Source organism: Erinaceus europaeus, chromosome 17 (genome assembly GCF_950295315.1).
Source record: "Erinaceus europaeus chromosome 17, mEriEur2.1, whole genome shotgun sequence".
NCBI lineage: Eukaryota > Metazoa > Chordata > Mammalia > Eulipotyphla > Erinaceidae > Erinaceus > Erinaceus europaeus.
In genome coordinates, this window is record NC_080178.1 from 10193443 (window position 1) to 10254390 (window position 60948).

Here is a 60948-nt window from a genome sequence, read left to right on the forward strand (position 1 = left end):
TTTTGTCCAGTTCATTGTTTGCATTTTCTTAATTTGAATCTTCTTGGCCATAAAGGCCGCTTACCTAGGGTTAAATAAATGATTGTACCCCTGGAGGTGACTTGAGCCGATGGCCCAAACAAGATTGGGATTTCCATCTTGCTTTTGGTTGTTGCTGCTGGGACTTCACTGCTCCTACTTTTTCAGGTAGAAAAAGAGAGATGCAGGGAGAAAGGGGGAGACACACACACAGACTTCATAACACCAGAGCTTTCTCTAGTACCCCGGAAGCCAGGCTCACACCTGAGTGCCTCTCAAGAAGGCTGGCTCTCAGGGGGGCCATCTGGTCTACCCAGGAGCTTCCATCTTAATGGACTGAGATGAGCTCGTTCTCTGTGCTATTCTGCCAGAATAGAAGCTATGATTCTCTGGGGCCCACTGGTCTTAATGCAGTGAATCCTCCATCCGGACTGGGCCACTGACCTGTGACCTCTGGTCCACATTGAAGTAACCTGACCAACCAAGCTCTCCACCCGGGGGCTTCACAACTGCATTGCAATCAGCAGTCAGCTATGATTTTTCTAGTCTGTTTTTTGTTTGTTTGGTTGGTTTTTTTAGTTTAGCCTTGCACAGCCCTAGCTGATGGTGCTGTAGGGGATTGATCCTGGGGCTTCGGAGCCTTGGGCATGAGAGTCTGTTTGCATAATTAATGTGCTATCTCACCCCCCCCACACACTGCCCTTTTTCTTTAAAAAAATTTTTTTTTATATTTATTTATTCCCTTTTGTTGCCCTTGTTGTTTTATTGTTGTAGTCGTTGTTGGATAGGACAGAGAGAAATGGAGAGAGGAGGGGAAGACAGAGAGGGGAGAGAAAGATAGACACCTGCAGACCTGCTCCACCGCTTGTGAAGCAACTCCCCTGCAGGTGGGGAGCCAGGGTTCGAACCGGGATCCTTATGCCGGTCCTTGTGCTTTGCACCACCTGCGCTTAACCCGCTGCGCTACAGCCCGACTCCCCCTTTTTCTTTTCTTCATGTTCTTTCTGCCCGGGAGGACAACACTTAACAGATCCGTATTGACATGTGACGAGTGTTGGCATCTGGGTTAGTTGGAGCCTCTGGTAACAGGTCAGTGACTGCTGGGGACAGTTCATACAGCCGTCTCCAAAGTGAGGACGACATAGGATGAAGCCACATCTGGGGCATTGGGGCTGGTGCTGTTAGTCAAGCATAGATAATCCGGGAAGGTTCTAGACTGAGGGAGAAGCGCTGCCAGGGGCTCCCTCATTCTGTTGGCGTTTGCTGAGAGCTGCTTAGCAAATTGATTCTGACAGGCAAGCTCAAGGGTTAAATTGCTGCCACCTCACCTCTCAACCGACAGCCCTCACCCTGGCCAGGCTTGGAGGAAAAGGCCACCCCAGCACCCTGCCCGATCCACCCAGAGACCACAGCAATGAAACCACCAACTACCACCAGGTGCTCAGGCTGCACCGAGCAGATCCCAAGGTGGCCAGATTCCAGGTCTTCCTCCTTCTCTGGTCACACAAAGCCCCCCCCCCCCCCCCGCCCCAGACCTTTCTACAACACGTCCTTAACAGATGTCTTAAAGTACACATGCTTGTGTTATTAGAAAGAAGCTTTGTGTTGCTCAGTTAAAGGTCAAGCCACTGCAGATCATTTAAAAAAAAAAAAGAAGAAGAAGCACATTTAATTACTATATTGATTAAAAAAAATCTTTATTGGGGGAATCAGTGGTTTACAGTCAATGGTAAAATACAATAGTTTGTACATACATAACATTTTCCAGTTTTCCACATAACAATTCAACCCCCGCTATAATTTACTGATTTTGGATGAGACAGAAGGAAGGGGGAGATAGAGAGAGAAAGAGAGGGGGCCAAGAGGTGGTGCGTCTGGTTAAGAGCACATAGTACTAAGTGCAAGGGTGCAAGAAAGGACCCAGGTTCGAGCCCCTGTTCCCAACTGCAGGGGGAGGGCACTTTACAGGCAGTGAAGCAGGTTTATAGCTATCTGTCTATCTCCCTCTCTATCTCCCCCGTGTCTCCCAATTTCTCTCTGTCTTATCCAATAAAATAGAAAAATTTCTCTCTGTCTTATCCAATAAAATAGAAAAAAATGTCCACCAGGATTCGTAGTACTGGAACTGAAACCCAGCAGTGGAGGCAAAAAAAAAAATAAAGGGACAGAGACGTTTGCAGCACTCCTCAGTGGGGCTGTATGTAATGTGTGCGTTCTACCAGGTGCATCACTGCCTCCTCGGGAACCATCTTTTGATGGCAGTGACGGGCAAACCAGCACACTGCACACAGAAGTACGTCAGTTCCAGCCAGATGGGCTGCTGTCACCGTTCTCCACGTCCCAAGAGAGTCTTTTTTTTTTTTTTCAAATATTTATTTCTTTACTCCCTTTTGTTGCCCTTGTTGTTTTATTGTTGTCATCGCTGTTGGCCAAGACAGAGAGAAATGGAGAGAAGAGGGGAAGACAGAGAGGAGGAGAGAAAGACAGACACCTGCAGACCTGCTTCACCGCCTGTGAGGTGACTCCCCTGCAGGTGGGGAGCTGGGGGCTTGAACCGGGATCCTTCTGCCAGTCCTTGCGCTTTGCACCATCTGCGCTTAACCTGCTGTGCGACCGCCCGACTCCCGTTTTTTTGGTCCCCCCCAAGGTCTCAGAGAAATTGAAAGGAAAATAAAGGAGCAAAGCCTGATGGGATTCAGTGGGCTTGCTATCATGTCTTCTTGAGTCTTGGGGTTTTGCTATTCCAAGGAAAGACAATGTGGACGTGATTGTCCCTGTCAGCCTGCCCCCCACCCTGGCAGCCTTTGGGTTTTCTTGGTGAACCTTGATTTTGGGGATAGCTCTTGGTCTCTCACCCCAAGGCCCCATTCAGTTCCAGGAACTGAGCCCCTGTAGCACAGGGCTTAGGGGTGGGGTGGGGTGATTAGGATTTTTGGAACTCCCCCTGGCTCCAGCTGGCTGGCTAATCTCAGGCAGGTTCCTTACTTTCTCTTGTTCACATCTTTTTATGTCTTTCATTAAAAAATTATTTTAAAATATCATTTCTGTGAGAAAGAGAAAAAAGAGAGTAGAGTACTGCTCAGCTCTTGCATATGGTGGCACCAGGGATTGAACCTGGGACCTGTGAGGCCTCTGATGTACAAGTTCCATAGTTTTAACATTCTTTTTTTTTAAAAAAAATTATTTGTTTATTCCCTTTTGTTGCCCTTGTTGTTTTTTTGTTGTTATTGATGTCATCATTGTTGGACAGGACAGAGAGAAATGGAGAGAGGAGGGGAAGATAAAGAGAGGGAGAGAAAGACAGACACCTGCAGACCTGCTTCACCGCGTCTGAAGCGACTCCCCTTCAGGTGGGGAGGTGGGGGCTCAAACCGGGATCCTTACGCGCAGGTCCTTGCGCTTTGTGCCACCTGCTCTTAACTCGCTGCGCTACCACCCAGCTCCCTGTTTTAACACTCTTGAGCTATCTCTCCAACCCCAGGCCACATTTCCCCCCGTTTCTTTCTTCTCTTCATTCCTTCCTTTCCCAGAGCACTGCTCAGCTCTGGCTTATGGTGTTGCTGGAGCTTGAACTTGGGTCCTTTGCTGCCTCAAGGACAAGAGTTTTTATTTTTTATATGTATTTATTTATCTTGGATAGAGGTAGAGAGAAACTGAAAGGGAAAGGGGAGATCAAGAGTGAGAGAGACACCTGCAGACCTGCTTCACCCCTTGTGAAGCGTCCCTCCTGCAGGTGGGGAGCAGGAGCTTGAACCCAGGTCCTTGTGCATGGTAACATGGGTGCTCAGCTGGTCCTACTGTCTCCCAGTCCCTGGGCCACATTTTCTTACCAGAAAAGTGAGTGGAGTACAAAGATCCAGAGTAAAACCCTTATCTTCTCTGTGTGTCTCCCAGTTGTGGAGAAAGACAAGGACCGGGGTAGGGGGTGGGGCAGGTTGCAGGAGCAGAGAGGAGATTCAGCTGCTAGAATGTAGCTCGAGGTCTGGCACAACTTCATCACCCCGACTGATATCCTCTGTGTGTGTGTGTGTGTGTGGTGGGGGGTGTCCATAAACACTGGCAGCATGAGACGGGGGTTCCTGACCCCATCTCTGTTTGATCCCGCTACGCCTCTTTGCTCAGCCACTGCAAAGAGAGGCCGGCCTGCCTGCTGAGGTGTGGAGGTACATCTAGACTTGCATCTGCAGGTACCCCCAGAACAGCAGCGAGCACGGCTGCACACCAAGGTCGTGGGAACCCAGGCCGTGGTGGTTCACATGATGCTGTGTGCATGCCGAGCTGGCTCCCCTACAGGACAGCAACGCCCCCTCCTTGTGGAGATGAGGAAGCCAAGGTTGAGTGAGGTGGAGAGGCCCCGTATAGGTTTCTATTCTGGAGTGCCAGGGTTCGAGTCTAGGTCTCTCCCGGTTTTCAATCCAGAACATCCTCCACTAAAACAGTGGTTCTTTGGGCTCCGTCAGGGCTGGAGACATCACCCCCAGATGCAGCATCCACAGTCTTGTGACCTTGACTCTGCATTAGGAGATTGCCCCAAGGAGGCACTGAGATCTTGGGGACCCTCTGGGAGGCTTCTTAGAGACAGCTGACATTCAGTGTGGCTGCCTCTGTCTTCAGGCCCTGAGCTGATCCCGAGATGTGGCTTGCCTTAATTGTTAAACGAGGAAGGTGTAACACAAAGCACAAAGGACAACCTCATCATTATTACAGTTATTTGCAACTTTGTGTGAGTCTGTCATTTCTGAATTAAAAATAGAAAGTCGGGAGTCGGGCAGTAGTGCAGTGGGTTAAGTGAAGGTGGCACAAAGCGCAACTACCAGCGCAAGGATTCCAGTTCAAGCCCCCGGCTCCCCACCTGCAGGGGAGTCGCTTCAGACGCGGTGAAGCAGGTCTGCAGGTGTCTGTCTTTCTCTCCGTCTCTCTGTCTTCCCCTCCTCTCTCCATTTCTCTCTGTCCTATCCAACAATGACAGCATCAATAACAACAATAATAACTACAGCGGCAACAAAAGGGAAAATAAATAAATAAAAGAGAATAAAAAAATAGTAAAAAAAAAAAAAAAAAGGTATTTAGCCAAACAGGCCCATTAAGAAAAAGGATTTACATATTTTATTAATGAGAGATGTGACAAAGGCATGACACCAGTCACAGCAGGGGATTTTTCCATTCTCCCACTGTGCTTATCTTCTCTCATTTTGGGATAGTGGTCTCATTATATAGGTGGGGAAACTGAGGCCCAGAAAGATATGTCTCCATCCCTGGTGGTACAGTCTCTGGGATCTGGGAGTCGGGAGGGAGAGCAGGAGAGACATGGGGCGGCTCTCCAGAGCAGAGGGACCATGGGCTCAGGGGGCCTGGATATGGAGGGCGGAGGAAGGGGGTGTCACGCAGCCGTTGTAGATACAGACGTTTTTTTTTTTTTTTTTAAAAAAAAAACTGATTGTGAGCCAAAAGTGTCAGGGTCGTGCAGTTCCTCATGCTGTGTTCACGCCAGCTTCCTGGTTCTGCTAACTTACTCTCCTTACCTGCTAGGCCACCGTGGGGGAGGCTGGGCGATGGGAACGTGGAACTTCTCCGGCTGTTTTTGCAACTTTGTGCGAGTCTGTCATTTCTGGATTAAAAATAAAAAGATAAGAAAAAAGGTATTTAGCCAAACAGGCCAATTAAAAAAATAGGATTTACTTAATTTATTAGTGAGAAGAGAGGAGGATCACTGTTGACACAAGCAGTGGTGGGGGTTAACTCAGGGCCTCGTGTAGAAGTCCAGTTTGCAACTTGCTATGCCACCTTCCAGAACAAAAGGAATCATGGGGGCTTTATTTTAGTGTATGTTTTATTATTTTATTTTACCAGAGCACTGCTTAGCTCTGGCTTATGGTTGTAGAGGGGACTGAACCTGGGACTTAGGAGTCTGAGGCATGAAAGTCTTTTTGCGTAACCAGTATGCAATCACACCTACACCAAATATTATAATTTTATTTAACATTTATTTTAAATCAATTAAAAAAATTTTTTAAATTTTATTTTATATTTATTTATTTATTCCCTTTTGTTGCCCTTGTTGTTTTATTGTTGTAATTATTGATGTCATCGTTGTTGGATAGGACAGAGAGAAATGGAGAGAGGAGGAGAAGACAGAGAGGGGGAGAGAAAGATAGACACCTGCAGACCTGCTTCACCGCCTGTGAAGAGACTCCCCTGCAGGTGGGGAGCCAGGGCTCGAACAGGGATCCTTATGCCGGTCCTTGTGCTTTGTGCCACCTGCACTTAACCTGCTGAGCTGTATACAGCCCGACTCCCTTAAATCAATTTTTTAGCAGAACATTATTGAGCTCTGGTTTATGGTGGTGTTGGTGTTGGGAATTGAATGTGAGACCTTCAGATCTCTGGCATGAAAGTCTTGTTAGTCGGGCAGTGAGAACGACAGTGTCCTCTTGGGCAAGACTTCATAAATTCATAAGCTGTTCTCTCCTCATGGCCACCCTCTGAAGTACAGGTGAGGACCTCACCACCCAAGTTTTAAAATTTATTTATTTATGTTTGGATAGAGACTATATCACTTATGAAGCTTCTCGTCTGCAGCTGGTGGCCAGGGGTTTGAACCTCTGTCCTTGTGCATTCTAACACGTGTGCTCAACCAGGTGTGCCACCACTCAGACCCAGGACCTCCTCCCCGCATTTTAATGACCAGGTGACAGAGGCTTGTCTTCTCAGTGAAGTGACTTTCCCTAGAAGGTACAGCCAGTGGCCACCTGGTCTCTAATTTAACTTTCTGTTTCTGAATTTCTGCTCTTTCCCAGCCCTGGGGCAGTGAGCTTTGGGGGACAGACCCTTCAAGTTGTCTTTCTCTCTGATGACATTTTTCCTTTACCCTCCATCAGTTGGGCTGTTTTAGAACTTGGGCGGGGGGGAGGGGGGGAGACAAAGCCTGGAGGATAATTATGGATCAGAAGCCCGTTTCTGACTAAATGTTCCGAGCTTCAGTTTCTCTGTGAAACAGTCAGCGTCTGTGGCAACACAGGGCTGGACTGAGAAGCCAAAGTGGGGAATGTTCTGTGAACTTGACAGTGAACTACCTGGGCAGTTGTGGGGCCCCTTGGGGATGATAAAGAACCCCATGACCACAGCTGCTACTAGGTCTAGGCCCTGGGCAGGAGCTCCCAGGACAGTAGAAGGAAGCTCAGGCTTCCATCCGCCATTTTGTAGACTCTTGGCTACCATCTGCCTGAAAATGGCAGCTGAGAGAGCCTCCCAGGGAGGCCATCTTGGCAGGCGGCAGGGTTGAAGGGCCAAAGAGGAAGCTGGGGGCCCTTGGGAGATGCTGAACTGGGGGTTTTCTGCCGCAAGGAAAAGCACATCCTTGGGTCTCCATTGTGTGTTTGGGAGTGGTGGAGGCAACTGGGGGATCCAGCCTACAAATTTCCAGGCAAATCTTGACCCTTTTTTTTTTAAAAAAAAAAAAAGAAGGATGAGACTAAAAACCAGTGGGGGGTGGGGAGTGCTGTTGAGTTGGAGGAGACAGCTCTTCACCTCACTGAGTTGACATCTCAGAGACCAGGTCACCCGCATTCACCTTGGACCCCCTCCCTGTTGGGCCACTGTCCACCCCTGCAGCCTCTGGGCCTCCGGGGAGTGGAGGGCATACCCAGCTTACACAGGACCCATCAGCCTTTCTTTGCTTAACTGACTTCCCTTATCTCCTTTCCTATGTCCCTTGTGTTAACTAAGCTTAGATGGCATCTAAGGTGCACGGTGAGTTTTTCAAGGTCTCTGTCTCTCCCTATCTCCCTCTCTCCTCTCAATTTCCCTCTGTCTTATCAAGTATAAGAAAAATAAAATAAAAATAGAGGGAAAAAAGCCTTACAGTATAAAACAATACTTAAAAAAAAAAATCCAACATTTTTGGGTTAATTAAATAGCTCACTTGGATGGTGTGCTGCTTTGCCATGGGCGTGATCCAGGCTCCAGCCTGCCGCTGGAAGGAAGCTTTGGCACTATGTCCTCCATCCCCCCCCCCATTCTGTGTCTGTTTTGCAAAATAAACTTTTGGGGGCCAGACAGTGGTGCACCCGGTTAAGTACACATTATGCTTACAGCAAGGACCTGTGCAAGTATCCAGATCCAATCTCTTCACTGCCCACCTGTAGCAGAGACACTTTACAAGGAGTGACGCACGTCTGCAGGTGCCTGTCTTTCTCTCTCTCTCTCTCTCTCCCCCCTTCTCTCTCAATTTCTTTTTGTCCTATTGAATAAGATGGGGGAAAAAAACAAAAGGGAAATTTGAGCACCAGGAGTGGTGGCTTCATAGTGCTGGCACCAAGTCCCAGTATCTGGAGGTGACAAAACAAACAAACCTTTTAATTTCACCTTTCCTGAGAAATCACAGGAACAGCACAGAAGAGTTTCCATGTGCCTGTCCCTCATCTGCCCATCTGTTAACAGTTTACCACAATTGCTTTCTCGAGTTTTCTATTACACCCCACACCCCAAATCACTAGGGTATAGATTATGGACGTAATGTCCCTTTTTCCCAAAACACTCGATGATGTCTTTATTTTTTAAAATCAGGACATTCTCTTACATAACACAGTACCCATGTCAAGTCAAGCAGTGACATAGATAACAATCCTGTTAGTCTACAGACCTTGCCCAGATCTTCCTTCCCCATGATCCCCATTACCTTTTTTTTTTTGTGCCTCCAGGGTTATTGCTGGGGTTCGGTGCCTGCACTATGAATCCACTGCTCCTGGAGGCTGTTTTTTCCCTTTTGTTGCCCTTGTTGTTTTTATTCGTCATCGTTGTTGTTGTTGTTGTTGTTATTACTGTCATTGTTGGATAGGACAGAGAGAAATGGAGAGAGGAGGGGAAGACAGAGAAGGGGAGAGAAAGATAGATACCTGCAGACCTGCTTCACCGCTTGTGAAGCGACCTCCTGCAGGTGTGGAACCGGGGGCTCGAACCGGGATCCTTATGCCTTGTGCTTGGCACCATGTGCTCTTAGTCCACTGCGCTACTGCCCAGCCCCCATTTTTTTTTATTTGCCTCCAGGGTTACAGTTGGGGCTAGGTACCAGTACTATGAACCCACTGCTCATGGCAGCCATTTTTTTTCCGTTTTATTGGATAGGACAGAGAAAAATTGAGAGAAGAGGGAAAGACAGACATGGGGAGAGCAAGAGAGACACCTGCAGTCCTGTTTCACCACTTGTGAAGCAACACCCCTGCAAGTGGAGCTGGGGGCTCATACCGGGACCTTTGCTCGGGTCCTGGAGCTTCATACTAGGTGCACTTACCCGGCTGCGCCACTGCCCAGCTCCCACCCATTCCATTCTCTAAGGCAAACGAAAATCATGTTCAGGGGCTGCATGTATCACTCTCCTGTCTATCTAGATTCCTCCTCTTAATCTATAACTGTTTTTAGACTTCCTGTCTCTTTTCTTTTTCTTTTAAAAGCTCTTTCCTTCCTTCCTTCCTTCCTTCCTTCCTTCCTTCCTTCCTTCTTTCTTTCTTTCTTTCTTTCTTTCTTTCTTTCTTTCTTTCTTTCTTTCTTTTTTTTTCCCCCAGAGCACTACTCAGTTCTGGCTTATGGTGGTGCAGGGGACTTTGGAGCCTCAGGCATGAGAGTCTCTTTGCATAACCATTATGGTATCTACCCTCTACCAACTTTCTGTCTCGTTCATGATGCTTGTGGTCCAGTTCATCTGTAACCTGCACCTCCTGTGAGTCTGGGTCTGTCTGGTGACTCCTCGGAGTTAGAATGGAGTCCTGTGCATTAGAGGGGAGGGTGCCACAAAAAATGAAGTGAGTCCCAGCACACTGTATGTAGCCTGAGGTGCGTGGAGTTAACTTATCTCTTCCCCCGGGGTCTGACTTTGCCTGGCTAGAAGGGTGTCATTAGTTCGTTACTCTTTCCTCCTTTGTAATCAGTGTCTATCTTGTGGGCAGGTTCTCTGAGAATATATAAATATCCTGGCCTCCCTCACACCTCTACCCACTAGCTATCAACCTTGAGGATTCCAGCGTGATTCCATTATTATAGTGCTAGTTGCCTGGTATGGATGAGCTAGCTTCATCCTCCCTCCTACATGGATGGGGCCTGCTGGCTTAGTGTCTTGAGGGCTAAACTCAGACAGCTGCCATCTTGGCCCCTCTCTGTTGCCAAAGCCAGGCCCCTACTCTGGCTTTAAATTTTTGTCTTTTGTTGCTATTGGTGAACCCTTTCTACTTGTTGGGCAGTTCTCAGCCACTGAGGATCTGGGGCAAAAATCCCAGACTTCAAGGAGCATATGCCCTTTCCTCCTCCCCCTTCTCTTCTCCTTCCTCTCTCTTTCTTTCTTCTTTTTCTCCCCCTTTCTTTCTATCTATTCCTTTCTTTCTTCCTTTCCTTTCTTTTCATTTCCTTTTCTTTCCCTCCCTCCCTTCCTTCCTTCTTCCTTCCTTCCTTCCTTCCTCCCTTCCTTCCTTTCTCTTTCTTTCTCCTCCCCTTTTTCTGTCTACTTAATGAGAGAGAGATCAGAGAAACACTCTGCTCTGATATATGTAGTACCTAGGATTGAACCCAAGCCCTCATGCATGTGAGACATTCGTTCTATGACTGAGTTGCCTCTTTGGCAAGTTTTTATTTATTTGCTTATTCAGTTAGTTGCTTTGTGACACTGTATATGTATGATTCCACTTCACTGGGGCTGGATTTCTTGTTCTTTTAATTTGAGAGAGAGAGAGAGAGAGAGAGAGAGAGAGAGAGAGAGAGAGCTTACAAGCTCACAGGAGAGCGCATGCACGCACACCACCACCACACTGAAACATCTTCATTGTCATGGAGCTCCTGGTAGTGCCTGGGCAGGAATCTAGACTTTGTTCCCAGCAAGGCAGGCATCCTACCTGGTGAGCTGTGTCTGGGTCCCCACCACACTGTGTTGTGTACTGTATTGTCCTGGATGAGAGAGACTGGAGCCCTGATCCACCATCCACGGAGTTTCACTCGTTTTACTTGTTGCCGTTTTGTAGTGTCAGGGATCAAACCCCGGGCCTCACACATGCCAGTCATGCCCTCTGCCCACAGGGGCACCCCCTTAGCCCTGCCACCAGAGTTTTCAATATGAAAGGTTATGATGGCATGTGTCTTTCATGCAATACAGTTATTTAACACTTTTTTTTAAAATACAAAACTCAGTTTCTTTCAATCTGGAAATCTTGGGTCACTATAGTTTATCTCCAAGCAGTATTACTTTCATTAATAGAATGTTTCTCTGTGGACTTACTAGAAGACACTGAAAGCAAAAGTGTAACTAGTCTGCCATTCGAGGCTCAACCAGCCTGTCACTTGTGGAAAAGACAGAGAGGCAGAGAGCAACAGAGAACATAACACCCAAATTTGCTTCAGTGCAGTGGGGGCTGGGTTTGAACCTGAGTCGCACACATGGCAAAGTAGCGCACTATCCAAATGAGCTATTTGGCCCGCCCCAATTGACCCCTTTTACTGTGGGGAAACTGAGGCCCTGAAAAGGAAGCTGGGACTTGCCCAAGTCATCATACTGGCCAGTCCCATGACTACCAGTCCTCGCTGTCACTCCCACCTGATCCCAGCTTGAACATTCAGGTATGGGGGGTCAACATTACTCATCCTGACTGTAAAAACGTTCTAAACAGCCACATTAAAGGCGGGCAGGAAGGGAAGAGATGTCAACCAGCGCCCACACAGCAGAGCCTCTAGGCCTGAAACAGGGAGAGGGTGTGTGGGGCTTGTCACTGGGGCTCTGTCATCACCCGGTGGGGGTGAGTGTGCCTGAGGTGTGGAGTTGAACAAGTCCAGATCCTGGTATTAAAAGGAAGAAGGGAGGCTTGAGGGGGGCTGGGCAGTGGTGCGCCTGGATAAGCGCTCACATTACCATGCACAAGGACCCAGGTTTGAGCTCCCTGTCCCCAGGCCCCCGCCTGCAGGGGGGATGTTTCATGAGCAGTGAACAGGGCTGCAGGTCTCTCTCTCTCCCTCTCTTAGCTCCCTTTCATTCTCAGACTGTCTCTGTACTATCTAATAAAAAGAAGAAGGGAAGAAGGGAAAAAAAAAGGAAAAATGTGTCAGGTGTAGTGGATTAATAATGAAAACACAGGGAGTCGGGCGGTAGCGCAGTGGGTTAAGTGCACATGGCGCAAAGCGCAAGGACTGGCTTAAGGATCCCGGTTCGAGCCCCTGGCTTCCCACCTGCAAGGGGGTCACTTTACAAGTGGTGAAGCAGGTCTGAAGGTGTCTATCTTTCTCTCCCCCTCTCTGTCTTCCCCTCCTCTCTCCATTTCTCTCTGTCCTGTCCAACAATAACAACAACAATAATAACTACAACAATAAAACGAGGACAATAAAAGGGAATAAATAAATAAATATTTTTAAAAAATCATAAAGGTATCAATCCCAGTCATAGCCCTGGTGGCAATAAAAACATAAATAAATAAAATAAGAGGGGCTGGGAGCAGGGAAGGTAGCATAATGGCTATACAAACTGATTCTCATGCCTGAGGCTCTGAGGTCTCAGATTCAATCACCTGCACCACCATAAGCCAGAGCTAAGCAGTGCTCTGGGGAAAAAAAGTGGAGAGGGGAACAGAAAAAGAAAAGAAAGATAAAGAAAAATGAAATTTGAACCCACACACTTCTAGCCCTACTGTGCTGTGCCCAGCCCCATAGTAGGGGCCTTTTAAGCATTGTTAACCCTTAGGACTTGGGGATTTGAAGCCAGGTCAACAGCAGAGCTGTGGATCAGGATGGCAGGATGGGGCTGGGTGGGAGGAGGTGGGATGGGAAGGGGGACTTGCTGTCTGTGCCATTCCTTCACTCCAAAGCAGTGGGTGCCGGCTGCCAGGACCTTCTGGACTTTCCAGGTGTCTGCCATACTTTGGCATTGGCTGTGCCAGGTCCTGCAGCTGTCTGCTTGGCTTAGTTTGCAGGCCTGAGGACTTGGCACCATGGAGAGACCCCCTAGCTAGAGACTTCAGCCATCAGGTTCTGAGAGAGAAGCACTTTGTCTTGTGTGTGTGTGTGTGTGTGTATGTGTGTGTGTATGTGTGTACCCAGTAGTGTGCACATGTCACAGTGGACCTGGGTTCCAGCCTCTGGTCTCCATGTGGGGAAGTTTCATGAGTGGTGGAGCAGTGCTGCTGGTATCTCTCCCTCTCTATCTACCTTTTTTTTCTCTCTATCTAAAATAAAATTGAAACACATATACACTTTTTTTTTTTTTTGGTGAAAGAGAAAAAGAACAGAGTCCTGCTCAGTTCCAGCACATACAGAACCAGGAATCAAACCTGGGACCTCAGATGTGCAAGTCTTGTGCTCAGCTGCTAAGATGGACCCTGGGTTCCGGGGCCTGTCTCTTCAGGGGGCTTTAGGCCATTTCTGAAAGGTCTCGGTGCTTCCTGGTAGCTGGGGTGTGGGGAGTTTCATCTCTTGCCCACACTCAAGCTTCACTCACCCAGAAGCTGGAGACTTTGCACAAGAGCCCACTCCTGGGAGGCGATGGGTGGGGGCAGCCTCCCTTCAAGAAAGTCCTGCTAGGCCTAGCAGGGTGGGGTGGGACAGCCTCCACTGAAACCCAGAAAGCCCAGACCTCCCCATCCCCAGCCCCCTACATACACAGGGCTGAGCTCTGGAGGATTTTATTCTTGCCTGTCTCAGGGTTGTGTCTGCTCTGCCCCTGGGCCTTGACTCATGCAGTACCCCCTCCCAGGAGGCCCCTTGGCCTCTCTTGCTTGTCGAAATGACTGAGAGGGACTAGGTGTGGTGCACCTGGTTGAGCACACATGTCACAGTGCACAAGGACCCAGGTTTGAGCCCTCAGTCCTCCACCTGCAGGGGGAAAGCTTCAGGAGTGGTGAAGCAGGGCTGCAGGTGTCTCTCTGTCTCTCCCTCTCTGTCTCCCCCTACCCTCTCAATTTTTGGCTGTCCAATAAATAAAGATAATTAAAAAAAAAACACTTAAAAAAGTGGTCTGGGAGGTGGTACAGTGGATAAAACACTGGATTCTCAACTATGAGGTCCTGAGTTTGATCCCTGGCAGCACATGTACCAGAGTGATATCTGGTTCTTTCTCTTCTATCTCTCTCATGAATAAATAAATTCTTTAAAAAACACACTTAAAACAAAAAGAAACTAACTGAGACCTCAGGTCTGGTGGCTGAGCTCAGAGTGAGTTCTGGCTCTGCCAACTCCAAGATTGGCGACCTGGGGTCTGTGGCTTCATGTCTTTGAGTCTCTCTGTCGGTTTTCAAACAGGCTACCCCACAGGGTAGTTCACCGGGATAGTGCGCCTGCTTGTGTCCTGCTCATGACATAGGTCCAGCTCCCCCACCCCAGTAGCATTGGTTGGGGGGTGTGGTGGGGGGCTTCAGTGCTGTGATGTCATTCTGTCTCTTCCTCTTGGTCTCTTTGTGCACCTGGAAAGGTCAGCCTGGAGTGGTGAAGCCCTGACAATGAAAAAGAAAGAAAGAAAGAAAGAAAGAAAGAAAGAAAGGAAGAAAGAAAGAAAGAAAGAAAAAAGAATATATATATTGGATAGAGACAGAGAAATTGAGAGAGATGGAGAAGATAGGGAGAGAGTGAGAGATGCCTGCAGCACTGCTTTACTGCTTGTGAAGCTTCCCCTCTGCAGGGGCTTGAACCCAGGTACTTGTGTGTGGTAATGTGTGCACTGGGTGCACTGCCTCTCAGCCCCATATCTAGCCTTTCAACAGGAGCAATCAATAGATTTTCAAGACAAAAAGAAAAAATTCCTAAAAAGAAGGGAGTTAGGACAGGATGGTGGTACACCTGGTTGAGTGCGCATGTTTCAATGTGCAAGGACTTGGGTTCAATCCCTAGCCCTGTCCACTCCCCTCTCCCCCCAGGGTGGGGGAAAGCTTCACTAGTGGTGAAGCAGTGTCGTGTTTCTCCTCACCGTCTCTCTGTCGCCCCCTCCCCTCTCAATTTTTGTCTCTACCAATAAATAAATATATTTTAACAACAAAAAGGGTGGTGTTATTCTCATTCCTTCAAACTGGCCATCTTGTTCAACTAGAGCAGTCCACATTTATGAAATCTACCAAACAGAAGTGAGGCTGGCTCAGGAGGAGAGGCTGGGGGCGGGGAGGCCTGTGCCCAGCAAGCAGGGAGAGCTGGCAGGTGGTCAGGACACGGTGTGCTCAGAGGTCCAGCTGGCTGTCTGTCCTCCATAGAAAAAACTGCCATTTTTTTTTTTAATTCTTGTTGGAGACAGGGAATTCCTGCAGGGAAATTAAAAGAGAGAAAGGGAGAGAGAGGAAGGAAGGAGGTGGAACATGGCAAGAACAGAGCTGTTCAAGAGCTTATGTGTAATAATACAATTTAAAAGGGGGGTGTAATGGCGGTGATGCTCATAGTTGAGAACACATCTTACTATGCGTAAGGACCCAGGTTCAAGCCCCTGTTCCCTACTCTCCGGGGCAGGAAAGAAGCTTCACAAGTGGTAAAGCAGGTCTGTAGGTCTGTCTCTCCCCCCCCCCATCCTTCCCTCCTTTCCTCCTCCCCTTTTTGCCTACAATCACTTGGGCTCAGTGCTAGCACTACAAATCCATGGCTCCTGGTAGCCATTTTTCCTCCCCCCCCCATTTTATTCAATAGGATGGAGAGAAATTGAGAGTGGAGGGGTGGGTAGAGAGGGAGACAGACAGACAGAGAGACACATGAAGACCTGCTTGTGAAGCATCCCCCCTGCATTTGGGGAGTGTGGGCTGAAACCTGGGTCCTTGAGCATCATAATACTACCTTAACTACCTGGCCCTCAGTGTCTGTCTTTCTCTTTCGCTCCCTATCTCCTTCTCCCCTCTCAATTTCTCTCTGTCTTATCAAATAAATGATTGAAAGAAGAAAAAATATGGCAGCCAGGAGTGGTGGGTTTGTAGTGCAGGCACTGAGCCTCAGTGATAATCCTAGTGGCAATTGGAGGGGGGAGTCGAGTGGGGGGTGAGGAGAAAGTCTCTTATATGGTTCTGAGGGTTCTGGGGAAGATGAGAAGATTGAGGAGACAGTTTTAGGGGGCTCGTCAGGCTCTGACTCAGAGCTGGAGCCTGAGCTTCCATGGGAGGCTGAGGTGGCTGGCTACCCTTGGCATTGGTGGAGAGGCTGTTGTCTGAGGAGGGGAAGTGGACCTGTAGTTGGGCCTTGAGCCTCGCCATCTCCAGAGCCCAGACTTGCTGCTCTGAGAGAGCATTCTGCACCTTGAGTTCGGTTGTAGCTTGCGGGTGGGGGTGGTTTCTCCTGCCACTGTACTGGGTCTATTCTGTGGCTTTGTCTAGCACTTGGGCCAGGAATGCCTTTTCTCCTCGAAGTGATGGGACCCACAAACTGTGACTACTGTCTTTGCGGTAGGGCCTACATATTTGTTCCAGTGCATTGTGATGAGCCTGTCAGTTCTCCACCTGGATGTTACTGTGATGCTCATGTCCTGCAGTCTGGGGAGTGGGGCAGGGGGAGGGATGGAGAGGAGACAGGGGTCACTGAGAACAGCACACAGTGTTCTCCGACAGACAGACAGATTAGACATACGCATGCACACACACACACACACACACACACACACACACACACACACACACACATTCTTTCTTTATATTTTTGCCTCCAGGGTTATCGCTGGGGCTCGGTGCCAGCACTATGAATCCACTGCTCCTGGTGGCCATTTTTTCCATTTTATTGGATGGGACAGAAAGAAATTGAGAGAAGAGAGGGCAATAGAGAGGAAGAGAGACACCTGCAGACCTGCTCCAGTGCTTGTGAGGCATTCCCCTCTGCAGGTTGCTAGTGGGGACTCAAACACCGTTCCTCGAGCTGGTCCTTGCACTTCATACTATGTGTGCTTAACCAGGTGCACCACCACCCACCCCCTTCTTTCTTTCTCTCACTCATGCTCACTCACGCACACACACAACACTGGCAAGAACCACCCCCTCCCTGCAGCATGGAATCTAGGCTGTCTTTGTTGCTCTGACGTAGAGCTAGGGATTGAACTCAGAGCCCCAAGCACACATGGCTCCACCGTGGAGCTACAGTCCCAGTCCCAAAGCCCACATCCTAGTGTGTGAAAATGCAATTCCAAGTTGTGACTCGATGGAATGCTGCATGACATAAAATAGGGGATGACCACATAGGACTCATAGGTGTAATGTGATGATGTGAAATAACAGTGCAGACTGCAAAGCAGGTAAATCGGTGTGTGTGTGGGGGGCAGCTGTGCACCCCTCTGTGCCCATGAGTAGTTCATTTACACCTACCTGTCAGGTCTCTGCTCCCACCTCCCCAACCATGTCCCCCAGCGGGCAGTGCAAGGCCAGTCAGCAGATGCTCTTGGAGCAAGGCAGGAGACAGGATTCCACAGCTCAGCCTGGCTTGCGGTATTCCATTGCTTGGGAAGTTCCAACGAACACAGCCTGGTGGAGTCTCCTTAGCCACAGGGTGCTGCGCTCCTTACCTCTGTGAATTAGGACCAGGCTGCACAGTGTCCCTGGGACAGCCCTGGGCTCTGTGATAAGCCAACTCAGTCCCATGGGGTGTCAGAACCTCTTCAGTCCCTTCAAAGACAGAGCTACTTCTTTGCACCAATAAAATACAACAATAACAGTAATAATATTACCAGAGAACTTCTCAGCTCTGGCTGATGGTGGTGCTGAGGATTGAACCTGGGACCTCAGAGCCTCAGGCATGAAAATCTTCTACATAACCATTATGCTGTCTTGCCAGTCTTCAGAACAATTCTGAAGTTACATACAGGAGCCAGTACAGCATTATTCTTTAAAGAATTGTGTATTGTATTCATTTTTATGCTAGCTATATACAAAGAGAATCAGAGCATCACTCTGGCATATGTGATGCCTAGGGTCAAACTCGGGACCTTATATTTGCAAGTGCAATGCTTTGTCCACTGCACCACCTCTCAGGCTGCACATGGGTGGTTTTAAAACAGACTTGCTTTTAGAAATTACCTATTGCAGGCAAGTAATAAAAAGCTTTTTGGACTTTCTTTTATGTTTTTACATTTCTACATATATATGCATAGGTCACACTATACATTTTTTAAGAGCAGTCTTTTCTCTTTCTCCTCCAATGGTCCCTCCCTCCCTCCCTCCCTCCCTCCCTCCCTCCCTCCCTCCCTCCCTCCTCTTCTCCCACTGGAATGATTTCATACCAAGATCCACTACTTAACTTGCAGGCACTGTGCAGTATGGAAACAGAAAGCCCTTGCTCAAGTATTACTGAGAGTTGTAAAATGGAGACAACAGAGGATTCAAGTTTGAGGTCCCAGGTGGTGAGAGCAGAAGCCTGGAACTGCTCTAAGGTTCAAGGTCATTGGGGTGACTGCTCTCCCCTTCCCGGCAGCCCACCCTGTCAGTTTTGCCCCCGTCAAGAATCGGGTGTGTGCTCTTCCCAACTTTCTTCCATGTTCATGTCGTCAAGTTCATCAAGTGAGGTCTTGACCTCAGCTTCTCTGCCTCTAGTTTCCTCACCCAGAGAGGCACAGAGACCCCTTCAGCCAACTTGCATCTATCTCACCTTCTCGAAAGCCTGCAGAAGATGCCTGCCTGCCTGTAAATGGACCATAATTTATTCAGCCATTCCCCAGTGGACGGACTTTTATTCTGCTTCCAATTTCTAGCTGCTCACAAAGCTGCAATGAATATTTTTACCTCTGGGCATCTTGATGCTGCCAAGCAAATGCTCAGGAGAGGGGGATAGAGGTTCCTTTTCATAGATATCTATTCCAGCAGGAAAGGGAATCTTAATTTCAAGGCAAGTGTGAAGCGTCAGGCTCAGGCCGAGACAGCTGGGAGCCACAGGCTGTATTGGAGGGAGGGTGGGCGCTAACTTCTCCAGCTTGGAAGTCAGAGGACCCGAAGCCAGGCTGTCTTCTGGGGTGCAAGGATGGGGAAATGCCTGTGACTGAGAAAACACCCCCAAGTGTCTCTGGGATCAGCAGTCTGCTCTGGCAGTTGTCTTTGGAGCTGGTGACTCATTCTCTCTCTCTCTCTCTCTCTCTCTCTCTCTCTTTCTCTCTCTCTCCATCAACCAGCACTTCATGGGCACCCTGGGATGTAAGGGTCACATCGGTCATGGGTGCCTGTTTTCCTAGTTTGTTTAATCTTGCAGAAAATATGTATCCATCTGTAGGAGCAAATGAATTGCTAGCTTCAGGGAGAGATGGTACAGAATTGAGTTGGAGCCCTACAGACACACACACTTCCCTCCCTCCCTCCCTCCCCTCCTCTCTCTCCATGCTCCATCTCACTCTCCTCCCAGCCCAGCACACATAGAAATATCGAAAATTACCCAAGAGCACCGGGTTGCTGTGGGAACTGGGTTCTGAATTCCCAACTCGAGGGCCCCTCTGTCTTGCTCTGAATATTGCATTAGCTGCGGGGTTGACTCATCTCCCCGTTGGAGGGTCAGGTGGGGCAGTCAGCCAGGGAGCTCAAGAGGATGGGCAATTAAAGGCTGATTGTTTTCTGTCTGAGTGATGGAGTGGCTCGGCTGGTGGTGGCAGGGGGGCTGTGTGGCAGGGCTATGTGTTGTGCCCACGGAATCTTCTAGAAGGGGCTGTATGAGTCTTCAAGCCCTAGTGCAGGCCAGCCAGGCAAAGCTGAATTCAAACTGAGTAACACCCCTCTCTCTGCACCAACCCCACCCCATCTAACCATTGCACCTGGAATCCTGGGTCTTCTAGGGAGAAGAAAGAGCTGGGTAGCTTTGCAGCATCATTCATCCATTCGCCCAGGAACTCACAGCCTCAGAAATCTGAGCAGAGCAGGGGTGTCCCTGCATCTCTAAGGTGTGGGGTGTGGGAAATTCCCCAAACCTGCAGAGAAAGATGGAACACTCCTCAGGGAGCACCACAACCCCCTGCTACCACCTTCTCTGGGCTTCTGTAGCCCGGAACAGCCCTACCTGCCCAGCACAGATTCCCGGAGGCAGAGGCACCAAAAGGGAGTGGGTGTCACATGGTAAACAGGTTTAGAGGGAGCTTATTCCAGAGGGACTGTGGACAGAGGGACCAGGGGCTGCTGAGCTGTTACCACCTTCTTGGATTCAAGGAAGCAGGTGTCACCCAGAGGAGAAGGTGAGAAGGGACCAACTCGAGAGGAACTAAGACCTTCAAAGGGGGGACAGAGGCCGCCCAACTGAACAGCGTGACCTCTCATTCTTTTCATGACCCTCCCCACCCCTCCCTCCTCTGCTGGGGCTCCCCACTGCCTGATTCAAAAGGCCCAAGCCTGTGCTCATTTAATCAGATCAGACACACGTCTGGGGCCCACTCTGGGGGGGGGGGGACACATGGGCCCTTGCTGGCACAGGTGGTCAGTTTCAGTTCTCTCGGCCTCCCTTTCCTGACTGTTTTTATAGCTTCCAGGGTTATCACTGGGCTTTAGTGGCTATGCAACAAATCCACTTTTCCAGCTGGCCTTCCTTCCTGTCTTTCTTTTTGGGATAGAAACAAATTAAGAGGGAAGGGGAAGACAGGGAGGGAGGGAGAGAGAGATATGAAGAGACAGACACCTGCAACACTGCTTCATGGCTTGTAAAGCTTCTCTCATCCCCTGTACAGCTGGGGACCAGGGCTTGAACCCGGGTCCTTGCCCACAGGAGTGTGTGCGCTCTGCTGAGTACATCACCTCCTGCCCCCCTCTCTTTGTAAACAGTGAACGGAAAGGCCCACATTAAGGGAGACAGAATAATAGGTGTGGAGAGCTGGCCCCAGTGAGTGTTAGTCTCTCAGGTGCACACTGCAGCCCCATGATTCCCCACCTGGGGGTGGGTGCACTAGTCAGCTGAAAGTCCAGTAGGAATTTCCCCAACACAAATCTGCTGCCCTCCCTCCACTTCCTGGGTCCCTTGTCAGGTATCTTGCGAGTGCTGTGACCTGCTAGCCTCTCAGCGCCTTCCTAAGCCTTCTTGTTACTTCTTTCTTTCTTCCTTTCTTTCCTTCTTTCCATAAGAGTCAGAGAGAAATTGAGATGGAAGGGAGAGATAGAGGAGACAGTGAGATACCTGCAGCACTGCTTCACTGCTTGTGAAGCTTCCCCCTGCATGTGGTTATCGGTTATTTGAACTCAAGTCCTTCTGCATGCGAACAGGGGACTGGTCCCCTGCCTAAGTGTGCTTGCCAGCCAGTGGGAACATGGTGGAGGGGGCTGAGGAAGCCAGCCACGGTCACACACCCACTGTGTAGACTGGTCCCTGAGCTCAGTCACCCACCAGCTCACTGTTGCGGGTTTATTTCAGGTCACCCGACTCTGACCCCCTCTGACAGGCCTGTCAACAGCAGTGAGGAGCTGCTGGACCCAGGTGAGGGAACAGTCTTTCTGGGGCCCAAGGTCTGCTTCTACTTTCCTAGGGTTACAGGAGGGGGGCAGGGAAAGGCTCCCTGACTCCAGACAACACTTGTTTGTGTCCCAGCACCCAGGACCTCATCCACAGCTGCCAGCTTGTCTTACTTCTGAAGGGCCTGTTCTGAGGGGAGCTGTGTGCTAGCTTTAGGGGTACAACCCTATCTGGCAAAAGCAGGCAGAGTGGATCTCAAGGAAGGGCCCCAAGGAAGAGAGAGCCACAACTCATGGAAGTAGCCCTTTGTCAGCTGACACCAACTACATGCAACCCTCTTACTTTTTTTTTTTTTGATGGGTGGGACATCCCTAGTAGTGATACCCTCAGAACAACTAAGTAACCTGGGAGGAGAAGCAAAACCCCCCCCCCATACAGGTGTGTGTGGGTGTGGGTGGGCTCTGAACTCAGATCTCTGTCCTTCTTTCACACAAAGAGGGTTTGTGGGGACCGGGCCAGTCTTTTTGTCACCCTAAGCTTAGCCCATCCTGTCACACACCCCCCCTTCTGTTTCTGAAGGAAATCAAGAGGCCAGGCCCCAAAGGGGGATAGGGTATGTGTAGACCAGCCTGGCTCCACTTTGCAGAATGAAAGGTGTCCCTGAGGGGAGGGCGCTGTTCAAGGTCACCATGGAGGTCAGTGGTAGAGGCCAGGGAGCCCCCCATCCCCTACCCCCAGTCTGAACTGGGTGCCTCAGCTGGGGTCCTGGGTTTGCAGGGCAGCAGCTGGGGGTCCGCCTGGTGGCTGGGAGCAGCCGCTGTAGCGGGACGGTGGAGGTCTGGCGACACTTGTCCTGGGAGCCGGTGTGCGGGGACTTCTGGAACTTCAGTGCAGCCGAGGCCGTGTGCAGGGCGCTGGGCTGCGGCGGGGTGGGTGCAATCCCTTCGCTGACCCCGGAGGTGCCATCGCTTCCTGCCGCGGATAATGCCAGCAGGGCCGCCAACACCACTAGGACCCTGGCGCCCGTGGTCCTGTGCAGCGGGGACACCACCGAGTGGTCGCACTGCCAGGTGGAGGACTTTGTGTGCAGTGGTCACGCAGGGCTAGCCCGGATCACCTGTGCAGGTAGGAGCGTCACCCCACACCACCTGGGCTTGTGTCCGAGCCTCCCGCCCGCCCCCCCAAGTCCTACAGCCTCCTTTCTGCTCTTCTGGCCCCAGTTCTGACCATGGGCTCAAAGCCCTCCCCACATTGCAAACGTCCTCCCGAATGCAAATGCAAGTGCCCCCCATGCCCTCCAGTCTGCACTCTGCGGTATCCTCTTATTTCCAGATGGCAGCTTCCTCCCCCCAACTTGGTCCTCTTAGGTCTCCAGTCCTAGCTGATCTCTAGTCCTATCGTACTGGTCCTATCTCTCCTTTTATTGTGAAGCTCAGTCTCCATCCCAAAATCCTAGGAACAAAAATATGCCAGGTTCCCAGGAGCCCATGGTATTGTCGCGCCCAGGTCCTGCCCATGAAGACCCAGCCCTGCCCACTAGACTGCACCCTCCAATCTGTTGCCTCAGGCCCCCCAACAGGTTTTACTAACCCCGCCCACGGGTCGCTCAGCCCCGCCCACAAGTGTCCAGCCCCACCCACTTGCCTGCAGCTCCTCCTGTTGCCCCGCCCCGCCCACTAAGTTTATAGCCTCACCCACCAAGTTTATAGCCACGCCCACAACGTACCCAGCCCCGCCCACTAGCCTGCAGCTCCTGTTGCCCCAGCCCTACCACTAGATTTTTCTAGCCCAGTCCACTGGCCAACCAACCAACCCCGCCCACAACGTGCCCAACCCTGTCCAATTTCCAGTCCTGTCCAGCAGGTCCACTTCTGACCTCCCAGTCCCCAATCCTGCCCATAACAGCCCCCAGCCTCTCTCTGGGCCCCCAGCCCTGCCCACTAGTCCCTTCCTCACGTCCTTTCCTCCACCCACAAACTCCTACCCCACCAACCACAACCCTGCCCTTTTTGCCATAGAGAACCGCGCGCTGAGGCTGGTGGGCGGCGGCCCCTGCGCGGGCCGCGTGGACTTGCTAGAGCGGGGCCAGTGGGGCTCCCTGTGCGACGACACGTGGGACCTGGCCGACGCCCACGTGGTGTGCAGGCAGCTGGGCTGCGGCTGGGCCATCCAGGCACTGCCCGGCCTTCACTACCCTTCCGGCCAGGGTCCCATCCACCGGGACCAGGTGAACTGCTCCGGGGCTGAAGCCTACCTGTGGGACTGTCCGGGGCTGCTGGGCGGCGGCTACTGTGGCCACAAGGAGGACGCGGGTGTGGTGTGCTCAGGTCAGTGGACTGGGGGGGGACCCTGCTGGACTTTCTGGGCACCGGGTGGGGAAGTCTCCTGGATCCTCCCAGCCCCCCAGGGCAAAGGGAACCCAGGCCAAGGAGGAGGGGAGACGGGGGTTGAAGAAATGGAAGTTGATGGAGTCCAGAGGCCACGGAGGAGAGTGACACAGCTGACACCAGAGACTGGTTTTCCCATAGTTCAGAGCAGGTCTCGAAACTTTACATCGGGCTCAACCTGACGCTGTTGACTGGCTACGGAAGAAGGGCAAACGCTAGAAGAAGAAGAGCAGCAAAGAGAGGAAGAGTCCCGCTGTCCTAGGAGGCTGGGGAACCCTAGTCTAGCCAGTCTTTCTCTCTAGTGTGCAAAGAAATTTCAGGGGAGAAGGGAGGATGACACTTGGTGTCCGGCAGTGACACACCTGGTAGAGATCATACAAGAGGACCCAGCTTCAAGCTTCCAGTTACCACCTGCAGGGGGGAAGCTTCACAAGCAGGGAGCAGTGGAGCAGGGCTGCAGGTGTCTCTCTTTCTCTCTCCCTCCCTCATTCCCCTTCCCTTCTCAATTTCTGACTTTATAAAAGGAAGGGGGCGGGGAAGATAGCACAGTGGTTATGCAGAGGCATTCATTTTCAGAGCCTGAGGCTCTGAAAGTCTCAGGTTCAATCTCACACACCACCACAAGCCAGATCTGGCTCAGCAGTGCTTTGGTAAAAATAAACTAAACAGAGAAGGAAGGAGGGAGGAGATCCCTTGTTAAATACAGTTTCTGAGATTATGTGTTTTCTTTTCTTTTGCCTTCCCCCCTCTCCTCCCCTTCCTCTTCCTTCTTTGCATGCAGTGCTAGGAATCGAAGCCCAAGTCTCCCACATGTGTGCATGTGCTTTGTCACTGAGCCTCCTCACAGGCCCCAAGGGTCTACAAGATTCTAGGAAGTGTGAGGTTTCTGGTCCACGGGCCATACTTTGAGTAGGTAGGATGTCAGGCGGGTGACCTAGCAGGGTGGCCCATGTGAATGGACAGATGGAAAAGACAGCACGCAGGATTAGGGGACCAATAGGGTGCTTGGGTCTGGACTGGTGTGTGTGTGTGGGGGGGTTGGCCATTAGACCGGCCCTGACTCTGCCCTACCCCATCCCCACGCAGAGCACCAGTCCTGGCGCCTGACGGGAGGCGTGGATGCCTGCGAGGGGCAGGCGGAGGTCCACTTCCGCGGGGTCTGGAACACCGTGTGTGACAGCGAGTGGTACTCACCGGAGGCTGGGGTGCTGTGCCGGGCCTTGGGCTGCGGGTCGGCGGTGCTGGTGCCCAAGGGGCTGCCCCACTCCCTGCCGGGAAGGATGTACTACTCCTGCAGGGGTGAGGAGCCTACGCTCTCCAACTGCTCCTGGCGCTACAATAACTCCAACCTCTGCAGCCAGTCTCAGGCAGCCAGGGTTGTCTGCTCAGGTATCGGACCCCTCTGTACCCCTGTCACATCACCTCCAGATTCCCACTAGACCTGAGCTCAAAGCCCAAGAACTCCCCTTACCCCATCTTGACCTTGGATCAGGAGTGGCACTTGGTGGCCCCAGAGAAGCCAATGCCTTTATCTCTTGCCATTGTTCATTCACTAAGCAGGGCATTCCTTCGTTTTGATTTTTGTTTTTTAGATATTTATTTTATTTTATTATAGGACAGAGAGAAATTGAGAGGGGCAGAGGGAGAGAGACAGATACCTGTAGTACCTGCTTCACTGCTCATAAAGCTTCCCCCCTGCAGGTGGGGCATGGGGGCTTGAACCTGGGTCCTTGCACATGTACGAGTGGTAACATGTGTGCTACCACCCAGCCTGTTTTTCTTTTTTTTCTTTTTAATTTTAAAAAAATCTTATTTATCTATTATTGGATAGAGATAGAAATTGAGAGGAGGGGGGAAGATAGGGAGGGAGAGAGACCGAGACAGCTGCAGCCCTACTTCACCACTCATGAAGCTTTCCCCTTGCAGGTGGAGACCAGGGGCTTGAACCTGGGTCACTGTGCACTGCAGTGTGCTTGACCATGTGTGCCACCACCTGGCCCCAGCTCATTTCTTTTAAAATTTATTTTATCTTTATCTTAATTTTATTTATGAGAGCTCTACTCAGCTCTGGTTTATGATGGTGCAGAGGATTGGATCTGGGACCTCAGAGAATCAGGTGATGAGGGTCTGCATAACCGTTATGCTGTCTCCCCAGCCAAGAAGCAGGGTATTCTCCAAACCCCCATTCTTAATTTGTGATTAGTAGTGGGCTATGCTATTGTAAGACTGGTGTCCCACACCACACTCACCACCTCCCAAAGATAACCACCATAGTTCTCACAAAGTCTTAGAAAGAGTTTGCTTGTTTCTTTTTTTTTTTTTTTAAATCTGTATCAATTCTCTTGATTTCACACGAAAGTGAAACCAGCTGGTAGTTGTCGTTCATCTTCTCATCTCTTATTTTGCTAAGCATAATCACTTCCAGTTCCATCCATTTTGTCCCCAAAGAAACAGTATCATCTTTTTGATTGCATAGTAGTATTCCACGGAGTACATATCCTATAACTTCTTTAGCTAGCCATCCACCACTGGGCATTCAGGCTGCTTCCACTCTTTGGCTACTGTGAATGATGCAGCTATGAACATAGGGGTGCATTTGTCCTTTCAAATTAGTGTTTATTTTTTTTTTTATAAATCAAAAGTTTGATTTAAAAAATATTTTATTGCTTTTTTTTTTTTTGCCTACAGGGTTATTGCTAGGGAGGGCTCAGTGCTGGCACTACGAATCCACTGTTCCTGGAAGCCACGTTTTTCCTTTTTTCTTTTCCTTCTATTTTATTCAATAGAACAGAGAGAGAAATTGAGAGGGGAGAGGTAGATAGAGAGGGAGAGAAAGACACCTATAGACCTGCTTTACCACTCGTGAACTGTCACACCTGCAGGTGGGTAGCAGGGGTTCAAATCCGGGTCTTTACACAGGTCTTTCTGCATAGTATTATGTGTGCTTAACTGGGTGCACCACTGCCCAGCCCCTTAGTTACTTTTAAATAAGAGAGAAAGAGACCCCAGAGTGCTGCTCAGCTCTGGCTTATGGTAGTGCTGGGGATTGAACCTGGGCCCACAGAACTTCAGGCACGAAGGTTGTTTTGTGTAAACATTATACTATCTCCTCAGCCCAAGTTGAATCATAAACTTGTCATTTAGTAAGGAATTTTCACGTGCTAAGCACAACTTGCCTCCTAGCAATTAGCTCAGGCAATGAAGCTACTTTCTCACCCCCAGGACTGACCATCATAGTAAAAATAATACTAAGACACTGATCGTAATGGGACAACAGCTGGAGTTCTGAACACACCCAGGCAGTGCTGGGCACTGTGGGTCTTATTGCCACCAGACTTCAAGTCCCCTCTGAGAAGTGGGGTTCCACTGTATTTCACCCAATCTAAGCTAGTATCGACCAATAAGTCTCCACCATTATTATTTTGTGTACTCTAAAGGACCAAAATGTTGCACACATAATTTTTCGGCATTCTGCCAGTCATAATGATGGGTGCTATAAGCCTGGTGGCAGGATGTGGAAAGGCGACGATATTAGAAGTTGGGTGTTGGCCTTTCCGTGGATTCCACACAGCTGGCTGTGAATTCTGGCCCTGTGTTTGCCAGCTGGGAGGCTTGGAGGAGCCCCTTCCAACCCCCAACCCTCATCTCTGGCCATCAGGGGCTTCAGTAACAAGATTCAGATACTGGACACGCCACATGCAGTAGCTAGGAAAGCAGATTATCCCACGTAGGACCCTTGTCAGCTCCACCACCACCTGTCACAGGGGAGCATGTCATCCCCAGGGATGCATGTGAAGGTCAAGTGCAAGGCTGAAGAGGAGAGGACTCTGTGGTCAGTAACAGGATCTATAGGAGAAGGCGACCAGGCAGTAGCACACCCTGTAGAATGCACGTGTTGCCATGCATAAGGACCCAGGTTCAGCCCCCTGATCCCCACCTGCAGGGAGAAAGCTTCATGAGCAGTGGGACAGGGCTGCAGGGGTCTTTCTTTCTCTCTCCCTCTGTATCTCCTTCTTCACTCTCAATTTCTCTCTGTCCTGTCAAAGGAAGAAAAATAGAAAGAAAAAGAACATTGCGAAATATACAGAAGGAGGGAGAAATCTTTTATTAGTTCCCTATTCTTTTCTAAAAAATATTTATTTATTTATTCCCTTGTTGTTTTATTGTTGTAGTTATTATTTCTGTCGTTGTTGTTGGATAGGATAGAGAGAAATGGAGAGAGGAGGGGAAGACCGGGGGAGAGAAAGATAGACACCTGCAGACCTGCTTCACCGCCTGTGAAGCGACTCCCCTGTAGGTGGGGAGCCAGCGGTTCAAACCGTGATCCTTATGCCGGTCCTTGTGCTTTGAGCCACCGCCTGACTCCCTAGTTCCCTATTCTAATCAGAGACACTCCCCTTCTCCCAGCCTCTAATCAGTGAGCTCTTAGTTGTGGTGGGGGGGTGGGTGGGCTGGGGGTGGGGGGTCTTTAACGTGTCTCCCTCTTCCCACTCCTCGACCCCCCAATAGAACCACAGCCCAGGCTCCAGGTCTCTGGTCTGTCCTGGTCGGTGCCTACCATAAGAGCTGGCACACAGTAGGTACTCAGCTGTGTCACCGTGACTGGGTGGTGTTTCCTGACAGAGTCCCGGAGGCTGCTCAATCTCTCTACGTCTGATGTCCCCGCAACGCTTTCGGCGGTCACAGTGGGTGAGTGAGTGTCATTGGGCTTCCCAGAGGAGGCAGCTGAGGGCTTGTGCCCCGCCCTCTGCGCTGTTGTGAGCTCCAGTGACAGCAGCAGGTGTGGGGGACTCAGGTGACAGCCAGTGTGCAGGTAATGATCCAGGCACCGGCTCTGTGTGACGCAGTCCTCCTCTCCCCCTTCTCTCTTTCCTTCTTTTAGTATATAGTCTTTCTTTAGTCTGTAGTATATAGTCTTTCTTTCTTTTTAAGATTTAGTTAATTAATTATTGGATAGAGACATAGAGAAACTGAGAGGGGGAGGGGGAGATGGAGAAGGAGAGAGACATCTGCAGCCCTACTTCACCACTCGTGAAGCTCTCCCTTGCAGGTGGAGACCAGGGGCTTGAACCCAGGGTCTTGTGCACTGTAGTGTGAGCGCTTAACCAGGTGCTCCATCGCTTGGTCTCTCTGTCTTTTTTCCCCTCACTATCTCCTATAACCTCTTTGCTCTAATTGTCCTGTTTTAGTGTTTTTTCCTGACCCCCCAGCCACATTGTTTTATAAAGTGTATTTTGACATCAGAGTATTTTTAACCCTGGGTTTGTGATTCTTTGTTGTCTAGCTTTTTTTTTCAATGAGAAGTCAAACTGTTTATTTTCTGTGACACCTTATCTTATTTTCCATGCATTATTATCTTATTTGTAAAAAAAGATTTTTTTGTTAATGTTTTTAAAATTTATTTTCCTTTTTGTTGCCCTTGTTGTCTTTTTGTTGTTGTTGTAGTTATTATTATTGTTGTTATAGATGTCATCTTTGTTGGATAGGACAGAGAGAAATGGAGAGAGGAGGGGAAGAGAGAGGGGGAGGAGAGAAAGATAGACACCTGCAGACCTGCTTCACTGCCTGTGAAGCGACTCCCCTGCAGGTGGGGAGCCCGGGGGCTCGAACCGGGATCCTTATTCAGGTCCTTGCGCTTTGCGCCACGTGCGCTTAACCCGCTGTGCCACCGCCTGACTCCCAAAAAGATTTTATTTATTCATGAGAAAGCTAGAAGAGAGAGAAAGTACCAGGCATTACTCTGTACATGTGCTGTTGGGGATTGAACTCAGGACCTCATGCTTGAGAGTCTAATCTTTATTCACTGTGCCACCTCCTGGACCACCATACATTATTATCTGTATCCAAATACATTTTCTCTGTATTTTTTATGCCCTAACTAAGCTTCCTTTTTTTTTTTTCCCTAGTAAAGGGTTTTGTATGCTCTAAAGCATTAAATATCTTGTCTATTTTTTCCTTAGTCCTTATTACCTTATTCCTCAAGTCTTTTGTCTCCCCCCACCCCAGCTTCATGGGGGAGGCCTCATTCTAATCCTTCCAGGAGTGAGTCACTCGGGACTTGGGAGGGGTGTTTACATGACATCCTGCCACAGAGCCTCAGGTCCATGCTGGATCCAGCCACCCACCAGCTGCTCAAGATCCAGCTGGCTTTGAACCTGTGTCCAGGGGTTCAGACACCAGCTGTACCACCTTCTGTGATTCTCCACCTGAGTATAACCCAGGGGATAACAATCACCATACTTCTCTCCAGTGAATTATTATTTTTTCCAAGATCGCTATAAAAATTTGAGGCAAAAACAGAAGAAAGCAAAAGCAGTCATGCTTCTATACAATAGCAATGAGCAATCCAAAACGAGAACTCAGAATTTTCATTAATGATAACATCAAAGAGGATGAAATCCATAGGAGGGGGATATATATATATTTTAAATAATATGAAAGGCTCTTTAGGGAAAACATCAAATGGTGGAAGGAGGAAGAGGAAGGGCTGACTTTGTGAGGGGACACTGTCTGTCCAGGGGCCCTCAGAATGCTCTCAGTGGGCAGGCAGCACTGCTCGGGTTCTAGCAGCTCTGAGGGGTGCTGAGTGTGGGCACCGGGCCCTCTGGCGGCCCCAGACACCCAGGAGGCCACTCTGATTTGGGGGCTCTTCAACCTCCCCTGCCCAGTGACTCCTTCTCACACCTTTCTTGGACCATAAGACCTGTTAGAGAGTCTGGCTTGGATTAAGGACATGGAGAAAGAATAAAATAATGGGGACAGGCACAGGCTGTAAGGTAATCCAAAGCACCCTACTCCCTCTGTCCTGACGTCAAGGGGTGACGTATATCCTTAGAAGAACAGAATGAGACATGGCTTCTGTGAACCACACTCTGACCCTCAGCCTCAACAGGGACCACTGTCCCTTGGGGTGCACCTGCACTGCCCACCCCTTGGCCTCTCAGCCCAGCTCCCCTTGCCACCCCCAACACACTTGCTTCCTGCTATTCAATCCAGGCCCCCCACCCTGCCCACTTGCTTCTATCCTCCAAGTTCCTGTTCTGTTAAGCAGAGGTGGAGCTGCAGGAGAGGAGGGCAGGAAGCTGCACCGGGGCTGTGAAGGCTGGGGAGTGATGGGTCTCAATCCTGCCCTGGGGGAGTGAAGCTGAGTGGGAAGGATGCTCCTCTGCCCAAGGTGAGGGGGGGAGGTGGGCTGCACAGGGCCAGCCACCTCAGAAAGACAGACTCAGCTATCACTGTGCCCCTGACCCTTATCCTCCACACCCCTGTCTCCACCAGGCAGACCCCCTCCAGGTCTGTGCTAGCTTCTGGATTGACAACCAGAGCTTGGTGCTGTCACTGCTATGTAAGCCCTGTGCCCCCCCCAAAAAAAAAATAAAAAAGAAGAAGAAGGACAAATCTGGGGGCAAGATGGGAAGCAGATCAGCTGTAGAGAGGCCAGAGGAAGGACAAGTGGACATCTGTATCATTCCCCTTTTCTCCCTGATCTGGGCATTCTTGCTTTCAGAACCTTCTGTGACTGAGAACCTGGAGGAGGGCCTGGACTCTCAGGAACTGAGGCTCCTTATTCTTTGCATCGTCCTGGGAACTCTCCTTCTTGCCTCCCTCACCGCCATAGCTGTCATCCTCTGGAAGATTAGAGGGAAATACGGTGGGTGTGGGGTTCTGGGAGTTGGCCCAGGGATTGGGGGAGGGGTGTGGAGAAGCAAGCCTAAGGGACAGGCATCCAGGGAGACCAGAGCCTGGGAACCCCACAATGGCCCTTGGAGCGGGGGGACATTCATTTGGGAACAATTTCCCAGCATGTCCAGCCATCTTGGGGTCTCCACTGTGGGTCCCTCAGGAAGATAGAATGTGTGTGTGTGTGTGTGTGTGTGTGTATATACGCACATGCGTGCGCTGTGGGGGGGCAGTCTTGGGGAGGACAGAAACAGACACGGACTGGACAAACTGACATTTGGCATCTCTGCCACCCTCCCTCAGCCCTTCCTGTTACGGTCAACCACCAGCACCTGCCTGCCCCACCCCCAGCAGGCATCAACAGCTATCAGGACGCCCCCACCATCATCCCCAAAGAAGGTAGGCTTCTCCCCATCTCCGTGCCAGAGTGGGGGGACAGGAAGGACACACTTCCTGGTGGGTCAGTACCGCTTGGGTCAAAGCAGAGCCCCAGCTGGGGAGACTAGGCTAGCCCTCTCGTGGCCACAGGTCCTTGAGCCTTTCAGATCTTCATCTCAGCCTTGACCTTGACTTTGACCTTGACCATCACCTTCCAGTGCTTCCTAGGGCTCTAGGGTTTTGAGTTCTGGACTGCCAGACCAGGGGTACTGTGGCCCCCAGTTCTGCTAATTGGCGAGTTGGTGTGTGAGATCGTGGTGTCTTTCTGAGGGCTCCTTAGCCAGCCTCCCTGCATAGCCAGTGAGATTTTTCTGGAACCAATTTTACTGCAAATTTTCTGGGAGGAAAAGGAACTGGGTCAGTCCTCCATCTTTTATGAGACATGAGTTTGTGCCTCTTGAAAGGGCCCTAGAGGAGCTTAGTTCTGATCGTTCTGCCTCACAGGTGTTATGTAGCATCTCATCTTTATTTATAATTGGATAGAGACAGAGAAATTGAGAGGGACGAGGAAGATAGTGAGGGAGAGAGAAAGAGAGACACCTGCAGCCCTGCTTCACTGCTCACAAACCTTTCCTCTTGCAAGTGGGGGCTGGGGGGCCTGAACCCAAGTCCTTGTGCATAGAAACATGCACCACTGCCTGGTCCCATCATGCCATCTTTATGAGAAAGGTTTTACATATTTTTTTCCAATGCCAATGTTAGTGTAACATCTATTTTTCCTTTTGGGAATAATGCATTATCTATTTATTTTATCTTAAATTTTTTATATTTATTTATTCCCTTTTATTGCCCTTATTATTGTTTTTTATTATTGTAGTTATTATTGTTGTTGTTGTTGTATTGATGTTGTCATTGTTGGATAGGACAGAGAGAAATGGAGAGAGGAGGGGAAGACAGAAGGGGGAAAGAAAGATAGACACCTGCAGACCTGCTTCAGTGCCTGCAAAGCGACTTCCTTGCAGGTGGGGAGCCAGGGACTCTAACCGGGATCCTTGAGCCAGTCCTTGCACTTTGCACCACGTGCGCTTAACCCGCTGTGCTACTGCCTGACTCGCAGTAAAACATATTTTTTATATTATTTTTATTTTTATTTATTTATTCCCTTTTGTTGCCCTTGTTGTTTTATTGTTGTAGTTATTATTGTAGTCATTGTTGTTGGATAGGACAGAGAGAAATGGAGAGGGGAGGGGAAGACAGAGAGGGGGAGAGAAAGATAGACACCTGCAGACCTGTTTCACCGCTTGTGAAGCGATCGATACCCCTGCAGGTGGGGAGCCAGGGATTGAACCAGGATCCTTATGCGGGTCCTTGTGCTTAGCGCCACCTGCGCTTAACCCGCTGCGCTACAGCCCGACTCCCTGTAAAACATATTTTTTAAATGAACAGAAAAGGGGAGAAGAGTGCAGCCAGCTCACGGAACTGTGGTGAGAACGAAGTGAGCTCAGACTCATTCACGCCAGCTGAGGGCCTGGCATGTGACAACTATTCTGAGACAACTAGAAGGTTCTGGCGAGACAACACAGTAGTTATGCAAAGGCCTTTTCCTATCTGAGGCTCTGAGGTCCCAGGTTCAGTTCCCAATACCACCATAAGCCATAGCTGAATGGTGCTCTGGTGAGAAAATAGAAATTAGGAAGCAGGTGTGTGCGGTGGGGGCATGGGGGTAGGAGCTTGGCAAATGCAAGCTGGGTGACTTGGCACCTGCCAGCCTCCCTGGCTCTCTCGCCCTACAGCTGTCATCCCCTGTCCCTATCACTAAGTGCCACCAGCTCTGTCTGTGCCTCTCTGCCCCACCCGCATGGCTGGCCAGGCCCCCCCACCCTGTTCTCTCTCTCCCTAGTTCCCAAGCTGTCCTTCCAAGCCCAGGCCCCGCCCCCTGAGGACCCGGCCTCCAGCTCCGACTCCGACTATGAGCACTATGACTTCAGTGCCCAGCCGCCCATGGCTCTGAGCACCTTCTACAGTGAGTGCCTGGCCGAGCACCCGGGGTGCCTGCCACCCCTAGGTGGCTGGGGGGGCAGGGGCAGGGTCCCCCTTGGGGGAACCTTGAGTGGATATACCTGCAGGCCCAGGCTGGAGTCTTTCATTACTGTCGTCTGGGAACAGTCCCACATGGAAGCAGAAGCGTCTCAAGTGCTCAACACAGGCCCTGTAGCCTCCCCTTTCCCTCCCCTCCCCCCATATCTCTCTGGCCTGGACCCCTGGGCATCCACTTCAGTGGATGGGTCTTTAAGACATGGGGGGACCCAGGTACAAGACCTGGCTTGGCTGGCTCCTGCACGTCTTTACCCGCTCTATGCCACCCTCACCCCTCATGACCTCTACCCCCCACCCCAGCCTCCCCAGCTACCCAGCTCTGCTCTCTGCCTGCCTGTGGTGATGGGGGAGAAATGTTGAAAGAGACTGGAGCAGAACACCCCACCCTAATGGAGGAGGGTCACTTGTCCAAGCTTCCTGACCACCCCCCCCCCCACCTCCTGTATAAATCAGGGTGACAGCTGGGGACCTGTCCTACAGTGAACTGTAGGTGACACTGACCCCAAAGCTGGCAGGGAGGCCTCCTTTGTCCTGGACTCTTAGGGTTCCACCCTGATCCTCTTGATTGAGCCAGGCTCCCTGTGTAAGGCAGGAAGCTGAGGGGAGACCCAGGGAGAGGAAGGCTAGCAGCCATATGCCCGGATAAAGGCCAGGGCACTGCCTATCTCGGGTGGGGGGTGGGGTAGGTATTGGAGGTCAGTTAGCCAGCTCTGCCCCACCGGCTGGATCAGGCCCTGAGGGGTGGGCAGGGCGGGGATGATGGAACAACCTGTGTGGTCCACACTGGTTTAAGATAACACCATCAAACTCTGCTCCTCCTGGGTTCTGGAAGGGGCCTGAGCCTCCTTCAAAGGGTTTCCCTCATCTGTCCTTTCTTGCTCCTGCCCACAGCTGCTGGGGAGGGAACCCAGGACTCTGCAGTCCCCTCTGGGTTTAGGGTGGGGGGAGGTCCCCAGCCTCAGTAACTTCCCTCCACCGGGCACTGTGGCCTCTGTTTACAGATTCCCAGCGGCACCGCCCAACAGAGGAGGAGGTCCAGCAGAACCGGTTCCAGATGCCCCCCCTGGAGGAGGGTGAGGCAGGCGGGTGGCAGGGAAGTAGTGATGGCTGTGAGGGGGTGCCCCCACCTCCCAAAGGCCTCTTCTGGGGTCCTGAGTCCTTTACACAGCCTCTGACCTCCTGCCTGCTTCTTCTCACTTCTCCTCCCTTTCTGCTGCCTCTCAGAGCCACCTGCCAATCTCCCCCCCACCCAACTCTGCATTGCAGACTTCCCCTCTCTGGGCCCTCAGCACCACCGGGGGAGCTTCAGCGGGTCCAGCACCTCCTCCGGGGAGGACTATTGCAATAGCCCCCGTAGCCAAGAGTCGCCCTGGCCTCCCCTGGGGTTTCCCATGGAGAGATGCCCTTTCCTGGAGCAGCCCCCCAATTTGGAGCTGGCTGGTTCCCAGGCAACTTTTTCAGGTGAGTGGGGCCCCAGAGGTCTCCATGGGTGCCCTGTCTTCACGTCACGTCCTGACTGCAGGTAGCTGGGAGCCCTGAGCCTGGGACTGAACTTGCTGTGTGACTTTAGAGAAGTGTCCTCCTCTCTCTGAGCCCTCATTTCCTCATGCGGCAAGGGAGGGACTTGGCTGTGCTTGTGGTGAGGGTGGCTCGGATCTGGCTGTGGGGGTGCTGGCTGCCGGGAACCAGCTGGTGACCAGGGGCTCTGGGTCGTTCTCCAGCAGGGCCCTCGGCTGACAACAGCTCCAGCACCTCGTCTGGCGAGTGGTACCAGAACGTCCAGCCACCGCCCCTGCCCCTAACCCCGCCAGAGGAGCAGTTCAGATGCCCAGGTGCCGGGGCTGCAGAGGGTGGTCAGGGGGCTTGAGAGGGCAGATAGAGAAGGGCTGGACCGTGGGTTAGTGGAGGGGACCTTTGAGTCCACTGGCAATACCAGCTTATGGGGAAAGGAATGGAGATGCGGGAATGCCTTAAGAAATTGTTCTTATTTATTTAAAAAAATTTTTCCTTCCTTATTTATTGGATAGAGAGAGAAAACTGGAGAAGGACGGGGGAGATAGAGTGAGAGACAAAGACACCTGCAGACCTACTTCACTGCTTATGAAGCTTTTCACTTGTAGTTGGGGACCAGGGGCTTGAACCTGTATCCCTGTGCATTGTAACGTGTGCTCAATTAGGTGTGCTACCACCTGGCCTGGATTTTATTTTATAATTATTTTATTATTTTTTTATTATCTTTATTTATTTATTGGATAGAGAGCCAGAAATCAAGAGGGAAGGGTGGGATGGAGAAAAAGGGAGACAGACACCTGCAGCCCTGCTTCACCACTTGTGAAGATTTCCTCCTGCAGGTGGGGACCGGAGACTCGAACCTGGGTCCTTGTGCACTGTAACATGTGCACTCAACCAGGTGTGCCACCACCCGGCCCCCTGGATTTTATTTTTTTATGAGAGAGTGAGACCAGAGTGCCACTTAGCCATTCATGATACTCTTAATTATTTTTTCCATTTCTCTTCCTCCTCATCCTCCTCCTTCTGCCTCCTCTTCTCCCTTTTTTTCTGTGGTGTTGGGGCCTCATACACCCATGGTGCCACCACTCTGGGACCGACTTTTTCCTTCTTTTTATTCTCTTCTTCTTTCGATTTCTATCCCTTCTTTCTATTCACACCATGGAGCTTCCTCTGGTGTGGTGATGTTCCCATGTAGTGCTGGGGGCAGTTGCAGGGCCTCAGGCATGGTTAGGTGAGCTCTCTACCAGGTGAGCTACCTCCAGGCTCCTTGTTTTTTGTCTCTCTTGTTTTCACACTGTGCTGGGGGTGGGGAGGGTCAAGGGCCTCAGACAGATGGGGCACTGAGCCACCTCCCTGATCTCAGAGTTTTCTTTCTAGCAAACAAAAACAGAAGGTAGGAAAAGCAGATGGAAAGAGAGAGAGGGAGAGAAAGGGAGAGAGAGAGGGAGGGAGAGAGAGAGAGATGGTAGATGCAGAGAGGATGCCCAGAGAGGAAGTGAGCTCCCTGTCCAGGAAGGCATCTAAACAGAAGCAGCCAGTCGTCTCCTTGGTGGAGATGGTGGTCACTTAGCTGAACCCAGATAAGGTTCTGCCTTTGGGACTAGTGCTAGGGTGGGGGTAGAACTGCCCCCCCCAGCTCTGTGCCCCCAACCCAGGCAGCAGGGTACTGAACCTGTCCAACTAACCCGAGTCTCTGGCCACTCAGGGTCCCCCAGCCCCCAGCCCGCGTCTACTGACAATGACGACTATGATGACATCGGAGCAACCTAGACAGCCATCGGGACCCCTCCTACTGGACACCTGCCCGCTTGCTGCCCCTGCACTGCCCTGTGCTCCCGGCTCTCCTCTGAGGACCAAGACCCACCCAGATAGTGAAGGCGACCCCCACCCGCTTCTGGCCCAGCCCTCCCCACCCCCATCCACTGCCTCTAAGAGAGAAAGAGCATTGGATCCCCAGTGGGGGTGGGGGGCGGTGTGGCTCAGACCAGCCTCCTCCGCTGGGCACTGGGGCTGCTGGGTGGAGGCAGGGTTGGGCAGGCATGACGGCTCGGACCCAGGCTTTACTGGGCTCGGTAACTGCCCTTGGGCAGGGCGTCCAGCTTTTGGGGTACCAGCAGGAAGGCTGCTCTCCCTGCACCCCAGGGGGCCAGCCCTGCTATTGGAGCCCCTCAGAGCCCCCCCCCCCCGGGACGCAACCCTATCTCCTGTAATGGACAAGATGGCGTCAGGCCAGCCCCCTCCCCACCACCCTAACTGGAATTGGGCCTCATTCCTTGTGGGAGCAGGCTGCAGGGATTCTGTCTAGGGGCTGAGGCTTTGCAGATGTGTGATGGGCCCCAGGAGCCGTGACCTGCCTGGACAGCATCTGGGTGGGGTGGGGTGGGGGGGGGGCTCAAGCCCAACTTCCGGGGTCCAGAGTCACCAGAGATTAAACTGACTGAAACCCAGGTACGGAGTGGCGAGTCCATGAATTCACACCGACCCGGTTGCTGCCGCGTGTGCATTATGTGGGCACACGCACCGACAGGTGTATGGGTACATGCGTGTCAGTGAACGTGTGTACTTGTGTGCATGCAAGAGTGTTCGCACACATGCACGTGGACGTGTCAGTGAAAGCATGCATGCACGAGTCCCCGTGCCAGTCTTTTTGATATATTTTGTTACTTTATTTTATGAGAGCGAAAGAGGCACAAAGAGAAAGAGCAAAGCACTGCTCGGCTCTGGCTTAAGGTGATGCTGGGGAATTGAACTTGGCACCTCAGAGCCTCAAGTATGAAAGTCCTTTGCAGATCCATTATGCTGTCTCTTCAGCCCTTATGTGCAGTCTTGTGTGCATGTGCCTAGGGAGAGCCTACGGTGGCCCAGCGCGATGAATAGGGCTCGGGAGATAAGGGTGGGGAAGCTCCAGCAGGCAGGATGCCAGGATGTCCTGGTCTCCCCCCCCCCGCCCCCCCGTACACACACCACCCCCGGGGACCGTCAAGTGAGGTCAGCCCTGGACCTGCAGGACAGAGTGATGACTTGGAGCCTTAAGCTCAGTTACTATGCCTGGCAGAGGCACTGATGGCAGGTGCCCAAGAGCTTGGGGATAGGCTGTGGAGGGCATGTTGGTATCAGGGATTCTTAGGGTCCTCCTTATGCTCTGCCTGATCTTGGAGGCTCAGCCTGTGGGATGGACTCTCCCGGGATTGGGGCCGGGGCTGGGCTGCGGATCCTGAAGCCAAACTGCTTCATCTTCCATCTTCTGTTCACCTGCATGCCCCCAGGAGTGCAGAGAGAAGCTCCCCAGGGCAACCGTCACAGGATGTGGTTACCCTTGCCCCCTCCCACGACCCCTTCTGGGGGGGATTCCCAGTGCTGGGTTGGGTGGAGCAGGCACCCAGAGGGGTCCCTGGCAACCTGAGTTCAAATCCAGGCACCACTCTGTCCTGGCTGCTGTGTGGCCTGGGGTAGGTCATGCAGCCTTTCTGAGCTCTGGCTCTCAGTCTAGTCTGTCGGAAGTGTACAGGTACCGGGACCCTGAGCCAGGGAGAGGAGAGGATCTAAGGTCACTCAGAGTTGGGGGAGGCACACAGTTCAGCCCCTCCCCACCCCACACCTTGTCTGCCTCTGGAACTCAAGACAGGGAGGGGGAGGGGGGATTCCATCTGAAATCCCCCTCACTCCTCCCCCAGACTGCTGTCCCATTGACCTATCCCAGAGAAATGGGGCAAGTGGGACATGTGCCAGGCCCTGGGCAGCCTGGGGACGCTGGGGTCACTTAAGGCAACTGAAGACTGGTGTCCCAAAGGGAGACCCCATGTGCTCCGGACAGAGCCCACCTCCTGGAATGGGAGCTGAGGGCTCCTCATGGGGCAGGGGTGGGAGGGTGGGGTCCCCAACTCCACGTCCAAAGGGGACAGTCCTTGTTGTCCCATGTGGGGATGGGAGAAGCTGCGCTGATGCTGCCAGTCCCACTTTGGTTTTTGTTTTGTTTTACCAGAGCACTGCTCAGCTCTGGCTTATGGTGGTGTTGGGGATTGAACCTGGAACCTGGGAGCCTCAGGCATGAGCGTCTGTTTGCATAACCATTATGCTGCTCCCCTGCCCCCTCCAGCCCTGCTTTGACTTGAAGGAGGGCAACCTGACATCAGCAGGGGCACTAAGCAGGAGGAGGAGGATTCTGGAAGCCTTCCTGGAGGAGGAGATGACTGAGCTGGGCTCTGCAGGGCAAGTAGGAAGGAGTTAGCTTGCTGGTGGGGGAGGTGCGTCCAAAGTGCATCGCAAGGCCCCGGAATAGGCAGAAACAAAGACACAGGAAGCACATTTGGGGAGGCAGCTCAACACAGGTGATTCTCCCATCAACTCTGCTTTGGAGGAGGGAAAAACAGCCCAGAGATGTTAAGTAAAATGCCCAAAGCACACAGCTTACAATGGGCTGTGCTGGGCCTTAGTGCCTGCTGGCCACGGGTATTAACCAGGACACATCAATGCATGCCTGGTCCTGTCACTGTGCCGTTTGGAGCTGCGTTGCTGGGCACAGGGCAGAGAGCCCAGCCAGGTCTGAGTCCCGGAGTCACCAGCCTGTCTGCCCATCCACAGGACAAGCCCCTGCTGGGTGCTGGGCTCAGGGACAGAAGACATCAGTGGGCTAAGGGGACCCTCCCTTTGGGGAGCTGAGAATCTCTGGGGAAACAGATGCAGAGACAGCTAACTATATATCATTGCCAGTGATGGGATTATTTAAAATGTTTTATTTATTAGAGAGAAGGAGAAAGAACCAGAGCATCAATCTAGCACATGCAATGGCAGGGATCGAACTCGGGACCCCATGCCTGAGACTCCTGTGCTTTACCCACTGCCCTGGGTGGGGGTCATACGTGGGGGGAGGAAGGGGCTGCGGCACAGGCCTGTTGCTCCGTCTGGGTGACCCAGCCCTGGAGGGAGCACACTGAGCCAATGAGTACTTTCCCTCTCCTCCTCCTCCCCGCTTTTTTCTTTGAAACAGTTCATAGAACTCATGGCTGGGATTCCAGCCCTAAGTCTCGCTACTCACCCACCTGCCCCCTCCCCAGAATAAGCAGCATTGCTCCTCCAATAGGAGCAGAAGCAAGTGGGAATCCTTTTCTTTCACCCGCCACTTCCCATTAAAAAGGAAGAAGAAAAAAAAAAAGAGGCACCTTCTTCTGCTCACTTCATAAGGCAACGCTGAAACGCTGACCCCATTGGCGTTTTGCCCTGTGCACTGCCCAAGCTTGTTACCTCTGCCTCCTACACGTCACTACGGGAAGAGCCACCGACACTGCCAGAGTTTGCTGGTGGGAAAGTCTGACGTAAGTGACAAATGAATAGGGCATTGAAGGATACGTAGGAGTTTGCTAACTGGGGACGAGAGTGGAGGACACCCCCAGCGAGTGTATGTGGGGACATGATGCATGCTGGCTGAAATCTGGGGGCCGGGGAGGGGGCGTTGTGTGTCAGTGGGTAAGACCACTGCAGAGGGTCGCAGGGTCTCTGTCACCAACCCAGCGTGTATGTCAGCCATAGTCCCATAAGGCCCGTGAAGCTCGAAGAGTCCCTGAGGCAGAGAGATGTGATCTGAGCTCGAGCAAGTTCACCGCAGTGGGTTGGGGATTCTGGGGGAGCCAAACTGATGGCCAGATCTGGGGGATGGAGAGGATTACAGGGTTTGAAAGTGGCCACACACAGGAGATATAATTTCCCAGCACAGGGCTCCAGTCATGAGGACAAGGACATTAATGACAACCTCCCAGTGCTGGTTCTTACCAGATATCAGGCACTGTTCTGACTCGCCGGTGCTCACAACGGCCTCGTGGTCGAATAGCATAACCCTCTGCTTACAGCTGGGGAAACTGAGGCAGTAGAGAGCGATTTGTGGCTGGTTCCCAGGTTGCCTCTCTTCCAGATCTCCTGAGAGGGGATAGTTCATGCTAAAGGCTATTTTTCTTTTTTGACAGGAAAAAACTCTAATTAAATGAGTTTTTAACAGGTTTTATTGCCCAGCATTGTTACTGGGGTTTGGTGTCTGCACAATGAAGCCACGGCTCCCAGTGGCCAGTTCCCATCCCCTTTCTTTTGTTTAATAGAAACAGAGAGAAATTAAGAGAGGAAGAGAGAAAGAGACAACTGGAGACCTACTTTACCACTTACAAGGTGTCTCCCCCTGCAAGTGGGGAGTGGGAGCTCGAACTGTGGTCCTTGCATATGGTAACACGTACACTCAACCGGATATGCCACTACCTGCTCCTTAATTTTTATATTTGTTTATTTTTCCACCTGCGTGATCACTGGTGCCTAAGCAACTCCACCATTCCTGATGGCCATCCACTCCCTCCCTCCCTTCCTTCCTTCTTTTTAAAAATTATTTTTATTTATCGGATAGAGCAGCCAGAAACTGAGAAAGAATGGAGAGACAGAGAGACACCTGCAGCACTGCTTCACCATTCGCAAAGCTCTCCCTCTGTGGGTGGGGACTGGAGGCTAGAACCCGGGTCCTTGCACAGGGTAATGTGTGCACACAACCAGGTGTGCCACCACCCAGCCTCCCTGATGGTCATTTTCTTAAAGATCTGAGAGACAGAGAGGGAGAGAGAGACAGAGAGAAAGAGACACCTGCAGCATTGCTCCATCTCTCGTGAAGCTCCTACCTCTCCTACGGGGGAGGGAGGTCTGAGGCTTGAACCCGGGGCCACGCACATGGTAATGTGTGTGCTACCACCAGGCATACCACCATGTGGCCTCTTCACTTGATTTTTTTGGATTAGTGACAGGACCAGAACATCATGCTGATTCCCATGATGTCAGGGGTGGGGAATCAAGCTCGGGACCTCACGCCTGCAAGTCCTTCTCTCTAGCTCCATAAAACCTCACTGAGGGTCAAGACTGGGAGGAGGCATGATTGTCCCACCAGCCCCCTTCCCCCCCGACTCCTGCCTGCTGTCCAGGACACAGTGATGTGGCTCTGGGATTCCAAGCTGCCCCCCTAAGCACCAGCCTTTTCTACTGGAAACCTCACCTCAGAGGCACACCTGCCCCTCAGACCCCATCTCTGCCTATCGCCCCATCTGTGGCTTCCACTTCCGGCACTCCCCCTGGGTTCTTTTGGGGTCCCAGAGCTCCTAGTGTTGCTCCCTCCAACACTGGAACCCTTCTGACCATTCCCCCCCAGGCCCCTTTTTCTGGCTTCCAGAGGGTGGGATGGAGCCTCTAAAGTGGGGGGTGGCAGTGCCGGGGAGACCCCGAGACAGAGAGGGGAATCAAGGGAGTGGAAAGATCATCTCCCACCACATCCTTCAGCTGTTTACCACCTCGGTATCCTGACATGAAAGGAGACTCACCTCCCAACATCAGCATGGAGGAAGGACCGAAATAGCAACAGGTGGGTGGGAGGAGCAGGCAGGATGGGGAGGGCGTGGTCTCAGGGGCAGGTGGACAGACAGACAGGAGCGTGGAGCCGCCTTGGCTACCTCTTTCTGAGCCCCAGGCCTCACACCCTGGCCTCCTGGCATCACAGGTTGGAGTTCCCAGAGCTGGGAGTGGGGAGGGCATAACCCGTCAAGGCTGAGTTCAAGGTCACCTCAGTAGAAAGGCAACAAAGTACCCCAGTCCCTGCTCTATTCCAGGGGGGAAAAATGAAGTCTGAAAGAATCATGTTAAGTGAGGTAAGCCGAAAAGCAAAGACTGGGCGGTCGCGTAGTGGGTTAAGCGCAGGTGGCGCAAAGCGCAAGGACGGGCACAAGGAGCTTTGTCGAGCCCCCGGCTCCCCACCTGCAGGGGAGTCGCTTCACAGGCGGTGAAGCAGGTCTGCAGGTGTCTTTCCCCCTCTGTCTTCCCCTCCTCTCTCCATTTCTCTCTGTCCTCTCCAGCAACAACATCAATAACAACAATAATAACTACACCAATAAAACAACAAGGCAACAAAAGAGAATAAATAAATAAATATTAGAAAAGAAAAAGTGGGAAGGCTGAGGGTCAGGTGGTGGCAGACACATTCCCTACCACCTGTAAGGATCTGGGTTCGAGCCCCTGATCCTCAGCTGTTGGGAGGAAGCTTCACGAGTGGTGAAATAATGCTAGAGGTGTCCCTCTCTTTCCCTTTCTGTGTCCCCTTTACAAATTCTCTCTGTCTCTATCTAAAAGGAAAATTAAAAAAAAGAAAGATAATAGAGTGAAAAGGACTGATCAAGAGAACTCCATGCTCGCTGCTCTGTGCTGCCTTCCAGGAAGAAAGAGGAAGAGGACAGAGAGGAGGAGGAGGAGGAGAGAGAGAATGAAAAGAAGGTGCTATATTGTTGCCATACTGTATTTTTTTTAAAAGTAATCTTTTTATCTTTATTTACTGGGTAGAGACAGACAGAAATCAAGAGAGAAGGGGGAGATAGAGATAAAGAGACACGCGCCATAACACTTCACCACTGGAAAGGCTTTCTCCTTGTAGGTGGGGACCTGGGGCTCGAACCCAGGAGAAGTAATTTTTTAAAATTAGAATAGTTTAAGATTTACAACAAAGTCACACAGATTGGAGGGGTTTCACAGAGAACCATGACATTTTTTTTTAGGGAAACGCTGTACCCTCCACCCCTGCCCTAGCAAGAGGACTCCAGTCCCATCCTGACTGAAGGTTGGTGCCCCCCACTCCAGGCCCTGTAGTTATCCCCCTCAAAAGTGCAGAAGGAGGGAGATGAGGTCCACCTGAGCCTCTTCTCCAGAAAGGCCCAGCCACAGACACGCCCTCACCTGTTACCCATCAGGGCTCCTGCCCTCCCAGCTGCCTGTCTCTACTTCCTTTCCCCACAGCCAACAGGAGGAGGGAGATTGGGGCAGGGGGTGATCCAGGCTTACACCCCACCCCACCCCCAGGCCTCCAGGTCACTCTCCCTACAGAAGACTCAACATTTAACAAAGTTGGTCCCGCTCCCTTCTCCTTCCCACAGGGCTGGCAAATATTGTAGATTTTGCTGTAAACTGACAGCGATTCTGCACTAGAGCAGTGCTGTCATTGCTGGGGTGCGTGTGAGCCTAAAGCTGGCTGCACTGGTCATCAGTGGAGCTCACAGGGCGCCAGGTGGCAGGATGACGAGCTGCCACCAGTCTGAGACATCCTCCTTGATGCCACAGGGGAGACTGGCACAGACTGCCAAGGGCACCCTTTTCTCACCTTGCAGTCAGTCCCATTCTTCAGCCATGGACTCAGGGACACACATTTTGTGACAGTTAAGGGGCACCCTCAGGCCAGTCCCGAGACAGAGCCCTGGCACCAAGTCCAGATGGACACCCTGAACGAGGAAGCTCACACTAGGTGGGCAGTGACAGTCACGGGCCGAGCTGGGGTGGAAGTGTCCCCTGCAGAGCCTGAGTGTCCCCAGATCCCAGCATTCCTGGGGCCAAGTGCTGGTGGTAACCCCACCGTGGGAGGAGAGGCAAAGAGCAGGGAGGCTCAGAGCTGGAGAAGGACCGAGAAGAACACGAACAGGTGAGAATCAGGCAGCAGGACAAGGCCATAGTCTGTCATGCTGGGAGACAGACCCACAGCTGTGGTCTGTCCTAATTCTTCCTGTTCTCTCTCTCTCTCTCTCTCTCTCTCTCTCTCTCTCTCTCATACACACACACACACACACACACACACACACACACACACATACACACCCTACTCAGATGGCAAATGAGGCTTTCCTCCTCTTTTTCAATGCTATATTGCATTTAAAAAAATAAGTATGTGGGAGATGGGCGGTAGCACAGTGGGTTAAGCACATGTGGCACAAACCACAAGGACCAGCATAAGGTTCCCAGTTCGAGCCCCTGGCATCCCACCTGCAGGGGAGTTGCTTCACAAGCGACTCTCTCTCCCTCTCTGTCTTCCCCTCCTCTCTCCCATTTCTCTCTGTCCTATCTAACAATGATGACATCAATGATAACAACAATAATAACTACAACAATAAAAAACAACAAGGGCAACAAAAGGGAAAATAAATAAATAAATATTTTTAAAAAATTTTAAAAGCATGTAAGGGGGCCGGGCGGTAGTGCAGCACACACATGGTTAAGCACACATGGTACAAAGTGCAAGGACCAGCTTAAGGATCCTGGTTCAAGTCCCCGGCTCCCCACCTGCAGGGGAGTCGCTTCACAAGCGGTGAAGCAGGTCTGCAGGGGTCTTTCTCTCCCCCTCTCCATCTTACCCTCCTGTCTTGATTTCTCTCTGTGCTGTTCCACAACAACAACAACAGTAGTAACAACAAGGGCAACAAAATGGGAAAAATGGCCTCCAGGAGCAGTGGACTCATAGTGCAGGCACTGAGCCCCAGCAATAACCCTGGTGGCAAAAAAAAAAAGAAAGAAAGAAAGAAAGAAAGAAAGAAGCATTAAAATTAGAATAGTTAGAGATTTATAGCAAGTCAACACAGATCACACAGCATCCTTTAAAAAATTGTTTATTTATTTTACTGCAGGGTTATTGCTGGGGCTCTACAAATCTACCACCCTTGACAGCCATTAAAAAAAAATTCTTTTCTTTCTATTTTTATTGGAAAGGACAGAGAGAAACTGAGAGGGGGGGGAGATAAAAGAGATGAGAGAAATAGACACCTGCAGACCTTCTTCACTGCTTATGAAGCATCCTTCCTGCAGGGGAGCAGGGGCTCGAACCCCGGTCCTTGTTGCATGGTGATATGTGCACTTAACCAGGGGTGCCACTGCCAGCCCCCTCCCCCCACAGCATCCTTCTGCCCCCAGACTCAGTTTCCCTGTGATCAGTCCCTTTCCTGCACGTGTCACACGCCTCATTGAGTGGAAGTGGACAGAGTACTAGTGACTAGAGGTCGCGTGCTCTTCAAACCTCTTTCAGTTTCTTTAGAGATTTATCTTTTAAAGTATTTATTTAGGAGAGAGAAAAGGAGAGAAGAACAGAGCAGCACTCCAGCACACAGGAAGCCAGGGACCAAACTTGGGACTTCATGCTTGAGAGTACAGCACCTGAGACCCTGTGCCACCTCCTGGGTTACTTAAAGTCTCCACTCCTTCAGTGGTGGGGGCCGGGCTTGAACCTGGATTGCACACATGGCAAAGCAGTGCACTACCCAAGTGAGCTATTTCACCAGCTCACTGATGACAGAGATTTTTTTTAATGTACCTACCTGCCACCCCCATACACAGAGCCCTTCTATATGTGATTATAGAAAGGGGACATTGTTGGTCTGCTTCTAAATTCTGCTTCTAAGACCCCTTCTGTTTCATTGGTTTAATCCCCCCTGCTTAACACTGTATTCTATTTATATAACCACTGTTAACTAAGCACCGCCCTGCCTCCAGGGCATTGGTTTAATCCTCACTTGTTTGCAGGCTTTTTCCTTCTCCCCACCCCCTATCCTACATACATCCTCTTTGGACCTGACTCTTCTGCCTCAGGATATATAAGGACAGGATTGTGACTAGAGATAGCCTAGATTGTGCTGCGTTCCACGTGAATAAAGACTGAACTACGTACCACTCAGCCATGAGTCCCTGGTCGTCTCTCCTGCCCGCGAAGCTAGCCCGACAGGACATTAAAAAAAAATCCTGGGGTCAAAAAAATAGCAGATTGGTTATACAAAAGGCTTTATGCCCAAGGCTCCAAGGTTCAAGGTTCAATCCCTTGTACCATCAGAAAAGAAAGAAAGGAAGAAAGGAAGGAAGGAAGGAAGGAAGGAAGGAAGGAAGGAAGGAAATAAAAGAAAAAGTCCCCTTGGCAGCAAGGGGACTCAGACATTATTTGTGTACTTTTTATTTTTATTTTATTTTTACCACCAGAGTTATTACTGGGGCTTAATGCCTGCATGGAAAATATACCACTTGTGTCCCTTTTATTTGAAAGGACAGAGAAAAATTGAGAAGGGAAGGGGAGAAAGAGAAAAAAAAAAAGACACCTGCAGACCAGTTTCATGGTTTCCCCTCTGCACGTGGGGAGTGAGGGCTTGAACCAGGGTCCTTGTGCATGGTGACATGTGTTCTCAACTAGATGTATAGCCATCTCTTGACCTGCCGGTTTGGGTACTTAGTAATCACTGCTCTGCAGAAACTCATGGGACTCCAGAAGAGTGTGGGTCCTTGGTGACATTCTGCCCATCCATCCAAGGTTGTGAACTGGGTTCTCTGCAGTAGTTCTGCCGCCTCGAGCAGTGTTTCGTGAGTCAGGGGCCAGGGGTCTGGGGTGCAGGCTTGCTCCTTCCTCTGATGCCTGTTTCCATAATCAGATCACATCACTGGACCCTAAATAGGCCATGGAGGCCCCCAAACCTTTTCAAAACCTGTTGATGTTGGTTATCTCCACCACCTTTTTAACTATTTTATTTGTTTGTTTGTTTGCATTCAAAACAAAGCAAAGGCCGAGTTTCGCTCCCAGGCAGCTTTCCCCTGCCCAGCATGTCACCACCTGTAGTTCTCCAGCTGCACCCCATCACGGGGCTTAGGTTTTCTGAAGGTTGCAGACTGCCCCTGGGTCACTTGGGGTCCCCAGTCTGTGCATGTGTGACAGAAGTGACAGCACCAGGCCCCAAGGCCCTCAGCATGTGACGGCGTAATTAGCAAGATGAAAAGCTGTGTGTGTGTGTGTGTGTGTGTGTGTGTGTGTATGGGGGGGAACAAGGGAACCCCCAAGAGCAGGAGGCTACACTGCCAGAAATGTTCATCCACATTCTTTTGTCTTCACCCCTGTATCATCTGTGAAGATTTCCATCCCCCCTCCTCTCCCTTTCTGTGTGCAGAGGCAGGCGACCAAGTTTCATCCCACCCAGCCGCTGGAGAAAGAGAGGCTTAAGGGAGGGCTGGAGAGACAGCATGGTGGTTCTGCAAAAAGTCTTTCATCCCAGAGGCACCAAAATTCTCAGGTTCAATCCCCAGCACTACCATAAGTCAGAGGTGAGCAGAGTTCTAGTAAAAAAGAAGAGAGGCTTGAGAGACAATAGAAGAATGCAAAGTCAGGTGGGTCTGAGGTGCGAGAGCTGGGCTCTGTCTAACACCACAGACCCCAGCTTGAGTGGGGGACGGGCCCCAGGCTGCAGCCACTCGTGGGGAGGGACAACACAGGAATCAAGTCACACACAGGCTTTTCGTCAGAAGCAGCAGGAGAGCAGGCGGGCATGCTCAGTGATGGGTCTGAGAGACTTTCTTGGGGGTGGGTGGGGGATGAGGGGTATTGGGGGCCACAGTCTTCAGCAGTGATGCTGGCAGTGGACCCCTGCACCAGATGAGCCCAGCCCTCCTTTTCAGAAGCTCTGACAAATGGGGAGGGAGGGGGAGTGGAAAGCACTAGGGGCAGTGTGGGGGCAGGGACTCAGAGCCACCCACTACAGGCTCCAAGGCTCCAAGGTCTCAGCTCTCTTGTCAGGAAGCCAAGTTCGCTGGTGGGGAAAGGAGCCCTTGACACACCCACCAAGTCCAGGATCCTTAAGCACTTTGGAAATGAGGGGGGTGGGTTCTGGGGGGAGGTTCAGGGAGAGGCCTGAGGGCCCCCTCTTGTCAGGGCCAAGGGGCCTGAGCCCATAGTTGAAAGGTTTCTTTCTTTTTTTTTCCCCCTTTTGTTGCCCTTGTTGTTTATTGTCATCGTTGTAGTTATTATTGTTTTTGTTATTACTGTCATCGTTGTTGGATAGGACAGATAGAAATGGGAAGACAGAGAAGGGGAGAGAAAGATAGACAGCTGCAGAACTGCTTCACCGCCTATGAAGCGAACCCCCTGCAGGTGGGGAGCCAGGGGCTCGAACCGGGATCTTTACGCCTGTCCTTGCGCTTCGTGCCATGTGCGCTTAACCTGCTGCACCACTGCCTGGCACTGAAAGGTTTCTTTCTTCAGAGTCTCCAGCCTGCAGCCTGGAGCTCACAGTGAAACTTTGGGGGGGTGTTAAGTGGGGGGAAAATATTTGTCAAATGAACTGTCAGCATTTCAGAATCAGAGTTTACACACCCTTCTTTCCTTCCTTCCTTCCTTCCTTCCTTCCTTCCTTCCTTCCTTTCTCTTCCCCCCCACTTTTTTTTTTTGCCTCCAGGGTTATCACTGGGTCTCAGTGCCAGCACTACAATTCCACCATTCCTGGCGGCCACTTTTTTCATTTTATTGGATGGGACAGAGAGAAATTGAGACAGGAGGGGGAGATAGAGAGGGAGAGAGAAAAATAGACACCTGCAGTCCTGCTTCACTGCTTGTGAAGCGTTCTACCTCACCCCCACCCCCACCCCCACAGTTGGGTAGCTGGGGGCTTGAACCCAGATCCATGTGCTTAGTACCATGTATGCTTAACCAGGTCTGTCACTGCCCCACCCTCTCTCCCTGTCTCTCTTTTCCTTCCTTCCTTCCTTCCTTCCTTCCTTCCTTCCTTCCTTCCTTCCTTCCTTCCTCCTTTTTTTTCTTCCTTTCTCATCTTTCCCTTCCTTCTCTTGTCTTCTTCTTTCTTTTACCTTTTTTCTTTTGTTGTCTTATTTTCAAGAGAGAGCGAGTGAGTGAAAGAGATCACACACAAAAGCTTCTTTCAGCACAGTGGGGGCTGGGCTCAAACACGGGTGGCACACATGGAGAGCATCGCACTGTCCAAGTCAGCTACTGCGCTGGCCTCTGTTTTTCTTTTTCTACCTGAGTTATCAATGGGGCTTGGTGACTGCATGACAACTGTTTTTGGTGGCCTTTTTTTTTTTTAATAGAGAGTGAAAGAGAGAGATAAAAAGAGAGATGGAGAGAGACCGGCAGCACTGTTTCACTGCTCATGAAGCTTGCCCCTGCAGGTGGGGACTGGGAGCTTGGAGCCCAGTCTCAGTGCATGCACACTCACCTGCCCCTTATTTAGAGTTTCTTGTGAAAAGCTGGAAAAGCTTGGCAAGCCCAGGCTGGGGCAGGGGGTGTGAGGGGGCTATACACCAGAGCACCACCAGTCCCACCAATGCCTCAAGTCCTGCCACCTGCACCTCAGCCCTTTGCCTTAAGGAGTTGCCTTTGGATGGGAGGGTAGACAGCATAATGGTTGTGCAAACACATTCTCATGCCCGAGGCTCCAAGGTCCCAGGTTCAATCTCCTGCACCACCATAAACCAGAGTTGAGCAGTGGTCTCATAAAAACAGAAACAAGCGGGGGAGTCAGGCAGTAGCGCGGTGGGTTAAGTGCATGTGTTGTGAAGCACAAGGACCGGTGTAAGGATTCCGGTTTGAGCCCCCAGCCCCCCACCTGCAGGGGAGTCGCTTCACAGGTCTGCAGGTGTCTATCTTTCTCTCCCCATCTCTGTCTCCCCATCTCTCTCCATTTCTCTCTGTCCTATCCAACAATGATGACATCAATAACAATAATAACTACTACAACAATTAAAAACAAGGGCAACCAAAGGGAAAATAAATGTTAAAAAATTATTTTAAAAAACAGGCAAAAATACAAAAACAAACAAACACAAAAAGGAGTTGCCTTTGCTGGGATTGCTTTGTTTATTTGTTGTTTGTTTTTATAGTCTACCACTGGCCTCCAAACCTATGTCCCCCCTCAGTACATGTATACCCCCCCAACACACACAAGTACATTGTTTTCAGATGAGAAGCCCAAGGCCAGGAGAGGAGAAATGAGAACAGAGCTGGAGTTCAAGATGCAGCAGCCTTCCTGAGTCTGTCAGGAATCACAAAAGCTCCTCCTCCTTTTTCTTCCTCGTCTTCCTCCTCCTCTTCTTCTCTTCCACTTCTTATCCCTCTCCTTTTCTTTCCTCTCCCCTCTCTTCCTCACCCTTCCCCCCCTTCCCTTCTTTCCTTCCTCCCTCCCTCCCTTCCTTCCTTCCTTCCTTCCTTCCTTCCTTCCTCTCCTTCTTCTCCTTCTTCTCCTTCTTCTCTTCTTCTTCCCCTTCCTCCTCTTCCCCTTCGTCCCACTCTTCCTCCTCCTCCTCCTCTACTCTTTCTCTTCCTCCTCCTTCTTTTTCTTCTTTCTCCCTAATCATATAAATAGGTTTGAAGCCATTCTTCATGTGCAGACCCTAAAAAAAACCAGTCCCCGGGGCTGATTCAGTCCAAAGACGGGGGCTAGCTGGGTCTGGGTCCAGTGGAAAGAAATCAAGTTTGTATGTCATCTCGCAGGGCCTCACACGTTTCAAAGTTGTTTTCTAAAAGGTTTCATCAAAAGTCTGATGGAGCAGGATGTGAGTCATAGTTCATACTCAGTGCTATATTTTAAAAAGCCTGATATTTTCAAATGAAAACTGTTACATCACCCTTTTCAATGAACCAAATGGAACAGAGTTTTATCAGCCATCATCCTTTTTCTTATTGTGGTAAAACACAGACAACACAAGAAGTACCATCGTGCCATTTTTAAGGGCATAGTTGAGTGTTATTAAAGACATACAATTCCGGGCCAGACGGTGATGCACTCAGCAGAGCTCAGGCAGTACTATGTCTGAGGACCTGGGTTCAAGCTCCCGGTCCTCCCCTGCAGGGATGAAGCTTCTTCACAAGTTGTGGAGCAGTGCTGCAGGTGTCTCTCCTTCTCTCTCTATCTCCCTTTCTCTATCCCTCTCTATCATCAAGAAGAGCAGAGGAGGGGAGGGGAGAGGAGGGGAGGGGAGGAAAGGGAAGGAGAGGAGAGGGGAGGGGGGAAGGGGAGAAGAGGGGAGGGGGAGAGGAGAGGGGAGGGGAGAGGAGAGGGGTGAGGAGAGGAGAGGAAGGGAGGGGAGGGGAGGGGAGGAGAGAAGGGAAGGGAAGGGAAGGGAAAAGAAGAGGAGAAGAAGAGAAGGCAAGAGAAAAGGCTTCTGGGAAGGGAGGAGTCTTGCAGCCACCAAGTCCCCGTGATAACCCTGCTGACAAAACAAACAAAAATAAGTATGAAAATAAATAAGTAAGTGTGCAGTCATTAGCACCCCTGGAGCTCTTTTCCTCTTGTAAGACTGAAACTAGGTCTCCATGACCCAGCATTCCCCTTCTCCCCTCTCCTTCTCCAGCCCTGGAAACCACCGTTCCACTTTCTGCCTTTCTGATTCTGACTACTCCCAGTGGCTCTTGGAAGAGGAGCCTCCTGGTCTTTGTTTCTTGATGGCTGGTTTGTTTCCTTTAGCGTGAGGTCCTCAAGCTCCACTCGCTCTGGGCCACAGTGTGGCCATTCCTTCCTCCTTCAGGTTGGGTAATCTCCCATTTATCTATTCCTCGGGGGGCTGATTCCCCCTTGCAGCCACTGTGATAATGCTATTGTGAACATGACGTTGGAGGGAGTAAGAATAGGCCAACCCCTAATAAGCTGCTGTGCCAGAAGAATTCTTTAGGGTCAAAGGCACTTGAGAACACAAAATGCAACATAAAGAAAAACACTCAAACTCTTCTGGCTTCCCCCGTCTCCTTCTCTTCTCTCTTTCTTTCTTTCTTTTTTTTTTAACTTGATAGGACATAAAGTGATAGGGGGAGACACAGAGAGAGAGGGAGAGAGAGAGAAAGAGAGAGACACCTGCAGCCCTGCTTCACCTGCTTCTCCCTGATGGTGAAAACCAAGGACTTGAGCCAGATTCTTCTTGTTGTTTTCCCCTAAAGTGCTTCTCAGTTCTGGCTACGAGAGGTGCTGAAGACAGAATCTGGGGCCTCCTTGTGCAAGTCCTGCACACTACCACTGTGCTGTCTCATTGGCTGTCTTTCTTCTTTTTTGTAAATGCAGGAAAGGAGAAGCTGGGAGATAGCTCACTCGGAAGAGGACATACTTCACCATGTGCGGGGACCTGGATATGAGCCCCGGCCACCACATGGGACACCTGCAGAGGGAAACTTCACAAGTGGTGGAACACAGCTGGACTGTGGTGTCTCTCCTTTCTCTGACACCATCCTCTCCTCTATTTCTTTCTGTCTATCACTCCCTATCTAACAAAAGGAGGAGGAGGTGGGGGAGAAGGGTAAAAAGAAAGGAAGGAAGGAAGGAAGGAAGGAAGGGAAGGGAAAGAAAAGAAAAGAAAAAAAGAAAAGAAAAAGGAAAAAAATGGTTTCTGGGAGTAATGGATTCATAGTGCTGGTACAGAGGCCCAGTGATAACCCTGAAGAAAAAAAAAAAAAAAGCAGGGCAGGAAAGACAAAAACTTTGGGGAGTACTTGAAGTGGAGGGATTGAACCCCATTCCCTTAACCCCACCCCAGAGAGTCCCCACCCCTCTGGAAATCACCAACCTACCACTAGGAATCTCTGCCGGGGAGATAGTATGGTATTCACACACTGGACAAGACTAGCAAGTGAGAGGTTCCAAGTTTAAATCTTTGAACTGCTAGAAGTCAGAACTGAGCAGTGTTCCTGTCTCCCTGTCTCTCTCAAATAAAAAATAAAGATATATATTAAAATTTTTGATAGAATTGTGCTAGTGATTTAATAACGGTTTACAAGATTGCAGGGGTATAGTTCACCCTCGAGTATAGTTTCACCTGCCACCAAGGTTCTGTGGGTTCCCACCCCATTAACCACTCAAAGAGTTCTCAAAGAGTCTTAGAGAAGGTTTGGGACGACTTCTTCTTCTCCTTCTCCTTCCTCCTCCTCCTCCTCTTCCTCTTCTTCTCCTCCTTCTCCTCCTCCTTCTTTTCCCCCTCCACCGCCCCGTTTTCTTCTTCCTCCTCCCCCAGATCCCCCTCTGCCCCTTTAGTGCATCACAGAGCCCCAGAGACCTGTACTTGTGTGATAGCACTGAGTAACCTTGGTTCAATTTTTCCTCCTCCTCCTCCTCCTTCCGTTTTTCCTTAGTGACTTAAATCATGTTTCCCTTTAGATTAAGTAGGTTTTTTTTTTTAAATTTGTGTGACTAATTTTCATATAACTGTGTTACTCCTGCTTCCAATTTTATTTATTTATTTTTCTTGCCTCCAGGGTTATTGCTGGGGCTAGGTGCCTGCACCATGAATCCACTGCTCCTGGAGGCCAATTTTTGCCCCTTTTATTGCCTTTGTTGTTTTATCATTGTTGTGGTCATTATTATTGTTGTTATTAACATAGTTGTTATTGGATAGAACAGAGAGAAATGGAGAGAGGAGGGGAAGACAGAGAGAGGGAGAGAAAGATAGATACCTGTAGACCTGCTTCACTACTTGTGAAGCGACCCCCCTGCAGGTGGGGAGCTGGGGACTCAAACCAGGATCCTTGTGCTGGTCCTGGTACTTTGCACCACCTGTACTTAACTCGCTGCGCTACCGCCTGACTCCCTATTTATTTATTTATTTTTTAATTGACATCAGGTTTATCGTTGGGGCTTATTGCCTGCATGACGAATCCACCACACCTGGGGGCCCTTTCTACTTTTCTTTTTTTGGGGGCAGGTTATTGATAGAGACAGAAAGGGCTGAGTGGTGGCACATTCAGTTAAGTGCACATAGTATATATGGTATGAAGTGCAAGGACCAGCTCAAGGATCCAGGTTTGAGGCCCCAGCTCCAGCTCCCCACCTGCAGGGGAGATGCTTCATAAGTGGTGAAGCAGGTCTGCAGGTGTCTCTCTTTCTCTCTCCCTATTTACCCCTCCTCTCTCAATTTCTCTCTGTCCAATCCAATAAAATGGAAAAAATGTTCACCAGGAGAAGTGGATTCATAGTGCCAGCACCAAGCCCCAGCAGCAGCCTTAGAGGCAAAAAGAAAAAATAGAGAGAGACAGAAAAACTGAGAGGGAAGCAGGGAGGAGGGAGAGGGAAGGAGAGAAAACACCTGCAGTACTGCTCCACCACTCATGAAGCTTCCCTCATTACAGGTGGGGACCAGGGTCTTGAACCCATGTTGATGTGTACGCTCAACTGAGTGTGCCTTTGCCCAGCCCCAGAGAACTGGAAGCCATCTTAAAGCACTGTCAGGGGTTGGCAGGTGGTGCCTTCATGGTGGAATGTTCTCAGGAGGATAAAGTCAGGCTGCATTTCTTGGCTTGGAGAGGTGACCTCAGGAAATGGTGAAGTTAACAAATTCTATTAAAACGGCACATGTGGTGGTAAGAACCTATCTGTGTGAAGTAGCGTCTCTCTGTCTCTCTCTCTCTCTCTCTCTCTCTCTCTCACACACACACACACACACACACACTCACTCACACACACACACACACACACATGCTGATTCAGTATGAAGGAGTCAGTGTAAGGGAAAGGTGAGCAGAGGCCACATGCAGAAGAGCCCTTGGCTTGACTTCATGCTCTGTAACTACCACCATGACCCTAATGGTGTTGCTGGCCTTGCACAGAATAAACTTGCTCTCTCTCTCTCTCTCTTCCTTCCTTCCTTTCTGATAATGATGATGGTGATGACTGAATTTCATGTGTGTATATATACTTACGCAGCTGCCACCCCAGTCAGTCACAGAACACCTCTACTTCCGCAGAATGATCCCTCATGTCCCCTCACCCAGCCCCAGGCTTGCTGTCACTAAAGCTTAGCACTGTCATTTCCAGGACCCTGTAAACGCAGTTGTGTGATCTGCAGGCTTGCTTCTGCCTTTTCCCCCTCGGTACCAAATTCTGAAAGTCAGGGAGCTGTTATCGGGTGTTCTTTCCTGTTGGTTGTGACATCTGGATCCACAATGGTTTGCCCCTTTCCCTTCTGGTGGCTACACTCTATTTGTGTCCCAAAGAGGAGGACACAGGCTGTCCTTGCTCATGAGTGAGCACCTAGAAGAATTCAGGATTCCAACCTAGGGCCTCATGCATGAAAGTCCTATGTTCTGCCATCAGCCTAGTTCCTTCGTACCAGTACATTTTTACATGAAAAGAAAACAAAAACAAATGGCAACCAGGGTTGAGAGACAACAAATGGTTCTGTAAGCAACTCTCATGCCCAAGGCTCTGAGGTCCTGGTTTCAATTCCAGGCACCGCAGTAAGCCAAAACTGAGCAGGGCTCTGGTTTAAAAATCAGTAATGAGGGGCCACATGGTAGCATACTTGGTAGAGCAGACCTAATAACATGTTCAACGATCTGACTTCAAGCCCCCAGTCCCCACTGGCAGGGAAGAAAGCTTCACATGCAGTGAAGCAATGCTGCAGGTCTCTCTCTATCTCTATCTCTCTCTCCCATCCCAATTTCTCTCTGTCTCTATCTGAAAATAAGTAGATAGATAGTTACAAACTCCAAATCTAAACAATGTCTCTGATTCTAGAAATCAGGGCCCCCTGCTCTGACAGGAATCCCATCTTCACAGTGTTAATGTGTCTTGGCCCCTGAAGAACCGCTTCCCCCAAACTGTACTTTGAGGCAGATTTTCAGGCACTAGAGATTTCATAAGAAACAACCTCCAGGGACTGGGCAGTGGCACACTTAGTCGAATGCATGTGTTACAATGCTCAAGGTCCCAGGTTCAAGTCCCCAGTTCCCACCTACAGGGGGAAAGCTTCAAGAGTGGTGAGGCAGTGCTGCAGGTATCTCTCTGTCTCTCTCCCTTCCTATCTCCCCCTTCACTATCTATTCCTGTCTTTATCCAATAAATAAATAATTAAGATATTTTATAAAAAGAAACAGCCCCAGTGGGTGAGGCGCTGGTGCACCCACTAGAGCACACGTGTTGCCACGTGTGAGGACCCAGTTCAAGTCCCCAGTCCCCGTTTGCAGGGAAGAAAGTTTGACAAGCAGTGGAACAGTGATGCAGGTCTCTTTCTCCTCTCTCTCTCTCTACTTCTTTCACTCTATCAAAAAGGAGAAAGAAAGAAAGGAAGGAAGAAAGAAAGAAAGAAAGAAAGAAAGAAAGGAAAATAAAGAAAGAGGAAGGAAGGAAGAAAGGAAGGAAGGAAGGAAGGAAGGAAGGAAGGATGCAGAGAGACCAAAAGTTTGCTCTAAAGTGGAGCTGGCCATGCTATAACCCTGGCGGCTGTAACTAAAGATGATGAGAATACACTCAGGCTGCCTCTCTGCTTTGGACTCCACGCAGCTCAGAGCAAACCAACTACCCACCGCCTACCTGGCAAATGGACGGGCCCCCGGACATGATGCTTCCAAACCTCCCCCCTCCCCGCCCCCGCCACCCTCAGCATATTCTTTGTCCCTGTTTAGCTGCCCCCAGAGTTTTCTTCTTTTTCAGTTTCTACTTTTTTAAAAACGAATTTCTCACAGATACTCAGTGGAAGGAAGGAGGGGAACAAACAAATGCTAGAAGTCAGAAAGCAGCCAGAGGACTGCCGCCCCCCCACCTACCCCGTCCCCCAGACTCCTCCTCTCTCACCTACTTAAAAAAAATTTTATTTATTCCCTTTTGTTGCCCTTGTTGTTTTATTATTGTTGTTGTTACTGATGTCATTGTTGTTGGATAGGACAGAGAAATGGAGAGAGGAGGGGAAGACAGAGAGGGGGAGAGAAAGACAGACACCTGCAGACCTGCTTCACCGCCTGTGAAGTGACTCCCCTGCAGGTGGGGAGCCGGGGGCTTGAACCAGGATCCTTACACTGGTCCTTGAGCTTTGTGCCACGTGCACTTAACCCGCTGCGCTACCGCCTGACTCCCTGTCACCTGCTGTTAAGATCTGATCACCAGGGGAGGCGCCATCACCTTGATGGCCTGACCTCTGCCATCTGTGGTCTCTGTGGCATCAGAGCAAGGTGCCTCTCTGACTTCTTCAATAGCTCACATTTTGTCCTTTATTCTCCCCCCCTGCCCCCATGTGCTGTGAGGTTAGCTTCCTGTAATCAGATGAATTACTGTGCCCACAACGGATTACACAGACCACTTTGTTCCTTTATTGGACTGTTGGGAAATCCATGATATATTTTCCCATGTTTTTCTGTGCAAAAGTAAATGCATCATGACGTTTCCGACAGACAGACACACACATACACACACACACACACACACACACACACACACACACACTTTAACTTAAGGACGTGTGGGACCAGAGTACCACCCAGCTCAGCTCTGGCACAGGCAGTGTCAGGACTGAACCTAGGACTAGCTGCACATTAATACTAGTCCTGTGCTCTACCACTGAGCTACCTCTCCGAATGGACATACACACACACACACACACACACACACACCACATACACACTTTATTCTTTAAAAATTTTTTTAAAAATATTTATCTATTCCCTTTTTTGCCCTCGTTGTTGTTTTTAATATTTATTTATTCCCTTTTGTTGCCCTTGTTTTATTGTTGTAGTTATTATTGTTGTTGTTATTGTTGTTGGATAGGACAGAGAGAAATGGAGAGAGGAGGGGAAGTCAGAGAGGGGGAGAGAAAGACAGACACCTACAGACCTGCTTCACCACCTGTGAATCGACTCCCCTACATGTGGGGAGCCAGGGGCTCAAACTGGGATCTTTATGCTGGTCCTTGTGCTTGGTGCCACGTGCACTTAACCCACTGCGCTACCGCCCGACTCCCAAAATTTTTTTTAAATTACCTTTATTTGTCTATTGGCCAGAGACAGCCAGAAATCGAGAGCAAAGGAAGTGATAAGAGAGGGAAAGAGACAGAGAGAGACCTGCAGCACTGCTTCGCTACTCACAAAGCTTTCACCCTGCAGGTGGGGACCAGGGTCCTTATGCTAACATGTGCGCTCAACCTGGCGCGCCACCACCCGGCCTCAACACACTTTGTTCTTAACCATCCCAAACAGACCTATTTCCTTCTGTCCCACCAGCTAAAGCCAGAGGCAGCACATTTAAATGAACCCTGGATCTAGAACTCTGAATGAATGGTCCGTCAGATTCAAAGGGGATTGAGAAGTCGGTGAAATAGCTCGCCAGAAAGTTCACCTGTTTTGGGAGGCCTCACAGCCCTGTAAAAGAATTCAATAATAAGCCAAGAAGTGAAGAAGGAAGCAAAGGGAGGTCTTCACTAGGAAATTTATCAGTGAGAGAGTCATAATAGGAGGCAGGGGCTGGCTACAAACACACCAAGCAACGAGGTATAGTGGACAGAAAGAAGATAGTAGCCCACTATCAAGAGTGAGGAAACTCAGCATCTCGGTGGGAAACCTTCTTTATTTTCCCCCAGAGCACTGCTCAGCCCTGGCTTATGATGGTGTAGGGGCTTGAACCTGGGACTTTGGAGCCTCAAGTATGACAGCCTGTTTACATAACAATTGTGCTATTTACCCTCTGCCCTCGATGGGAAATCTTATAGCTGGTTTACATATGCTGGAATTTCTCACACTCTTTCATTTTTATTTTGCAAGTCATCTGTCCCATAAGCAGGGGTCCCCTTCTTTAGAAATGGTGACACTTTGTCCTTGGTGTTTTGCTTGGGGGTTGGACAGACGTTGTAAAAACAGGACATGAGAAAGACAGACAGAAAAACAGGACATGCTGGAAAAAGGCACAGTATCGTAAAAACAAGACCTGAGAATCTAAGAACCAGAATGCCTAGGGGGTGTGAGGCCACTCTGGAGGGCCTTCCCTGAGACCGTTCCTTCAAGTTAACCCTTGACACTGCCATGCGTGCAAGCCAGGTCCACTCTGGGAAGAAGCTTTGGAGCTGTGGTTTCTCTGTCCCTTTCTTTCTCTTTCTCTGCCTCTCTGTCTGCATCTGAAAAAAATCACCCCTAAGCTATGAAGTCCCAGAGATGACCAAAACAAAACAAAACAAAACAAAACAAAACAAAACAAAACAAAAAAACTGACTGCGAATCTGAATTAGGAAGCAAAACCCCCTCTCTACCATGAAGCCTCTAGGCTCCTTCATAGCCACAAGCCTGAAAGTCAGCTGATCCATCGGCCTGGTGAGGCCCCAAGGACCCTTCTTCCCTGACAAAGGACCTATTTGCTCCATCCTATTGCCCCTATCAGGCACAGTTGGGCAGGTCATTGTCACTGACTCTAGTCCTGCCCCACCCCCACCGTTAGCCCAGGCCCTGAATCCAAGCAGAGGGCCTGCCTACACTTGAACCACTAACCTGGTTTGCAGTGACATCACAGAAGGTTATGTGCTTAGCTACACAAGGCCTTTTCTTTTTATATTAAACTCCAGCCTGTGCTTCCAGAGGGACCCAGTTTGGGCAGTCATGGTGGACTCTCTACGCTGTAGAGGGACTAATGGCTCCAGTGAGGATAAGCCCCTGTGCCCAGTCAATCAGCACAGAGCCTTGCTAAGAAAAGTTCTGGGAGCACATTTGCTAGAGCACACACATTACTATGTGCTAGGACCTGAGTTCAAGTCCCCTGACCTCCACTTGTAGGAGGAGGAGAAGCTTCATCAACAGTGAAGCAGTGCTGCAGGTGTCTCTCTGTGTCTCTCTCTACTTCTGTCTCTATATAGAAAGACAGAGAGAGGGAGAGGGAGAGGGAGGGAGAGGGACAGGGAGAGAGAGAGAGGGAGAGAGGGAGAGGGAGAGAGAGTGGGAGACAGAGAGAGGGAGAGGGAAAAGGAGAGGGAGAAGGAGAGGGAGAGAGAGTGGGAGAGGGAGAAGGAGAGGGAGAGGGAGGGAGAGGGAGGGAGAGGGAGGGAGAGGGAGAGGGAGGGAGAGGGAGGGAGAGGGAGGGAGAGGGAGAGGGAGGGAGAGGGAGAGGGAGAAGGGAGAGGGCGAAGGAGAGGGAGAGGGAAAAGGAGAGGGGGAGGGGGAGAGGGAGAGGGAGGGAGAAGGAGAGGGAGAGGGAGAGAGAGGGAAAAGGAGAGGGGGAGGGGGAGAGGGAGAGGGCGAGGGAGAGGGAGGGAGAAGGAGAGG

At 50.6% G+C, this 60948-nt stretch overlaps 1 protein-coding gene across 1 annotated transcript; it reads left to right on the forward strand.

Annotated features, from left to right (window-relative positions):
* Positions 1 to 22073: 22073 nt before the first annotated feature.
* CD6 (CD6 molecule) lies at positions 22074 to 37819 on the forward strand (the record flags this gene model as incomplete). The annotated part of the gene is made up of 11 exons (XM_060175746.1): positions 22074 to 22452; positions 23346 to 23654; positions 24801 to 25103; positions 28338 to 28403; positions 31222 to 31365; positions 31698 to 31793; positions 33673 to 33795; positions 34871 to 34942; positions 35094 to 35330; positions 35594 to 35701; positions 37087 to 37819. Coding segments are annotated over 11 exons (1902 nt in total), but the record flags the coding sequence as incomplete, so codon positions are not given.
* Positions 37820 to 60948: the final 23129 nt, after the last annotated feature.